Source organism: Micromesistius poutassou (genome assembly GCF_964030765.1).
Source record: "Micromesistius poutassou genome assembly, chromosome: 13".
NCBI lineage: Eukaryota > Metazoa > Chordata > Actinopteri > Gadiformes > Gadidae > Micromesistius > Micromesistius poutassou.
In genome coordinates this window covers 41,859-113,947 of record NC_140283.1, presented here as the reverse complement: position 1 = coordinate 113,947, position 72,089 = coordinate 41,859, and the positions used below count along the sequence as shown (strand labels likewise).

The window sequence follows — 72,089 nt, the reverse complement described above, 5'->3', positions numbered from 1 at the left end:
TGACACTGCACTGCCAGAAGACTGCATAAATCGAGTGGAAGCCACCCATTCGATGTTTTGGTGTAGATTTCATTTTGATCACGGATGACAGGTCGGATATGGTGCTGAACTTTGCAGGTGCGGGTCTCAAAAAATGGATATGATTCATAAATAAAACAAGTCAGACACCTTTAACAGAAAATCAATAGCCTCATTTGAACGGCTGCGACAAATATATTATATATTGATTATATCGATTATTTAGATATGATAGATGATATCTTAATATCAGATAGATAGATGATTATATGAAGGTGTTATACCAATGGGAGGCCACGTGACCTAGTTCGGGTGCCATCGTTCGTGTGTTTATCTGGTGTCAATTTCGGGACAGTGTGACATGGGCATCATCGAACACCAGCAGGTCTGGACGCCGAAATCCATCAGCCATGTCTTCCACTTTCGTGCTCACCGAAAGGTCTGAATCATCATCAAACATATATGGTCCAATTCAAGAAAACGTTCCACTAACCACGTGCAGTACCACGTAGACGTTTTACTTCTGACACCATGTTTAATTAGCTCAGATGGAGGCTTTCTTATGATATCTTATTAGAGTTTTATTTAACATTGCACAGCTAGTACATGTTATCAATGCAATGCAGATACAACATGACGATTACACGAGTGTAATCGTGAAAGTGCCTCTCCACGTCGGTGTCAAGTAATTCATCATCATTCAACATCTTTCAACGTTGCATGCTTACATGCATTCCATGCTTCCGAGCATGAACGTGAACATGCACATGTATTTTGAGTTCCGTTAAAGAGGGGTGGAGATGGGGTCCAGATTTTTTGACACATTTGAGCATTTAAAAATGTACTTGAAAGTATTGCAATAGTTACTTTCCACAGTAAAATATAATATATATAATAATAAGATCAGATCTGAGCATAACAATTAACAATGGCACTTTATATGATCTGCTCACTGCAAGTAAAATGTATTATTATTATTATTATTATTATTATTATTATTATTATTATTATTATTATCAATAAGTTCATTTGTTGTTGGTTACTATGAACAAAATAATTTCCTCATACAAATGGAAAATTACAGAGCCGCCAAAGTGACATGAAGGAAAAAAAAGACGAAGAAAAAACAACATGTACTGGGGACAAACACTGGCTATAGTTTTGCGAGATCTTGACTTTGATTTGCAAGATCTTGTGTTTGTTTCCTTCATGTCACTTCGGCGGCTCCGTAGAAAATAGCCCACATGCCTTTATTTTTTGTGTTGGAATGAAATTATATAATGAAACTTAGAATTTAATTGTTGAATTCAAGACAGCTAGGTTTGATATGTTTGTTACAGTGTTTTCTTGGTTGCATCTGAAAGTTGGACCAAAGCCAATGTAATTCAAATACAATTAGCCAAATAAAGGCCTCAAGTTGGAAGTAAAATCTGGGCTGTGTTTTTTCTCTCAATGCTTCAATAGGTCGATCTTGCCTTTCACCAAGGCTGTGGTCAGGGATCTTGGGCTTAAAAAGGATGATGACCACTGGTTTAAACCAATCATGTTGGGGTCTGGGGTCCGAGATCAGTAACGTATAGGGGTGCACAAACCAGCCCTCATTGGTCATCTGTAATAAAGAGCATGTAATGGTTCCAAACCAGCTCAGCGTACATTAAAAATTGCCTTCTGAAAGCTCCATCCACTGGCACCATTGAATTGAACTTTCAATAGAATATCTAGCTGATGAAAAGAAGTGTTTCTGTGTTTCTGGTGTCCTGGCCCAGGCTGAGCGCCGTCTCCTCTCCAGATTAGAGACCAGGGCACTGGGTGGCGCTTTGGGGGCCAGAGTTGGGTTGCACCTGTCAGCAGACGGCAGGTGCACTTGATACGCGTAAGCGGCGGTGAGCGATATGAGAACTGGCGTAGGGCATCGTAACCAGAGGTGGTGTTAATCATGCGGTGCGAGCTCCTTCACATCCTAACTCCATCTTCCCCTGGGAGTAGGGTGTAGTCGGAGCAGGGCTGCAACCCGTCCTTTGGTATTATCTGATAAATGGTTTGCATTTCCCTGGCCACAAAATGTCATTTTTTTTGGTTTTCTCTCAATAAATAGTGTTTGTGATAAATAAATACTGTTATTGCTGTTATAAAATAGAGCCAGAAGTGAGAATAAACATCTCACCTGTCGCCAGGCTCCTGGAGCTCAGCGGTTCAGGTTGAGCAGCTTAGCGCCTCCATCAGACACTGCAGTCTCTGATGGAGGCGTCGTGACGGTGTTGGCTTGCAGGTGCTGGTGGCGCCGGTGGTGGAGCGGGGCGCAGTGCAGAGGGACATCTACCTACCTGACGGGGGCTTCCAGTGGCAGGACAGCCGCAGCGCCGAGGTGTTTGACGGTGGGACGCTGCTACAGGACTACCCAGTGGCCCTGGACCAGGTGGCCATGTTCTCGCGGAGGAGCTGAGTCACCTGACCAGCCAAAGTCACATGACCCGCCCCATGCTGTTTGATCTTACTTTGTTCTTTGTTAAGCCGTGCTATTTTCAACTTGCACTTTTCCACACAAAAGAAAGACCATTGACCGTGTCTTAAGACTCGATCTTGAGATTGAAATATATATGTATTTATATATATATACCTGTATATATATTGTTTTTTATACTTGCACTTTACAGTACAAAACTATTTGTATTTTTCACTGTGAGGTTTTTTTCTTCCTTTTTCTAAATCAGTTGTACCTCTTTTTAATGTGTTTGTTTGCTTTTAGTTGTATGCAAGTGACAGAGAAAGGTCTCTGTGTTTACATCCATCAATCTCTACAGTCTTTAACCCTCTACAGGTGGAGCTGAGCTAGCTCCTCCTGGTCTACAATATCCTCTCACGACCAAATAAGTAAAACACAAAACAAGGACAGTTGGAGAGTTGGACGAGGGAGGACCCTTCTGGGCCCTCACAGGAACATGACCCTACCTTCTTACCACTTGTTGTGTGACCATTGGAAAGGATTTTACTGGAACTTTCTCGAGCCAAACGGCTGTTGTATCATAAATATACCTCAAGTTTGCCTTTCACCGCTTCCCTCCAGACAATCAGCACTTATTCTCTGCTTTACTACTCCAGAGAATGATTCAACATGCAACTCTATTTGCTGGATTCAACTTATTATGTAGCCTATAGTAGGCCTGTATGTAGGCACAAATGGTAATAGTTCTGCTAAATAATGTGAAACATGTGGATTTTTGACAGTAGTTGGAAATTCCAAGTTCAGAAAGTGAAAATCCTGCCCTGTTTTGGCCCCACCTCACACCTGATTTCACTTCTCATTGGCTGCTGCCTAATGAGCAAATGAAAAGGGTTGACTCCAAATACTGGAATGGATTTTTCCAAGCTTGGATTCTGGAATCTCTACCTCTGTTGTTTCTGTTGTATTTCTTAGGATCATCCAAGCATTGTTTTTGGGTGACTTTCTCGTTGACCAGCCTGCACTCCTGTTGTGATGCTGAAAACTTTGATGAGTGCCAAGCAGAGTGCTAAAGAAAGCCCTCGATGACACCTCAGATGCGGGAAAGAGATAGAAATAACATGGGGGGAATCTTAGCTCCACAACACAATCCTATCTCTCATAGCAGGCCTCTGCGTTAACATCGCTTACCACTCAGAATGTGTTCCTTGAAACGAGATGCATGATGTCGTGCTCTGTAAGCAGGCATCGTTGGACAGTGAAGGATAAAACCACTTCCACAATTTTCCAGACTAGAATGAAGAGTGCCTAGAGCTTGATGCTTATAAATGTACGGTTTTGCGCTGACGCTGTTCGATGTCATGTGGCCAGGACTCACTCAAGGGCCTTCAAGCCTTGGCTAAAGCAGTGAGATCATTTGTTTATGTCTATATTGTCATTCTGGGACCCCCTTCATCACACTACGAACAAACACAATTTAATTGATCGCTAATCGATTGTATAGCCTTGATCCTAACAAGTTTACTGTGTATCAATGTTCTACTGAAGCTTAACGAATCACCCCTAGTCTTAACGTTTTGCAGTGGGCTGCAAACACCCCGACGTCTTAATCTTTCCTAAAAGCAGAACAAACAATGAACGGAAGAACTGTGATTTCCTTCGGTGTGAAGAGCCTTTCTTGTCGCCGATGGCGTGTGCTTTCTATTGAACGCTGTGCAACTTGAACTGGCAGACAGAGCGTCATGGGCCTCCTCATGCCTCTGGATGAGGTGAGGGCCTCGTGAGCCTCTGTCTCTGTGCCACTCTTAAAATCGTTGAAGAATTGCAGTATCAGCAATGTACATATTACGATGACTGTGCCATTACAAGTGTCCTTCTCTTCTGTAAATCACAGAACCTCTAATTGACAATGTTGCAATAAAGTTTACATTTTCTTACCACAAACATTAGACTTTCTGGTATCATCGCTGTGTTTAATGACATTTAGGCAGATATACTGTTATTTATTTAAGGTCATTTATCTAGTTTTCATGAGTGGAGTAAAATATTTGTTAAATATTTGTCAACGTGTCTACATACGTGTCTGTGATTCCGATCCTAATTGCACCTCAACCCCTATGAAATCATTTTCCTAAATGGAGTTTAAAGGAGATTCTCAAAATAATTACCTCACAGAGCCCCCCCCCCCCCCGGCTGCTGTCCACTCTGGGGCTCTGGGTTCTTCGCTGCAACCCAATACGGTCGCTCAGCGCAAACCCCCTCCCCAGACACACACACACTGTTCACCTGACCTCACCCCCCCCCCCCCCCCCCCACCCCTCTCCAGAGCATCGGGACACTGGCCTGCAGGCGCTCGTGATTAAGACATGTTGATGAAACATCATAAAATGGGTTTCTGAAAGGGCCGACTGAAGAGGAACGACTGAGAGGTTGAAAGCATGTTTCATCCTTGCTTTATTATTATAATATGGAGAATGACTGATAGAGAGAACCACCAGTACCCATAACACCCCCCAGCAAACCCCAGGAGTCAGGAGGGAGTACCCCTCTCCTGGATGAATGAATATAAACCAGGACTAGCAACATGGCTGCCCTGCCGTCCCTCGCTGCTCAGTGGCTCAGAGTGAATCCAACTGGCTCAGAGCCGCCCCGGCCCACTAACTTATTTTAGAAAGTGCAAGTCAAGGTGTTAAGTTTCAGCGTCTGCTCTGATCAGTGAATGGGTTTCCCAGCTTGCATCTCACCAGAAGGACAACTCAGCTATGCTGCTGCCCGGCACGGCCTGCTGGTGGAAACCTGCACTCAGGAATGGTGTTTTTACCTTCACAGACTTAGGATTTGTGTTCTCATAAGGTTGTAACTTAGTTGTGAACTCAGATGGGAAATTTGGGATATGGAATATAGCCTACATCTTGTCATTGTAATAATGATAGACACTTATATCATAGCTGTTAGGTTGGTTGTCACACAGAGGGATGCGTGTGAAATCAATCCCTGTTGCCCTGCTGCCAAACGGCAGGTTCACATGTTGATAAACCGCGAGCAGGTCCAGGGAATGCAGGCCTTGAAACACAAGCCAGCCAATGAGAGCTTGGCCAGGGGTGACATGGGGGCTCGGAAACATTGTGGAGGAGTATGTTTGTGTGTGTTCGCGTGTGTGTGTGTGTGTGTGGGGGGGGGAGGCGGCAGCCAATATGGTGGAAAGCGTGAGATGGGAAAGGGTCGGGTGAACTGACTTCCTTCTTCTCCTCTCCTGGGAAACCTGGCCCCTAACCACACCTTTAAACCGCTAGGGTTTGATGTGAGGTCATGCTGGGTGTCCCTGGGCCAGAGAAAGCAGGTAAGCATCGGATCGGCCCCAGCTAGCGCAAGGCTAACACCTCACCACTAGGAGGAGACCAAAGCATTCACTTCAATTATCGCACCTCAAAATGGAAATCGTTAGGGAGAATAAGGTTAAACGTTAAACAAAGTTAGGAGTTGAGGGAGCGAATTGAGGTGGGGCAATGCGGGTGTTTGTGTCAAATGCTGACACCCGTCAGAAATGCGCACGCTGTATAGCGCATTTCTTACATGCTTTTCCTGCTATTTGATGATGGGAAAACCCATTAAACTATTAGCCTCGGAACCAGATGAATCCGCAATCTCATGTTTCAATTGCTCTGCAGATAGGGTCTGGCTCCCCTCCCATACAAAAATATCTTTGCTCGGTACGAGATAGACCAATCAATCACAGAAATTAATCTAATAGGAGGTGGGATAAATATGATGACGGCGAAGAGGAGCGCCGGAGAGGCATTTCAACAACAACAAAGATGGCTGCCACTGATGCAGAATGGTCGGTTGAAAGTAGAACAAATGACTGCACTTTTCTCTGCTGCAAACATGTCTGTTTAAAGAAAATTGATGCTCAGTGATGCGTCACCTGTTTCGTTGCTCTGATTGGTTGTAGGCCTATCCAATGGTGTCCAGAGGGATTGTGGTCTGTGACGCGCCTTGGTTACCCGCCTTGGAAATCGGAAATGAACAGAGAGGTTCCAGACAAATTGCAGTTTGCCGTTCATCTGGTGATGCCAGCCTATTTAACTAGGACTGTTTAATATCATAATAAAGACCACGCATCAGAACAAATAAATGCATTAGCTAAGCAATCGTGTACAGTTTTATTAAATGTCAATTTAGAATAAACTAGACCAGACGAGGGTGGGTGAGAGGTATGGTGTCACATTATGTCATGTTTACGGAGATGGTTAAGACATGTCATATGGCATAGTCCCAGGAAACAGTTTGATCAACCTGATCAAACTGTCACGTCTGTCACAATCTGTCCCTATCACGACAATTACCATTATCTAATAGTTTATTCTTACTTTTCACTGCTTATAAACATTTACATTTGTATTATACTGTGTTTTTAAACGATTATTTATATATATTTATTTAGAATTATTATTTGTTATGTTATGCTTTCTTTTATTTAAAATGTTGTGCTTGGCATTGTGAATCAACAGGTTTAAGTTAAGTTGAAGGTTAGTTTTCCACGCCAATAAAGCCCTTCAAATCTTTAGAGATCTTTAAATAGGGAATATATATGATATATTGTGGCTACATGTCATTACCCCTAATAAATGTATTCTCCTTTAAAAGGGCCATACCACAGCAGTAAAGGGGGTCCACATTTGACACTGCATGTATTCTTCGTGTCAGAAAATAACCCCCTGCTGACTCTGGGATTGTACATCTGTTTCATCCTCTTCCCAAATGAAGTGTTACAGCAGGCTTAGGTCATCTAGCATAACCAAACAATCTTGTATATAAACATGATGATTCTAGTTTAATTAATCCAACGTGTAAGGATGCCTTCAAATGTTTGGATTAGATGATAAACATCTAGCAGAAGATAAACAGGAAGAAAACAACCATACCAGTTATTTTTAAGCAGCGTGTTTGGGACCTGGCTTCTTAGCACTGCTACATTGGTTCCCAAGATTTAGTTTCCATTCAGGAAGTCACCGCACGAGACAGCCCACGTGACTAAACAGCCTTTAAACACCTTACAATAATGATGCTCACGTCTTGCAATGTCTGATCCTGAGATGGCCCACACCTCTCAGCGTTGATGCTCATATTACATCCCGCTGGGTCAGCAGGTCAAATAGGCAAATAGGGTTGGCAAATGTCAATGATTGACTGCCTTTAGCAAGCAGTCTCATCTCTGCCAGCCCAGGAGAGCCCACCATTCAAGTTTACAAGTTTCACCTCCAAATCAGTTTATTATTAAGTATTTGTATGAATACTGCAGCATGGAAAGGTTACTCCCACAGAACACTGGTAGACGAGTGGGCAAATCTTATTCAGACATTAAAGGACATCCTCATTAAAGAAGCCTATTCAGGGAGGTGCTGCTGCTGAGTGGGCCATTCATTCACACCAATGAGGAGCTATAGGACCTAGTAGCAGGCTCTCAACGACGTGGGATGCCATCCTGACCAACCTGTAGTACCGTAACTGAAGTCAATAGGGGTCAGGCAAGGGGTTTTCCAGAAGGGTACCTTTCCCAGGCTCAGGCATAACGGACATCAAACTGCTGCCCACTGCTGATCAGCACAAGCTCTGAGCAGTCGAGGAAGTTCATCGCCTGGTCACTAGTGACACAGTGGGGGGAAGCTGAGTCAATGCTTTCATGTTCATTATTTCAGGGAGGATGGTCCCCTGTATAGCATTTTAATTTAAGATCTTCAGTAATCCTTTGATCTTTTTGTTATATTTTTAGCTAAAGTCAAATGAAGGATGACTTAAACTGAAATTGACGGATTCCAATGACCCAATATTCCCTTACTTGTCAGCAGTACATCTGAGGCTACACACCATACTATTTATCAGTGTCATTAATTATAACATTATACATTACTCAGGTAAAATATGTTTAATATGACATCAGTGTAGATCATTTGGTTAAATGATTATGCAGTTTGTTCATTATGAGCCACCGGAGCCACCGTACTGTGTTGCCTCATCCAATCAGAATGCCCGGTGGCCTAGTTCACTTTTATCCATAGACATAATTAACAATTATTCGCCGAAGGCAAAGTGAATAGTGGGGAATAGCCTATTTGGGCTATTCAAGGGGGCTATAATTATATTAGTATATACTACACGTGAACGCTCGAAAAATAAACAACATAACACTTTTTTCCGGGATTTATTTGTTTTTATTAGTGGTTTATTTGTTTTTATTAGCGTGACGAGATGACCGAAAACAATATCCCGAGTTTGAGATCTCAATAATGGGATATTGCCAATATCCCGAGATAGCGAACCAATGAAATTGCGCCATCTTAGAAGGTTCACGTGTAGCATATACTAATAAAGAATAAACAGTAGAATATTCTGATATATGATATAAAGTGACCAGACGTCCGAGATCAAAACTGGGAACATAATTCCCGAAAAGGGGAATATGTAGGGGAAAGGGGAAAATGGAATCTGATTGAAAAACCTAATGTTGTGTCTTCAAAAACAAAACAGGGATAGGTAGTTTTTTCTGTATTTAGCCAGGGACAGGCAACCAAAAATGGGGACGTCTGGTCACCCTATGATATGTGATGTAGGCTGTGATAGGTATTTTGCAAATCACACACTTAACATATGATAGAGAAGCAGAAACAGATAGGGGCAGTAAAGTTAGCTATTTTAATAAGTTGAAGAAACAATATATGATTAGGCTATATAAAAATATATACATAGCCTACATAAACAATATATTAATACATTAGATATCTATATATAAACACATTCAAGTTTTTGTATGAGCTAAAACCCCTGAAAGAGGACTGTTTTGCAGAGCTTGTTTTTCCTGCTCCATTTCTGCAGTTCAAGAGAAGCAAATTTGGCAATGTTGTGCGTGTGTGTGTGCAGCCTTATCTTGTGAAACACAGACACAACCAATGACAACAAGTCAGAATGATTTGTTGTCGATGCCAAACTGTGTCTCCTCCTGAAAAGTAATCCCCCGCTTGAGCCCTGTTTGCGATGGTCTGCCGATTTGAGCAGGAATATACTGCACAGTGCACAAGAATATGACCGGTCCAAGATGGCGGCCGCATTTCTTGCGCCCAGCAGCCAATGCGGCGTCTACTCTTTATGTCTATGCTTTTACCTCTCGGGCCCTATCTTGCACCCAGCACAATTGACTTTCTACACCGACACATGTATCCTTGCTAGTTTGCATCCGGCGCAAAGCTGATTTTCCCCCGCAGCAAACTCACGCCACTACACTTGCGCCTGGAGAGGCGTGTCCTGGCGCAAATGATAGGCGCTATTTTAGTGATTTGAAAAGCAATTGCGCCACTGACTGGAAAATACCTGGTCTAAATGCCCTAGTACAGGGGTGGGGAACATTTTTGACATCAAGGGCCGTATCAAATTTTTGTAACTTGTTTCGGGGGCCGCACTTTTTTTTAGGCCTTTAAAAATAACTCACTCACCACATAACTTGCATGCACAACGTTTTCTCTCTCTAAATTTGGTCTGGTGAAAGCTGCTTGTTGGGCACCCAAACTTCGCTTAGGTGCGTTTATTTTGTCCTTGCGTAACTGCCCCTGCAATTCACTTAGCCTAGCATGTTTAGTACTGAAATGAGGTTCCAGGTTGGTCTTTTTCATTACAGCGAGCGATTCTTCACACACAAGGCAAACTGCCCTTTACTTCAACAAAGAAGTAATCATCAGTCTATTTTCCCTTGCAAACACAACATTCATTATCAACCTTTCGTTTCTTGGCAGATGTCATGCTAGCGGTCAATGGTTAGATGTAGAAATGACACTGTGACTTGTTTAGGCTATCCCAATGTGACCCTCAACGTTCCAAAGGAAAAAAAAAAGGAAAATAACCTTTTTCTCCTTAATTAATTTTGTTTAAAATGTGTCACTTATGCTTGTATAACTATATTGTAGGCTAGGCTATATGCTATGTTAACATTTTATTTAATAAAATAAATTAAATGGTTTTTTTTTGCCCTTGCCTCCACGGGCCGAATGAACGGCTTTGTCGGGCCGTATCCGGCCCACGGGCCGTACGTTCCCCACCGCTGCCCTAGCAGATAGCGCAGTTGGTGTTGATATTTTGTCGTGCCGCAGGTCGGAACTGCAACATAAGCTTACAATCACATTTATACACAGCACAAACGATTAGCCTAATTGAAATATTATGATGTCAAAGATTGTTCATATGTGTGAAACTACATAGAAACAGCATGTGGATTGTGGAAACATTTTTTTCCATAGGGGCTGCATGAATGAACATTGTAGTAGGCTATGCCATGCATTAAAATAATAATAATAGCAATAATAAACTCGAGCAAAGTATATCCCAGCTTTCCAAACCTAAATCATTTTAGTGTAAATTATAACGTTGGTTAAATTATTTGGGAAAGAACGGCTGATACAGTGGTAAGAAATTGTACTTTTTAAACAATGCATCTGCAAACACCGTACAGCAAACACATATTTTCTTGACACAGACATTGTGTACAAGCCCATAACTTTTAGGATTGATGAGTATTTGATCGTGAGAAAACATAGTTTTACTGCGAGTGAGTGTTTAAAAGAATGAATGAATGGGGTGATGCTTGGCGCGCGTGTGTGCACCCATCTGTTTAAACATACACAAACTAAACACGTTACGCATAATACAGTCCATGGCAATGTATAGTAACGGGCCAGGGGGATGCATATTATGAACACAAGTCAATAACGATAATGTATACAATACTGGTAACAAACGATGTTTGTTACTGTATTGCCCCATTTCATTAAATAGACCCACAGTTGCAGCCACAGGACCGCATATCATATATGTGTTAAGTTTTCTTTGCCGCAATTTACATGACGACTATTACACTATTCCATGTGTGAATTAGGCCTATTATGTGGCAATGAACTGAACCATTTGAAGTTTGAAATTCATGTGGTCATGCATTGGTCTCAAACTCTCAGTGGAGACTGCAAACGCGCTGTCAAAATATCAACTCGTCAACTTCAAATGCGCTCATGGTTATTAAAGGGGATGGGAGACGGCACTCTCATTGGTTTATTGCACGTTATGCCCAAAACACACCTGTGGGTTTCAGACCAACCCATTTTAGATTTGTGTCGGGCGCAAGAGTCATTTATCCACCGGTATAATAGCAACAGCCCCAGAGATCCGCCCACAAAGCTACTTGCGTTTGGCGTTAAAATAGGGCCCCTTGACTGTATCGGAGTTCAGTTATCGAATACTTGGATTAAATGCAGTCGTTTACACTCTGTGTGATCCTTGACTCATACAAACCCATACAAACACTCTACAATCAGTAAACTATTAACCACATGGTAAGATGTCAGGGTTATACGGAGCCCCCCAGGGGTCACATGGAATAAAAAATACCTTAATGTGTAAATCTGTACGCACGGTTTTGTAAACAGTTCCCTCGGATTCCTAAACAGTGCACACGGTTTTCCCAATCCATGTGCATGGATTTGGTTTGTTGTAAACAGCAGAGATTCCCCATGAGCGTTGTGACGGGCTAACACCTATCTGATTCAGACCGGCATCTATACAGTATGAATGACTGAATGTAGGGTTCATCATCTATACAGTATGAATGACTGAATGTAGGGTTCATCATCTATACAGTATGAATGACTGAATGTAGGGTTCATCATCTATACAGTATGAATGACTGAATGTAGGGTTCATCATCTATACAGTATGTACTGTATAGATGATGAACCCTACATTCAGTAGGTTCTTGAGGCATATTTGTTCATCATGAGGATAAAAACGTGTAAGACTTAAACGCTTATATCAACATCAAAATTGACTCCTATGATCTTGAGTCCAACACAAAAGTTGTTCAGAATCAAATTCTAAACAAGATAAAGTCAACATATTTTCAATTAGGGCGTGGCATTGAGATGGGCGTGGCCACTGACTAAAATGACCACAGTTCATAGACGGAATGTTTGATTTGAGTGGGACCAACTTAGTGGCTGTTGGGGACCAAAGTTCCAACTGCTCAAGTAAAATTAAGTTGATTGACAAAACAACATGGCTGCCAGAGGCTCAAAATCATCCAAAATTAACTTAATGCCAAAAAGCAAGGTTAACTTAAAGCAATCATCATCATCATGATTGTATCTATATCGGGCTATAGGGAGCGCTATAACAATTAACTGAAAATCCTACACTCAATGTTAGGTGACTAAAGGCGGGGTTAACTTGAGTCAATCATCACACAAACTTGGTGTACTTAAAGAAGCATAGGTCAAGGTCAACCTGGCTAAATCCATATGGTTCATCCATATAGGACCATAGGGGGTGCTACAGCAATTAATTGAAAACTTTAAAGACTCATAACTTCTCAGCCATTTGACTTACAGTCATGAAAGCCTATCACCAGATCTAAGCTGAGGCTATTCCAAAACTGTCAGTTATGTTATTTTTAAGGTGTGGCAAGGAAATGGTTCCAAGGGACGGTTGATGGTAGCTTCCAAAGAAGTACCTTTACATTCCACCTATGATTTAATTAGCCAAAGGTATTACTTCAGGATTCCTGATGGACAGGTTGGTTGCTCTTAGTAAGCAGAGAACCATTCTGCCCCAGCCGATTGCCAATTTAGCCCACAATGATATGTTGTCACTTGTTCTCTACCTGGTACATACAGTTTGGGCTGGTTTTGAAAAAAAGTGTTAGTGAGATTTGCATTTTTGTTAGTGAGATTTGCCAAATTTGCATTTTTGGACTGTTGCTATAGCAACAGTTGTAGTAAGTTTCAGCTGTAGTAAGTTTCATAAAAAGCGTCCAAGCGGTTTAGGCTAAGTCAAAAGTGGCGGAATAATAATTATAAAACTAACGATTACAATAGGTTGCAAAAGCGTAGCAAAAGCAATCATAGGTGGAATGTACAGGTACTTTCCTCGCCACACCTTACAAAGAACATAACTGACAGTCCGTCTATCTCTCACACACATGCACGCACACCTCACAAGGTCTGTGTAAAGATCACACTGACAGCACCAGAAAATGTGTCTTACACCAATAAGCGGACATTAATACATAGCACACAAAATAGGCATGTAAAAGGCCAATGATTAACGTAATAACTATTAAGTTAGGTGGTTGTACACAAGGCACTTCGCTATATCTCACTAACACCTTTTTTTCAGAACCAGCCCAAACTGTATGTACCCGCCCAATGCTAACTGTTCCAGCCTAAAGTGATGAAAAGTAGCCCAGTTGGGAGGGGAACAGCCCAATCTCGCAACACTGGTTAGTGTTTTTGGGGAAAACTGATCCAAAATTTGATCAGGATGATCAGCGTATTCTGGAGTTTCTAACCGTATAGATTTGCACAGCTGTTTCGCTTAGCGATAGTTGTAACACATTGGGAGAGAGAGTTCAAAGTTTAAAATATCCTACCAGGTAGAGAACAAGTGAAAACATCATTGTGGGCTAAATTGGCAATGGCTGGGGCAGAATGGTTCTCTGCTTACTTACCAACCTGTCCATCAGGAATCCTGAAGTAATACCTTTGGCTAATCATAGGTGGAATGTAAAGGTACTTCTTTGGAAGCTACCATCAACCGTCCCTTGGAACCATTTCCTTGCCACACCTTAAAAATAACATATCTGACAGTTATGGAATAGCCTCAGCTTAGATCTAGTGATAGGCTTTCATGACTGTAAGTCAAATGGCTGAGGAGTTATGAGTCTTTAAAATGTTCAATTAATTGCTGTAGCACCCCCTATGGTCCTATATGGATGAACCATATGGATTTAGCCAGGTTAACCTTGACCTATGCTTCTTTAAGTACACCAAGTTTGTGTGATGATTGACTCAAGTTAACCCCACCTTTAGTCACCTAAGATTGAGCGTAGGATTTTCAGTTAATTGTTATAGCACTCCCTATAGCCCGATATAGATACAATGATGATGATGATTGCTTTAAGTTATCCTTGCTTTTTGGCATTAAGTTAATTTTGGATGATGAATGTTAATATTAATGTTAATTTGAGCCTCTGGCGGCCATGTTGTTTTGTCAATCAACTTAATTTTACCCAACAGCCACTAAGTTGGTCCCACTCAAATCAAACATTCCGTCTATGAACTGTGGTCATTTTAGTCAGTGGCCACGCCCATCTCGATGCCACGCCCTAATTGAAAATATGTTGACTTTATCTTGTTTAGAATTTGATTCTGAACAACTTTTGTATTGGACTCATCATAGGAGTCCAATTTGATGTTGATATGAGCATTTAAGTCTTTTCACGGTTTAAACCACACCCCTTTTAGAAGTCAATGGCTCATGGGTGCTTTAAAATTTATTGTACAGACTAATCTTTAAGTCAGATTGAAGACATTGGTCCATAGATGATATGGGCTAAAGGATCTTTGTCAAAGTCAAAAAACCTGGGATCCTTAGGCAATTTAATGTTTGAGACATATTTGTTCACCATGAGGATATGCATGTGTGAACAAAGTTTCATGACTGTAAGACAAAGCAGTTACGAGATATGCTTGTTCTAAGTTTGCATTTTTGGACTGTTGCTATAGCGCCACCTTTGGGCCAATCAGTGTAATATTTGCTGTCTGTTTGAGTCAACCTCTACAGCTGTAGTAAATTTCATAAAAAGCGTGCGAGCGGTTTAGGCTGTGTAAGTCAAACGTGGCGGAATAATAATAATAAAACAAACGATTACAATAGGTTGCCTTCGCACTTTGTGCTTGGCACCCTAATTAAACTGATAAACTGTAAGGATAACTTTCATGTTGAACATTTCAGATTGCCTGCCCTGATTTCACCACGTGTGTAAAAACGTCTGCAATAGAAAGCAAGCATCTCTGTTCTGCCTGTGAATATTGGTTTAAAAAACTTGTAATAATAGCGTATTATTGTTTTTCTAAAAGGTTTGTTTTGGGTTACTGGGGGAATGCCTGCCATATCTTTCAAGATTCTCTCAAGATTCAAAGGGCTTCAATGGCATGGAAAAATGAAAATTCCCACTCACGCACACATGAATACAAAGATATTTACCAGGTGATAGTTGTTTACATTCGCTTTTATTGTGTTAAAACTTGTTTTGGTATATCCGCTGCTCGTATTTTTGACACAAAGTTTGACACCAACTTACAGCTCCCTCTGTGACACCATGCAGCAGGTTTTATAACCAGGTCTACAGAACGCAGGGTGTTAAGCTACACCACATCTTCTAGGTCTGCATCAACAAAACCTCTGCTCTGTTAAAAAGGAATCATAAAACATTTTGTTCATAGTCTTTTCAGCAAACAACAAATATTAACTTGGTGCTCATCCTTAGCTGGACAGTAAATAAATCTGGACTAAAAGACTTGCAGGGCTGGAGAATCAAAAGCTGAACATTGATAATAAATAAATAAACATGAACAGGAAATAGGTTTGCACTGCCACCCGTACCCAAAGTACATCTTGACTGTAGTTCCTCTGTATTTACATATTCACCGCAACACAACAACGATGCGAGACGGCAACATGGGAACCAAGGCAACTACTACAACACCACAACGCTGACCGAGAAGTGGGTCCAGACACCGCTGGTCCTGCTGCACGTCCAAAACGGGTCACGTACTGGGCTGAGACGGGTCGAAGAACGACACGAGTTGAACGCAGGACCTGGGGGAGGAGGGTAGGGGCAAGGTGTGCCAGTGCCTAACCCAGGGCCTCAGTGTGAGAACATACGAACACTCTGCTAAACTCACCACCCACCATGTGCAAGTGAGAACAAAAACCCACCAGCCCGTGTTTGACCCACCGTGGGGAAACAGCACTCTACCCGATAAATACCAGCGCCCCCCCGCCCGTCTGCCACAGGACAAAGCAGAGCAACGTGAGCCGGACCACTAGGGCTGCGTAATGTACATGCGAGAGGGTAATAGTCGTGCACTGCTACAACCAGCGCTCGGTGAGAATACTAGGCCAAGTGAATAAAAACCTGAGCATGAAAATGATGAATCAAAAACAGAACAGATGTGATCCGATGACGCCACACAATCCTTGCAGCTACCAAAGAAGAAACAAAAGTGTTACATACAATCGTCAGAAAGGCAATGGAGGAGATATTGTTCCTGAAATGAACTTGCTGTTGAGATTGAACTATGGAGGTCTGCCTTTTACCCCGATCCCTAAACAACAGGAGTGATCCTACGCCAGGAGAGGACAGCCAAAACGATGAGACAAAACCTTCAACACCAGCGCTGGACGGGAATCCAGCTACAGGGGGAACTATTGCACCAACTTCACCTCCCATAAATGTACGGACGAGCCCCCGGTGAGACTGGGTCTGTACGCTGCAGAACCCCTCTTCCTACTGATCGTGTTCTTGAGTGGCTCTCTAAGGCACCGTGCAAACAGGCCAGCAGGGAGACGACCGCTCCCTGCCCTAGCAGTCCACTGGAACCGTGGCGACGTTCACACACGCACAAAACCAATCACAAAATAATCAATCATCTAACAAAATAGAACCCAAAACATGTGAAAAAAATATTTTCCCAAGCTTCTTTCAACATCGATTACAAATAAATTTCTACTGCAATTTCTTATTTTTCCTCTCTCTGTACAAGCGTCATGAATAATCTGCATTTACAAAACTTTCTGAGGTGATTCACTTGGTGGTGAAATCACTTGACGGACTTCTTGTCCAGTTGGAAGAGAGCCAGAATGTCCAACATGGCCTGTCTGATGTTGCCTCCAAAACGATGGGAGTCCTAGACCAGAGCAAAGAGCAAAGAGAGAGACACACACACACACACACACACATTAGGGATTTTCCAGTACAATTAACACAACAAGTGGATAAAATAAATAAAATAATTTGCTGAATAAAGCAAAAAACAAGCATAATCAAAAGCAAAAGCAGGCCCACTTACAGTTTCTGGGCTGGAGTGCTTGCTGGAGATGTGGAAGTTGATGAGGTTCTCACCAACAATGATGTAAGACACACCATAGCCATCGTCAGCCACCTAACACGTGCAGACAGACAGGTGAGTCAGACAGACAGGCGACGGAGACTGGTGAGAAAGATGGGTCAGACAGTTTTGTCCACTTTAACATAATGGACTATGAGGTCAACTTACCTACTATAGGATTAAAGGGAAGCCAATCACTTTTAAAACAAGTAAAACGCATTCAGAAAGTAGATGGTATGAAATACACAAGATTACAATCTATTGAGTGGTATAACAGACATGCAACCATTGACACAGTATTGTCCTTTAGATCCTACGTCAACAACGCAGCCATATTGGAGAGGCAGAGACTGGCCTGTGAACATTTACATTTAGTAGTACTGTGTCTGAGTGTACAGAGGGGTACTCACTGGGCCGAATCCTCCCCCAGAAGACACGTACTCTGGGTGTCTGACGAGGTCGAACAGTTCCACCTGCTGCAGGGGGGTCTGACTGGTGGACAGCCTCCATGGCTCGGACAGCACCTGGAGGGGACACACACACACACACACACACACACACACACACACACACACACACACACACACACACACACACACACACACACACACACACACACACACACACACACACACACACACAAGGGGGTTGTACTGTAAATGGTAAATGGACTGCATTTATATAGCGCATTATTTTGGCCACCCAAAGCGCTTTACAATATTGCCTGACATTCACCCATTCATACACACACCGACGGCGGCATCAGCCATGCAAGGCGACAGCCAGCTCGTCGGGAGCAGTTAGGGTTAGGTGCCTTGCTCAGGGACACCTCGACACTCATCTAGGAGGAGCCGGGGATCGAACCAGCAACCTTGCGGTTACCAGCCAACCCGCTCTACCCCCTGAGCTAATGCCGCCCTACTGTAACCTGACGTCGCCAGACCATTTCGCTAATGCATATAGTCGCTCAGTTCTAGCCCTACTGTTGAGACAGAGAACCGAGCGAAAAGACTACAACCAAACGTAAACAGCCCCCTTTCCATTTCCGGTTCGGTCTCAATGGGATTTACAAAACTCATTTCACAATTAATGACTAAACAATGACAGAAGCACCATTGCTACCGACATAATAACACACATCCAACGCTCCCATGCTTTCAAAATGGAGGAGGTTATGGCGGTGTGACGTTGTGATCTACACGTCCTATTCAAAAAGGAGAGCCCCTCACCCCACCTCACAAAAATACATTCAGGGCTGTTAACTGTAAACCCCACTTCAATTCAGTTTCAAGTCGGTCTCCCCTTTAAATAAATCTGTACCCATCATGGATCTAAAGTATGACATCTGACAACCTGGGGGCGCCATTAATACTGGTCATGACGATGTAGCCCTGACAAATCACAGACTTCATACTGTGATAATACTATGATATAATAATAACTATAATTATCCTTTATACCCATAATTATTGCCCTGCTATATGTCAGGTTTGATCAATAGCCTTACATTAAAAAAAAAAAGAAATAAAATGTGCTACACATTGTGTGGTTATACGATGTGTTGGAAGGACCTCAACCCTCTCTCTGACATCATCAATCGCTGCCTAGACTGAGCTCCACACCGAACTGGCAATAACACTTGAAACGTCATATGGTTTTCCCAATGATTTTGGGTTCCCTGGCAGTTTTCAGCCCCCCTGCTCTTACCTCCTTCAGGAAGGCGGACTCCTCCCCGAGGTACTTAGACACCACGTAGAGGCAGAAGAGGTGGCGGTCGATGCCCATCCCGGTCATGGCCAGGCGGTACAAGCTCTGGTGCTTCTCTGCTGCCTCCTTCAGCAGCTTCAGACACTCCTCTCTCTGAAGAACATCAGGTTCACATGGAACACAGGTTACATAGAGCAGGGGTTTGACGGAGGAATCAGACACTCCTCTCTCTGAGATCATCAGATTCACATGGAACGCGTTAGATAGCGCAGGGGTTTAACAGGAAGTATTGTACTAGAGTATTTGATAGATTTTTTATTTGATAGAAGGACAAGGTAAATATTGTATATCCTTGAAGTATTTGTTGAAGAAAGGATTAGACAGCAGTTGTATTAAAAGCTATATGAGCTAGAATAGGCATTAGATAGAGGTACTATCAGCTGGATTATCTACATGTTGGGTAATGTACATTGGGTAACGTTTAGTGTTGTTTTAAAGACAGGTTTGTAGCTACCCAAAGCCAGCTATTCTGAAGCAGGCAGGGGCGATTCAAAATGAACCAAATACCCAAGACAGGACCAATAGTCAAAATGTCGGTGTCAACCAGTCTATTTCATCCTAGACAAACCAGAAAGGGGGCTCAATGTGCTAAATACCGGAATTGTCTTTTAATGTCTCACTCTGCCCAGATTATACAATGCTCCTTTCAAGCTTCTTTCAACATTCCTCAAACACAAAGGGGAATGAATACTGCGGCACATGGTTCTTTAAATCTATTCCACTGGAGGTTTGTTGAATGGTGAAATAACAGGCAGGAGGCCAAGTGCCTTACTATATAGTCATGTTAGGCTACACTGTTTAGCATCTGGCTAGCTGAGCTACACACGCACAGTATGCAGCAGGAAGTAGGAAAGGAGAAAAGTGTGAACGCCTTTTTTTTTTTTTAAATAACTGATTACTTCAATTTCAAAACGAACACGTAATGTTACTCATTACAACAAAACAGTAAACTATATACTCTTCATCCGTTTGTCAGATAACACACAAGAATACATGGATATGTAATCCACATATTTTTAGTAGTTTAATACATGTTAGATAGAATAAGTATTTGCTAGTATTAGCAAATAACTGGAATTTGCTAGTACTAGTGACAGGAGTGAGGCTGAAGCATAACCATAAAGACAATAAGCACCAGATGATTCATATCTTTTACTTCATGAAGGACAATATGATTAATCAAAATGGCCACCGTATGACGTAAGAACATTGTGCTGATCAACCAGTGGGCTTGGCCACTAGATGGCAACGTTCTGTAAGGTGAGATGTTCACCTCCTCTGGCCCTTAGACTATCCTGTCTGGCTGCTTCTCAATAGGAGAGACCTGATTCATACGAGGGATTGGACCAATCACGTGCTGCAACGTCAACTGTTTTACCAAAAATGTCAAACCTTTCTGGGATCTTTTGTGTGCAAAAGGTGACATACTACGGGGATCCCTTAAGGGACAAGGTAGCGGCCCTTCAGTTGGACCCTAGGGGCCCTTCCTCACCGTCTCATCGCGGAGCATGGCGCGGACGAAGGCGCACGTCTCGTTGGTGCAGGAGCGAACCGTCTCTGTGCGGCCCTCCCGGAACAGACGCGTCATGGACGCCTCGTAGGTCAGGCAGAACTTCCCTTTGTCCTGTGGGTTGAAACCCGGGCAGTTAGGCTGATTCCCATTACTGCCCTTAACCCAAAATCTCAACCCTACCCCTCGCTGTTGCGCGTTCACGTGCAGCGTAGGGTTGTCCCATTAGTCCTTATATTGAGGGCTAAGGGGTAGGGCTAACATCCCCTTAAAGTTGAGATTTTCGATGGGCACACCAGCAGACAGGGGTTATGGCTTGCTCCCACAATACCTTGTGAGAAAATGGAAAATCAAGAAAAATCCCAAGCAAGATGGCGGGCGAAAAGATGCGACAGGATCGAAAACAAATGTAAGTGTTTTCTATGTTAATAATCATTAAATAAATGATGATGACCACCGCATCATCATTATGCCGTTTCAATGTTGTATAGGCATTTTCTTAATAACAAGCACAACCACCAAACGCTGGCCGCGGGGCACCAGCCCCGGCCGGTCGCAGAGCGCCGCGGCCAGCGTTGGTTCATGACAGTACTGGACATATCTCCATGTCCCATTTCCCCCTTTGATGGCATTATCATTATTCTGTTTAATGTAGGCATTTTCGTTATAACATGGATAGCAAGCATAACAACAAAATCGCTAATAGGCGCTAATCGCTAGTTAGTGAACATGCTAACTAGCGATCTTTACAACATGGATGATGGTTCATGACAGTACTGGACATATTTCCATGTCCCAACAACATTGACATCCATATGTTCCATGTTCTAGGGACTCCAGGTTGAAGATACGCTTTAATCCACCTACCAAGTAATGCAATAGTTAGTTTTAAAAATGCTTATTAGCCTCAAGAATGGTGGATCAATGTGATGTTATTTTTTACAAACTAGTGTCTTATTTCATTTATTTTGGTAGAGATATCTATCATAACATGTGGAAGATATCTATCTATCTATCTATCATAACATGTGAAAGATATCTATCTATATATCCATCTATCATGACATGTGAAAGATATCTATCTATCTATCATAACATGTGAAAGATATCTACCTATCTTATCTATCTATCATAATATGTGGAAAGATATCTATCATAACATGTAGAAAGATATCTATTTATCAATCATAACATGTGAAAGATATCTATCTATCTATCATAACATGTGGATGATATCTATCTAGATGATATCTCTATCTAACTAGTTCAAAGTTCAGTTCATGCAAAAGAAAATTAATAAATTCACGTTCATAGTTCACCAATTCAGTTTTGAACTAGTTCATGTTCAGTTCATTAACAGTTTTTTTAGAAACTGAAGAAAAACTGTATTCTGTGCTTATCTTTTAAATTAATCCTCTCCATTACCTGCTGCCCATCACTACAATCTCAAATTGTTGTGGATATTATTTGTACACCTGTTTCATTCATCAAAACTAAGGCAGTAACTCAGTAAGGCAGTTAGTATTCAATAAACATGTCATCTGGACCTAAGCATCAATTCAGAATCTCACAAAATCTGAACTAGTTCAAGTTCAAGTTCTTTAGTTAAAAATATGTTCAGTTCAGTTCAAAGTTCATAGAAAAATAAACTTGTTCAATGAACTAGTTATTTTGAACTAGCCAGACATACCCTGAAGTGGGCCAGCTGCAGGGCGATCTGGATGAAGGCGTCGGGGCTGGTGCGGCACTTCTTGATCAGGCCCTTCCCAAAGTCACTGAATGGGATGATGTGAGAGTCCACGTCCTCAGCCAGCGCCTGGGCCACGGACAGAGAGCTCTGGATAACCTCCTGACACTGGGACACACATCACCACGCAGTGGTTAGACTCAAGTACACACACACACACACACACACACACACACACACACACACACACACACACACACACACACACACACACACACACACACACACACACACACACACACACACACACACACACACAATAAATGAAAAATATGCTCATTATTAAAACCCTCCAAAACCATTAGTGATGGCCGGGGGGTTAATGTCTTGCGTATCCTCTCACTGGACAGCAGCTTTCAAAGTGCTACCAGAATATTCCAATGTTTGAATATCCCAACTACAAAACTAACCCATGATTTGTCAGTCAGACGTCTAGCCCTTACATATAGAGATATAGAGAAAATGTAACCTAGCCTTCTACCTTCAGGTCCCGAATATCCATAGATATTAAAACAATAATATTAAATATACACAAGTTACAGTACAAATAAATAACAAAGCTTTCGAATATTAAATAGAGATTTGAATACCTACTAAACAAACTAATATCTGTATGTATGTCACCTTGACATTAGGGGCTGAACCACTCAAAAAGTAGGATCCCACAATCCCTCCTGATATTAATATAAAATATATCCCCAGCTGCCTCTCTGTGCAGTCACGCTGCCAGCAGGGGGCAGCTTAGGACAACTACTACAGCAGCTCAAAGTCACTAAGGTCATTCATTTGAATAATAAGTCATTGCAGTTATACATCACTTTAAGACAGTGAAGAACTTAAAGGGGTGATATCATGCTTTTTCGACTTTTCCCTTTGCTTCACACCAGGGGTCTCAAACTCGCGGCCTGCGGGCCAAATTAAAGAACAGGCTTGGCTGGACTATTGAAATAGAAAATGCTAAAAAGTTCTGCCACAGACCTCTGATGACCTATAATTGCATTCTCCACCAAGAAGCCCTGTGTAGAATGGTTCTGGAACTGGATGATATAATGACCAGGGGCGGGCCGTACTATTAGGCAAACCAGCCCCCCCCCCCCCCCGTCAACAATTCCACCCGCGGACCCTTGTTATAATGTAATATGCCTGGAGCCCGCAAAGGGATAAGTTCTCCACTGATAATGACCACGGTCATTAGGTCATTATGTGCCAGTGATTCAGGCTTGTGGATCACTGCCAGTTCCAGCAGTTTTTGAAGGAGATGGGCTTCTAGTATGGAGATGTGCTGTGACATACAGAATTAAGGTGGCTGGGTATGAGCGCGGTTTTTGAGCTTAGTAAAGTTGATGTAATAATTCACTTGAATGTCAAATGTTATTCACTTGAACAGTATGATCTTTGATTGATGGAGCAATGTGTGTTTATTAAAGGGATTTATGTTATTTTAACACAGAGCAATGTGCTTACATATATTAAAAAAATATGTAACTGTATGTACAAGTATGCAATGTATATTTGTACACTTCAATAAATAATCAAACGCAGAGACAGTTATTTAACAATATCTTAAGAAAGTTAAATTATAGTCTTACAGTTACAACATGCCCTTTGAGGGCAACCATAATGCTTATATGGCCTGGGGTGAAAATGAGTCTGAGAGCCCTGCTTTAGACTGTTATATGACGTATGTATACATGTTTTGCATTTGCTTAACTCGAAAAATCTAAGCCCAAGCCAGGGGGAGTATTTGCTCCCACCGAGAACGCCCCTCAATAAGTGTGTGAAACAGCTTGTTTTCACTCAAACTTTACTTCTGTAACGGTGTGACGTCAGGCCGTGCAGTGGGCGGGGCTGAAGTACAGAAGTTGTACCTCCCGGCTACCAGCAATGTTTACAACTTCTCCGGGGTGTGAATTAACCGAAACATGCGATCAATCGCATAAGAATGGGCGTGCTGACCAATCACGGCAGACTGGGCGACTCGGGAGGGGGGCCTTAAATACAGACCTACAAATCAGACCATTTTTGAAAGATGCTGAAATGAATGGCTTTGCAAAAATTAAAAGTGTGAGAATAATAAGGGGTATTTCTAACATACATGCATTGGTAGTACCCCCAAATGCAATTAGTAACCCTAAAAAAGCATAATATGGGATCTTTTATGTAGTGAGTGGGTATATTACAGCTCATCCCCTGTTGGGGTGTAGAACCCACTAAGGTGCCAGTTTGCACCTTACTTTACCGGGGAGGGCCTCCATTAGTGACCACCGGGAGCCAGGACACCGGGTTACCCTACTCTACCAGGGAGGGCCTTCATTAGTGACCACCAGGAGCCAGGACACCGGGTTACCCTACTCTACCAGGGAGGGCCTTCATTAGTGACCACCGGGAGCCAGGACACCGGGTTACCCTACTCTACCAGGGAGGGCCTTCATTAGTGACCACCGGGAGCCAGGACACCGGGTTACCCTACTCTACCAGGGAGGGCCTTCATTAGTGACCACCAGGAGCCAGGACACTGGGTTACCCTACTCTACCAGGGAGGGCCTCCATTAGTGACCACCGGGAGGCAGGACCTCGTTTTCTCTGGGAGAAGGTGCTCTTCCCCGGCTCCATGCTGGGGCATGGGGGAGATATGTTAGGAGGGACAGCTTCTACAGCCACCCAATTGTCTCCCATTCAAGGATCGACCAGGCTAGCTCCCACAGTGACCAGTGGTTCAAGGCCGTACTGCTTTGATGTCGGGATCAGGGGTCTTACCTCAGCAGGGATGTCCCACTGCATCCTCTGGGGCCCCGGCAAGTTAGGGTGGGGCTCCCCACAGCAGTGGCCCTCCTCTGTGTAGCTCATCTTGGGGTCACTGCAGAGAACATGCTGGAACAGAGACAGAGAAGGGGTTTGAACCATAACCAGAAGCAGGGGGACTCAAATCCACGTGGTTAGCAATGGCAAATTTGCAAATTCACAAATCCGAACATCTCAGGTCGTTTTCGGTTTTGGAGTTGTCAACGGGCGCAGACCAAAATTCATCCGGACACACTTGGATGGACAACAACCAATCAGAGCAACAAAACATGTGAGGCATCAGTGGCAATCATTTTGGTTGTTTATGATAATGCCTCAAGGGTGCTCCCATAGTGTGCGCCTCTGTTCAGTAATCCTATTAAACCCCCCCCCCCCCACCCCCCTATTATATAAACAGTTGTGATTGGCCCAACCTGGGCCAGGACTGCAGGGGGGTCAGATGCAAAGGTCAGAGCAGATTTGTCTAGTTCCCAGGCTAAGCTTGGATAGGAAAATCAGAGCAAAGGTTTCAATGACAATGTACAAGTAGGTCCTTGTCAAGCAGGGGCATAGCCAACATTTCAGAAGTGAGGGGAGTAAGGAGTAAGCCGACTTCTATTGAGTGATTTATCATCCTCGCATTCAATTGCGCCTCTCCTTAGTGGCTGAATAACCAAATAACCTCAAACAGCTACCGTACAGCACAGACTCAAGTGAAATTATCAAAATCAAAAGTTTGAGCTGCCAAACTCTGATTGAGTTGACACAGAATGACCCTCAGGCATCTGCAGGGTAAATAGACAGACAAGTGACAACACTGAACATAGAAAGTTCAGTTGTTCCTATAAGCAGTTATGTTAAGTCAATAGCACACAAAATGGCATGGAAGTGACAAGGTAACTGGGTAATAAGCCACATCATTTGTTGACAAACAAAAAGTGACATAACACTGTAAACAAGTATCATATTCTGCAGGCTCTCCTGATAGAACTATATTACATTACAAAATAATATTATGACGAAGGACGACCTCTGAGAACAGTGGCTGTCTCAGAAGGAGCCAATCAGTACCACACTAAGGAAGCCCCCCGGAGGCTACATATAACACAAGCATGTACACATCTAGCCTAAGTGAAGCACCCAAACGTGTTTCTGCGCCTCTCATTAGCCACAATGAATTGCTGAGCAATCTGTCTCCTATTTAGTTTGTCCAGTTTGTGTTTCGTCAATATGACACACAGCAAAGCTGCGCTGCGTGTCATATCCAAAACCGTGCACAGATGCGTGAGACTCGAGAGCCCTGGGTAACGACATGATAGAGCGATTGTAACAAATGATTGAGCGATTGTAAAAAGTGCAGGGGACAGAGGGCACAGATACGGAAAGTGCGGGGGACATGTCCCCCGCGTCCACTACGCGCCTGTTGTCAAGCATGGGGAGAAGGTGTAGTCGGGAGATGATGAGTGAACCGAATAAGGAGTTCATGTCCAGACCTCCCACAGATGGCCAATGATGGGAGCATCAGCCCATGAGTGCTCTGCGTTCAGACCCATGGTGCCGTTTTTGAAGACGATCAGGTTGAAGGACTTATCAAACCACCTGGAACACAAGAAGAAGACTTATCAAACGCCCTGGAAAACAAGAAGAAGACTTATCAAACGCCCTGGAAAACAAGAAGAAGTCTTATCAAACCCCTGGAACACAAGAAGAAGACTTATCAAACCCCTGGAACACAAGAGGAAGACTTATCAAACCCCTGGAACACAAGAGGAAGACTTATCAAACCCCTGGAACACAAGAGGAAGACTTATCAAACCCCTGGAACACAAGAGGAAGACTTATCAAACCCCTTAGAACACAAGAAGATTTATACACTCCTAAGGGAAAACCAAAGGACAGGGAGAAGCAGGACAGAAGGACAGAAGGATGAGGGCATACCGGTCGAAGCACTGGCCGTGTAGCAGGGACTTGGCGTAGCTGGTCAGGGAGGCCACGGGGCTGCTGGCGTCGTAGCGCTGCTGGGTGTCGTCTAGCGTCACGAAGAAGGCCGCCTTCTCGATGGCGTCCAGTGACTGCTTGTTCTTCCCCCGGCTGAAGTAGGTGTCGCGGGCATTGGCCCAGGGGGTTCTGGGGGGGGAGAGGATGGAGGGTTGGGACAACCGGGTGCATATTGCACATTATCGACTTAACGTAGAGATATTTGGATCTGCAGCTGGATGAGGGGGATGATGAAGGGGGAGGAGCTTGTTGGGGAGGTAGTTGACCAGGAGTCAACTACCTCTTTCCTGCAGTCAGTGCAGCCAGGAACGCCTCTCCTGGGGCAGGCTCTGATTGGTCGTTTAGGATCCTGTCCATCTGCTGCTCAATCTCCCGGGGCAACAGCAGGCGTCCGTCGTAGAAGACCCACACCTTGTAAAAGCGGCCGCGGTGGAACACGGCGATGTGTTTACTGTCGTTCACGTGCTGCAGGACGTCTGAAACGCAACCAACCCAGCAACCAATACAGGGAAGAGACAGGGATGTGGATTGAAGAGGTTAACATGGTTTATAGCAGTATCACACACACACACACACACACACACACACACACACACACACACACACACACACACACACACACACACACACACACACACACACACACACACACACACACACACACACACACACACACACACACACACACACGTGGATATGGGTGAGAATAGTTAAATAAGAGTAATGTACTGTGCTTACTGCCAAAATATGTTGTTTGGTAGCTTCTATTGAATTTAGTGTGGTCATTTTACCATTTCCACCTCTACACCCAAATATGATAGTATGTAATTGCGTAGCACTATACCAAGTGTATCCAACACATGATACACCATTACACGACTACACATCTATGACGTGCATCGTGAGGGGGGAGCTTGAGATGGAGGGAGGAGGAGGAGATGGGCGGTTGGTGACCGCGAGTCATGAGGCTGGCTGGTTGTTTGACAAGCATCACTCGGAGCAGCAGCAATCAAACTCAAACGCTCTTTTGAGCGTCATATCGTAGATAAGTGTTCTGCTTTGCGGTGATGCTCAGATTTCAAACAAGCAGAGGAGCCAGAAGGAGGAGTCTATGTTAGTCCCCTGCTTTCCCCGGAGCACAACATCCTTGCACCGTTACATCTCATGTCCAGGATGAGTGTGGGCGTCCGCCCCAGAGCAAGGCTGGGTGTGGAACCTGCCTCTCTAGGAACGAGGTGGCCTCAATCCGCATGTCGGCCATGATTGACAGGTGCAGTGCAACTGACACCATCTCCGGTTAATTAGTTAAATATATTTGAAACACAAACTAAACTAGACAGTTAAAACAGTTATTAATTCATTGTCATTTGACCTGACACAATATGTGATTGGTTGAATATATTTGTAAGCCTGTTTTCAATACTTGAAGAACAGGCTCCTCCGAGCTGGGTGTGGCTCTCGGGTGTGGGGTGCCTCCACGCGCAGCCCATAGGGTACGCACTGCAACACTGAAGCTAGGCTCTCCTGGAGCTGGTCGTGGAGAGGGGCGTCCTCAGTGTTGGAGCTATGGTGCAGTTCCTTACAGCCCAAACCTCCTTCTAGGTTGTGAAGAATTTGATGTAGATCAGAATTCATGACCTCTGGAGGAATAGCATTTACACAACAGGCCTGGCCTGGTGGTAAGAGCACTTTGTTCCAAGTCCAGTATTCAGTGCGTTCCGGAGGTTCCATTGGTGTCGCAATTTACTTTAAACATTGACTACATTGACGTAGTCAATGATGTAGCCAACAGAGGTGGATCTGTTCTCAATGGCTGTGTTAATTTGTAGATTTTGTTGACGGCCAATAAATTGAGATATTGATCAAGAGTTCAGGACTTTCCACATAAAGTATCTTCTTGTGGCTCAGCTCAGCGGTCCAGTTTGGTAAGTAGAAAGTGACCGGGATCTACATGCAATAAACTGATAACTACACTAATTATTAATTGTCCCGAGATACCAGCAAGGTCTCTATACTACCATGCCATATAATATAACACCATAAAACTATTATTAATTATTTCAAGTAGTATAACATCTGTTTGATTCCTGTTAAGCACTTTGTACCCTTTGCTAAATAACTAAAAGGTTATAATGTTTTATCTTTTTAGAATGTTTTTGTTTATATACCTCACAACAACGTAAAAGCGCAACTTGCAGGCTGGCGTCTCCGGTTAATGCAGGAGGGAAACATAAACATATAACATATAGCAAATCCATTCCTAAATTTATTTCCATTTCTTTCTATTTAGCCTAAGCGGGACTTTTAATGGAACGTGTGTGACCAGACCATCCATTGGCTACATAATGCATAGATATGAAATAAGCGGGGATTGAAACCTACAAGTTGCTCTTTCTTTTTAATTTTAGGGCTTGAGGCGGTTGAACCTCACATGCAAATCAGGACCGGCCACGCCCGTGGGCCAGGTCACATGCATTATCTCATACAGGGGATTGGTCTGGACGGGGGAGGGAGGCTGGGCATGCGGAGGCGGTGTGGGAGAGACGGTGCCACTAGGACTCTACCTGTGTCTACACCGGGAACACGACTGGTGTTGAACATACGCTCGTATTGGGATGAGCACATGGGGATAGTGTTTAGGAGCATGAGCTGAAAAGCAAATGGGAGAGTCAAACAGAGAGATGATAAAACAAAACAAAAGGTAAATGAAAAACCTGCAAGTAGCCCAGAACACACACATGGACAGACCCCTAGGTACAGACACTTATGGGGGTCAGACACCTAGGGGAGTGACACCTAGGGACAGACCCCTAGGGACAGACAGCTAGAGGTCAGACCCCTAGGGACAGACCCCTAGAGGTCAGACCCCTAGAGGTCAGACCCCTAGGGACAGACCCCTAGAGGTCAGACCCCTAGGGGAGTGACAGCTAGGGACAGACCCCTAGGGACAGACAGCTAGGGGGGATGGATGAGCAGGCCCAGAAGGATGGTTGGATTGAAAGCGGACCTCGTAGCGGGAGGGGGGCCGATTGGCCGTCCTTCCGGCGGAGGAGGAGGAGGAGGAGGAGGGGTGAGCGGGGGGGTGGGGGCAGAAACCCATGACCTACCGTCTCCATGACAACCAGTACCACAACCCTGGAACGTAGCCCATCAAAACAGAGCCGATTTGATGCTCGTGTAAAATGGAAAGTAGCTTGTGAGGGGTTTCTCTTAGGGGAAACTGAGGCAGGCCAATCAGAGAGAGCGGATCAGGGTGGTACCGGGTGACATAGGAGCACAGGACGGGGTCAAGGGTTTCACATGGGTTGCCCGTGGCGATGGCGCTACAGTCGGGGGCTTGGGTCAGGGTGCAGAGCGTCAGGTGTGCCCTCCCCTCTTACCTGTCTCGGCCCCAGGCACGCGGGTGGTGTTAAACATGCGCTCCCACTGAGCAGAACACAGGGGCACCTTGTTGGCCAGCAAGTAAATCTAACGCAGCGTCCGACACACGAGGCAGGGACAAAAACAGCAGAACAGAGACAATCTTTACTGGGCAGGTGGAGGCGCTGAGAGAGCAGGAGAGGCCCCCACTTTTGCCTGGGGTGGGTATGAGGAGTCCACTATGTGTATCATGGTAATAACCACTTCCTGTTGGATTACCAACCACAGCGACGAATGCTACTTTACAATGTACCAACGTTTTCAGCTGACCTCTGGGTTACAGAACCTTAACAGATGGGGAGAGGCCTATTTCAAGACACATGTACGGTGTGTTTAAGTGTGCAAGTTACGTAAGAAACCAAGCATTTGAGCGCCATGCATGTTTTTTTTTTTGGGGGGGGGGGGGGAACAATTGAGAGCGAAAACAATATAGAGAGAGAGAGAGAGAGAGAGAGAGAGAGAGAGAGAGAGAGAGAGAGAGAGAGAGAGAGAGAGAGAGAGAGAGAGAGAGAGAGAGAGTGTCACAGAGTGACACAGACACAGATACACAGAGACAGAAGACAGAGTGAGAAAGAGAAAGAGACAGAGTCAGAGAGACACACAGAGACAGAGTCAGAGACAGAGACAGAGACAGAGAGAGACACAGAGACAGAGAGACAGAGAAAGAGAGAGAGACAGAGACAGAGACAGAGAGCTAGGAGTACTCACTGGTTTAATCTGAGCCCGGTCCAGTTTCCTCCGGTACAGCATGATGGCGTGGATGGCGTTGCCGGCCCGGGCGGCTTGCACCGACGTGGGGAACACATACAGGAAGTCCTACAGAGAGAATGAAACTGTATTAATTCATGCAGTCAATCATGCAGATTAACCATGATGCATTTGCAAACATTTTACTCTTTGAACCGAAAAAGTCAATCTCTTCAGGAAAGAACATCCGTTCTCAATGTCCTGAACTCGTATCAAACAGTGCGTTTACATGACACTCGAAAGTCGAATTATTGGTTTAGTCCAACTATGGATTATTAAGATGCATGTATACACCTTAGTCGAGCTAAAATCGAATCAAATTGGGTTACTCATAGTCAAATTAAGACCCCTAGATAATGTGATTCATAGTCGAGTTAAGCGTGCATGTACGGAGTGGGATTGGATTATGCGTTGAATTGCGTTCTGCACATGCTTGAGATCTTTTCCGGGGGCCATGAGCCGGAAGTAGAAGGAGACGATAGTCATGTTGTTGTCGCCATCACCAAACGAGAAACGGCGATTTAATTAAAAAGGTGGTGCAGAAGATGGAGGAAGCCGGTGAATATAGTTACCCCTATAAGAATTGTATCCCCGGCCACAGGAGCGCGCATGGCATGCATTTATTAAAGGTGGAAGCACACAGACACTACGCTTCGATTTCACCCAAGGCTGAATTAAAAGTACATGTTTTTCCAAATGTGGGTCATTAACGAGGTTGTAAAGTAGTAACTTCGGGCACATCTGTCAAAATAAAAGTTTTTTTCTCCCGACGTGTTTATGATCTTTATTCATTCCTTGCGGGAATGCCGTATACGGACGGGCGGTGGAGGGGCTGCTCCGGCGGGAGAAAGAAGTTGACAGCAGACAGCTGTCAACTCACTTCAGGTCGGCGATTTATTTAAAAAGCTGGTGCAGAAGATGGAGGAAGCCGGTGTCGTGCCAATGTAGTTACCCCCTATAAGGAGTGTATCATCATCAACATTCAGTACACACTACGCTTCGATTTCACCTAAGGCTGAATTAAAAGTACATGTTTTTCTAAATGTTGCTCATCAACGAGGTTGTAAAGTAGTAACTACGATCTTTATTCATTAATTGCGCCGTGGCCGAACTGACGGGGATATTCTCTGATATTATGAATCTTACAGACTGCGTCAGGTTCTCCGACTCTCTGGTACTTCCACAACAAGTAAAGACCCGTACTGGGGGTTATCTCGCCATGGTGGAGAAGGAATAAGGGGAAAGGAACTTTGGCTTTGACTCTCTGAAGTCCAGATCAACCGCGACATGGAGGAGAAAGCGATGTTTTCAGTAGACAGCTGTCAATTCACTTCGGGTCCATATCATTTCTCCGACACTCCATTGTTCCGACCTCTCGGTCGTATGCGGACTCCTCCGGCTGCTCTGCCGGCGGCGGAGCGTCTGAGACATGATATTGACCCGAAGTGAACTAACAGCTGTCTACTGAACATCTTTCTCGAATGCCACCTGAGTTTGTTGTTGCTGGTGACGTAAAGAGGTCAGCCGGTGGCTCTATTAACACTAGTTGAAATGGGTACAGCGCCACCTATCGTACCGGGGTATGACACGCTTCGGCCAATGAATCGATTTACCGCCATGTATAACCGGACAACTGCAGTTGTCCAATTGCAGAGCATAGTCAAACTATGGCTTTAAATAAGATTAAGCTGTGCATGTAAATGTACTGAATGAGACGTGACTGATAAAAGGAGGTTATGAAGGTAGCGTAGGCTAGACTACAGCCGTTTCTCAATTCACGTTCTTGTCTGTACTTGTGTACTTGCTTTCTCGTGAAACGTCATCAGTCGTAGCCCAAGTACTGTTCCAATTCAAAGTACGCATCAAGTCAAGTACAGACGAAAAACCCGGAAGTGTTCTCGATGCGTTCTTAAACTGGCCGTTCAACCGAGGATGCATCGGAGGTGACTTGTGTGGACTTAAAATATTAATATGTAAGCTATAATAATAGGCTATATAGGAACATTTTAAAAATATAACAAAAATGTAGGCCTATTCATTAAAAATATGTACAACTATTTTAAAATGAAAGGCTTCTCTATATAATTTGTTTATATATATATATATATATATATATATATATATATATAAGTCAGATAGAGGAATATCAATTATATCAATATAATTGAATATAATTATATATAATTATATTCAATTATTAATAGAGGAATATAATTATAAGGAATATAATTGATAGAGGAAAACCATCGCAATGGCAACGGAAATCTTGGTCGGATCCATCTGATCGCGCGCGTGCGTGTGTGTGTGTGGCGAGAGTATGCGATTTCAAAGTAACAAACCAACTCAAAGCCGATGCATGCATCCAAAACTATTTGTTCAAAACCAAATAAACAAATCAAAAACAGCGTTGCTTAAAATACTTGCTTTTCTTTTCAAAACTTGGGAATTAATACGGCGCGTATTAATTAATTGTTTTCAACTGCCTTGCGCACCTGCGTTATATTACTTAATATTATGTTGGAAGTTATGTTTTAAACCCCGCCATGCACGCAAGTGTAAACGCGAGCAGCATAGCTGCGTGCCTGCCTGCTTTCAGTGCGTATTTGTTTTTATTTATTTTTTGATAATTTTTTTTTAAACTATTTATTTTTTATCAATCGTTTAGATTAGTCGACTAATCAAAATATTAGTCATTATAAAATGAGTCCTTATTGGCAGCACTAGTGAACACCTGAAAAAAATAGTCATATACCGTGAAACCAAATTTAGAAAAACACCATGATATCAATTTTTGGTCATACCGCCCAGCACTAGTTTCAGGCGTCAGCGCACACCTAGTTTTATTGCCGTCATCGAATGTTAATCATCTTTGTCTTTGGTTGTTAGCTCCATGGGTCACAAATATTTGGAAAAGAAGAGCAACATTTGAATAAGGCGATTAAATGTAAATGGTAAATGGACTGCATTTATATATAGCGCTTTTCTGTAACCAGAAGCCACCCAAAGCGCTTTACAATATTGCCTACCATTCACCCATTCATACACACATTCACACACCGACGGCAGTGTCAGCCATGCAAGGCGACAGCCAACTCGTCAGGAGCAGTTAGGGTTAGGTGCCTAGCTCAGGGACACCTCAACACCCTAGCTAGCTAGGAGGAGCCGGGTATCGAACCAGCAACCTTGCGGTTACCAGCCACCCCGCTCTACCGCCCCATGTATTATGTAAATGTATCATGGTTGCAGTGTTGAGTCTTACCATGGCGTAGTAGTTGCTGTTGACCATGATTGGCCCGCGCCCTCTCAGGTAGATGTACTCTTCCCACCAATCACTGACCTGGATCAGGGAGCACAGGAAGTTTCAGACACACAGCTGCCACAGCCCTTCCTCCTCCATGACTACGTTGACATTCCCACCTGGCCTCCTTTTAAAAAGTTAATATATATTTATATATTTATATTAGCGCAGGATTTTAAGTTTTTTAAAGTTAGTTTTATTTTTAGAGAACTGTTTGAGACTGTTACCCGACCAAGTCCCGCTGGCACTGGCCAACAAGCCTGTCAAGACTTGCGGAAAAATTTCCTGCATTGCTTTCTTGCGGATGTGGTGGTAAAGCGTTTCTTTGTCATCCCTTGTAAACTTGTAGAACTTCTCCCATACGCTTCGACCCGCTGGGATCTCCCATGGTGCTGCGTGGGAGACCTAGGGACAGGAGCCCAGGGACAGGAGCCCCTCCTTCAAGGCGGCGCTTTTACTGGCTTTGAACATCAGTAGTTCTTAGAGGATATTGTGCTATTCACACCCCACCTCATTCTAGTGAGGAGGCAGAGGAGCTGCGTCCTCTGTGCCGGTAGGGTGTCGGCGATCAGCAGTGATCAGTGATCAACAGCCATGTCTCTGGTACGCTCTTCGTCTTTGTTGAGCAGGTGTGACATCATGTGCTTGGGTGGTTACCGGACATGCCTATGAGGCCAAGCCTAGACGCCTACATTCATAGATCGTACAATAATGTTTTTTATATGATTTATAAAATATACTTGATATTATCTGACGATGGCGTGGCCTGACAAATCATCCAAAATCAAAGTCAACAACCCCCCCTAATTATGTCTATCAAACATTACTAGAAAATGCATTACCTGCAGAAATGCAGTAAATGCTTCAAATACACTTTAACTTTTGTTTAATAAAGCTTTGCAGTTTCAGATGAATATCAATGTTGAATCAGTGAACTGAAGAGATTTGAAGAGTTCAAAACGTTAAAGCTTGCATAGAGTAGCCGCAACATACAAACAATTTTAATTATTAGGGACCGAGCCAAACATGGCAAGGTCCCTATTGAAACCCTCGTGTTTCCAAACATGGCAAGGTCCCTATTGAAACCCTCGTGTTTATTCTTCTTCTTCTTATTATTTTACCTCATCTTCGACTGCATTTTTCCCCCCCTGCACATATTCGAAAACTCATTTTTATTTGGCACATTTTGTGGGACTGGTGAAAAATTTGATATTCTAGCCCTCAAATTCACATTCGCCCCTAGGTGGCGCTATACCAACTATGCAAAAATTTCAACGTTTGCACAAGCATAACTCGTCACCGGTTGGACCTAAACTCATGAAACTTTGCACACATATGCAAATCCTCATAATGAAGAAATTTGCAGATACTAACTTAGCACTTCCGGTAGCCAGATTTCCCGCCATTTTGAATTTAGTTAAAAACAGTAAATTCCCCAAGGATCACAGGTTTTTCGACTTTGACAAAATTCCTTTGGCACATATCATCTATGGCCCATTATCTTCAATCTGACATAAGGATTAGTCTGTAGGATAAATTTCAAAGTACCCATGAGCCATTGAGTTCAAAAAGGGGTGTGTTTTTCACCCCAAAAATAGTAAATTGCACATATCTACATTAATTGGACTCCTATGGTGTTGGACCTCTCTACTAAAGTTGTTCATAATCAAATTCTGAACAAGAATAAGTCAACAATTTTTCAAATGGGGCGTGGCATCGAAGTGGGCGTGGCCCGTTACTAAAATAGCCACAGTTCATAGACGCAATGTTTGATTTGAGCGGGACCAACTCAATGGCCGTTAGGTACCAAAGTTCTAACTGCTCACCAAAATTTAAGTCGATTTAAAAAACAACATGGCCGCCAGAGGAGGGTCGATCACTCTGCGGACACCGTAATAGTTATGAATATGAAATTCACAGGTCACGTGTAGACTGGTGCCGATAGCTCACATACCAAAATTCGTGTTTCACATGTGTAGCGCCCCCTACAGGAACTTTAAAAAGCAGCCCCTGTGCCACGTTTCACCAATATGTATGAAAATCGGTAGGCACGTATAAGGTCCCATGGCCTACAGAAAAGCCTCTTGGACCCATGCTCCAAACCCCACGCGAAGTCGGAAATTTTAATTTTTTCATTTTCACTCTCGGCGGCCATTTTGAAATTTTTTCACTTTTTTGCCTTGTATTTGAATGAACTCCTCCTAGGGAATTTATCGGATCTGCTTCAAAATTGGTCAGTACAGTCATGAAGTGGTGCTAAACCAAAATCGTGCTATTTGTGACTGTACGTTGAAGGGCGTGTCTGTGGCATGCCGTCAAAGTTGGCCATTTTTGAATTCCGTCGCCTTGTATTTGAACTAACTCCTCCTAGGGAATTTATCGGATCTGCTTCAAATTTGGTCAGTACAGTCATGAAGTGGTGCTGAATAAACGCCCTGCTATTTGGGACTGTACGTTGAAGGGCGTGTCCGTGGCGTGATGTCAAAGTTGGCCATTTTGAATGGAATTTCACTTTTTCGCATTGTATTTCAACGAACTCCTCCTAGGGAATTTATCGCATCTGCTTCCAAATTGGTCAGTACACTTGAATAATGTTGCTGGATGAACGCTGTGCTATTTGTGACTGTACGTTGAAGGGTGTGTCCGTGGCGTGCCGTCAAAGTTGGCCATTTTGAATAATTCCGTGGTCTTGTATTTGAACTAACTCCTCCTACGGAATTTATCGGATCTGCTTCAAAATTGGTCAGTACAGTCATGAAGTGGTGCTGAACCAAAATCGTGCTATTTGTGACTTTACGTTGAAGGGCGTGTCCGTGGCGTGCCGTCAAAGTTGGCCATTTTGAATGGAATTGATTCACTTTTTCGCCTTGTATTTCAACAAACTCCTCCTAGGGAATTTATCGGATCGTTGATATAGGGTTAATAATGTTAGTTAAAGTTGTTACAACATGTAATTCAGTTAAATGTGGTCTTACATGTTAATGTCAAAACAATCAGTAGGACACCACAGGGCACCTCTGCTTCTACAGATTACATAAATTCGCAACATTTTTTTAAAACTGCGCTTTTTTAAAACTGCGCGCAGTGATGAACGGGACCTCGTGCCGGCTTGCGGCTGCGTCACGTGCGGTCCTAACATGTGCACATCTTGCCAGCACACATGTTACGACGGCACGTGACGCGGCCGCAAGCCGGCGCGATTTTTTTTTAAAACTGCGCGCAGTGATGAACGGGACCTCATACCGGCTTGCGGCTGCGTCACGTGCGGTCCTAACATGTGCATATCTTGCCAGCACACATGTTAGGACGGCACGTGACGCGGCCGCAAGCCGGCGCGAGGTCCCGTTCATCACTGCGCGCAGTTTTAATTTGAAATTGTTTTCTAATTTTTTTTTACTAAAATGATACCGTTGTTTCTAATGCAACCCGTAAGTCGTGTTTTCACAACCTTCTACCCATGAAAGGGCCCTGGAGCGGCAGTCAAACCCGTGACTCACTACCCGTGAACTCGTACCAGATCGATGTACTCCCAGTTACAGCCTTTACGTCACACACATAAACATCATGTGTTGGCAGCCTCTGTTGGTACTATCTATAAAATCAGATCAATCAGTTGTTAGTTATGTTTTATGGTATGAACGTCCATATTAGTGTCATTTTGGCACGCGCAACAGTGTTAAATGCACCTGCACAATCTAAAATGTTTGGATAGGTGGAGCTCCCGCTGTATTATATAAGACAATCTTACACGTGAGATAACTTTGCTTTTCAAGATAATTGATTGGTCAGTAGGCGGTGCTGCTTTTACACAACTGCTCCGGACCAGGTTAGGTTGGCAGCATTAGACACCTTGGTGATACAGCGATGCTAAAACAGAGCCACTTTTGTGCCACAGCATACCCTGGCTTTGAGCTCAAGTTCATAGTAAGTTCAAGTTCATAGCCCACAGAGCCGCAGAAGGGTTTGTTGTCGTGACTTGCCTGGAACGCTACCAAGTCGTGAGTCGTGACTTTAAGTCGGAACTTACGGGCTGAAAAGTGTCCCTGGAACACAGCATAAGGCCTACTGGTATTATGAAGAATTCATATGAAAGTGATGTAGTATAGGCATAGGGTTAGCGAAAAATGGTTGATCACCCAATAATTGTGAGAAATTAGTCCTGAGGATTAGTCAAGTGCACTGTGAATCTGACACAAAAGGCAGAGTGGAGCAGAGCCCACGTGGGGCCCACGTGGAGCAGGTCTCCCCGACTCACATAGTTGGAGGCCCACCAGGACTTGAGCTTGAGGTACCACTGCAGCCTGGGACCCAGGTTCTTCTCGAAGTCCTTGGCCAGGCCCTCCATCCTGGCATACTGCTCGTCATCCATGAGGGGCCGGGCGGACTCCAGGTACTGCAGAAGACAGACGTCATGCAGTCAGCCCCTGGGACACTAGCCCCCCTCAACTGGATCCATGGACTCAACATTATCTATTGGCTAAGGCACCTAGTGCCCTCCTAACCATCCCTGGAAGGAGGGAAAGTTGACCTATTTTTAGTAGGCTTAGGGGGAGGGGTCATATACTAGGGGCCTGCAGAGCCTGTTGAGACTAGGAGGTTGTAAGGTCATGCTTACACCTACCCCACATGATGTTATTTAACAGGTACACTAAAATCAAGGGCAGGGGGACGTCTGATTGGCTGGCTTCCGCTTTGATTCAGGTGCAGTTCTACTACTGAAGCCCAGCAGGGGACTGTTCAGATGATTAAGAAGGGCAGATGATTAACCAAACTCTATGGAAGCCTTCGAGTTTAACCTATCTGTTTGGTCTCTGCAGCGTTCCGTCTGTTTAACACACACACACACACACACACACACACACACACACACACACACACACACACACACACACACACACACACACACACACACACACACACACACACACACACACACACACACCCTTGTGCAGGTGTCCTTCACAGGGGGCACAGGGAGGCGAGGGAGAGAGTTCTGGAAGCTGTACAGCATGGGCTTCCTCCCAGAGAACACCTTCACCAACACCTGAACGAGAACAGGAATCACAACACAAAGGGCGGGGCTTGATTTATGCTTAGCAAACATGCAATGTAAACATATGGACAATAGCCAGCAACACTTAATCATAACGTCTACCTTCTTAAGCTATTAAGTAATATTTAAAAGCCCTAACCCTGTTCTTGATACCTGGACAACATAAGACAGCTTTGAACCTAAATACACAGGACCTAAGGGTTCATGAGGGGGTGAACACTTGTTTAACACCGTCTGATTTAGTGTGACATAGTAAACCTCTTAAGACTTAACTAATCGCCTAAAGTGAAATCAGGCTGGGGAGGAGAAGTGTCCCTGAACATTGTCTGTCTGTCTCTGCGTGTGTGTGAGAGTGTGTGATTGAGTGAGTGAGTGAGTGAGTGAGAGAGTGTGAGTGATATTGAGTGACTGAGTGAGTGTGAGTGAGTGAGTTTGAGTGTGTGAGTCAATGTGTGAGTGAAAGTGTGTGAGTGTGTTTGTTCACCATCCAGAGTTTGGCGGACCAGGACACAGAACCGTGCTGGACGTACATCCAGCCATGCCACGACAGCAGGCACTTGAGGACGTTCCTCATGACGAAGATGATGCTGACCCACAGCCCTGTGCCCACCAGCACGCCACCCACCGCCTTCTGGCTGTCACAGGACAGGTACCGACTGGGGAGGGACAGGTGGAGGGAGGGACAGGGGGAGGGACAGGGAGAGGACAGGGGGAGGGACAGAAGGAGGGACAGGGGGAGGGACAGGGGGAGGGAGGGACAGAGGGAGGGAGGGAGGGACAGGGGGAGGAAGGGACAGAAGGAGGGATAGAGGGAGGGAGGGACAGAGGGAGGGATAGAGGGAGGGAGGGACAGAGGGAGGGATAGAGGGAGGGAGGGACAGAGGGAGGGACAGAGGGAGGGAGGGACAGAGGGAGGGAGGGACAGAGGGAGGGACAGGGGGAGGGAGGGACAGAGGGAGGGAGGGACAGAGGGAGGGAGGGACAGAGGGAGGGACAGAGGGAGGGAGGGACAGAGGGAGGGACAGAGGGAGGGAGGGACAGAAGGAGGGACAGGGGGAGGGACAGGGGGAGGGAGGGACAGAGGGAGGGAGGGAGGGACAGGGGGAGGAAGGGACAGAAGGAGGGATAGAGGGAGGGAGGGACAGAGGGAGGGATAGAGGGAGGGAGGGACAGAGGGAGGGATAGAGGGAGGGAGGGACAGAGGGAGGGACAGAGGGAGGGAGGGACAGAGGGAGGGACAAAGGGAGGGAGGGACAGGGGGAGGGAGGGACAGAGGGAGGGACAGAGGGAGGGAGGGACAGAGGGAGGGAGGGACAGAGGGAGGGACAGAGGGAGGGAGGGACAGAGGGAGGGAGGGACAAGGGGAGGGACAGAGGGAGGGACAGAGGGAGGGACAAAGGGAGGGACAGAGGGAAGGAGGGACAGGGGGAGGGACAGAGGGAGGGACAGAGGGAGGGGGGGACAGGGGGAGGGACAGAGGGAGGGAGGGACAGAGGGAGGGAGGGACAGGGGGAGGGACAGAGGGAGGGAGGGAGGGACAGAAGGAGGGACAGAGGGAGGGAGGGACAGAGGGAGGGACAGAGGGAGGGACAGAGGGAGGGACAGGGGGAGGGACAGAGGGAGGGACAGAGGGAGGGACAGGGGGAGGGACAGAGGGAGGGACAGAGGGAGGGACAGAGGGAGGGACAGAGGGAGGGACAGAGTCCCTCCGACAGAAGGAAATCAGTCAGTAAGTGAAGCCTCCACCAGTGTTGCCAGATTAGGCCAGATTTCCCGCCCATTCTGGCAACACTGGCGACCCCATAGCGGAAGGGGGCGGGTTATTGTCATTAAAAAAGATAAATTACTTCTGGCAAATTCTAATCTTATAGACAATAATACAGTTTTAACATTTAACAAAATTCAACTAATTCACTCAACTTTTTTTCCTTTTGAAAAAGTGGAGAATTATCGCAAAAGGGCTCTTCAAGATGCAGATAAAAACAAAACAATGAACAATTTCTATAGAAGTGTTACACTGTTTATTAAAAAGGAGTTAATGCTTTTAGAAGTGGATTTGTCTGTTTAAGTGAAATCAAAATCATGTTTTTTAACTCATGGCCTTGATGCCCTGGCATGTGGTCTTTGTGCCCACAACAAAATTGCCCTGCTGCAGGCCAAGTGGCCTTGCCCCTAAAATCACAAAATTCCAAGCCTCGCAACCAGTGAAATAAAAGTCTATTGACAGTCACTTTGGTCGCACGTCTGATTGAGTTAACAGCTTAAATCAGACACGTGGATACGTTCAAATGATGTTAACATAGTTAAGGGTTATCAGAAACACCTACAAAACAGAGTGATACACACATAGTGAAAAGTCCCAGTGCTCAGTCCTCAGTAGCACTCATGGAATGCCTCTTGTCCAATGAAATTACTTGGAATTAACTATTGTTTAAAACTTTGATATATTGGCCAGATTCTATTAAAGATTCTTATTAAATAGAGATTTAGCCCTGGAGTCATTTAAGGTAAGCATCGAGACATGTGAGCGCGTAGAGCTTGGTTCGACTGGAGCCCTAGCAAGTGAATGGGCTCACAGAACAGGAGAAAAGCATGGCGTTGCATTCTAAGCAGCTCTGCAGGTCTATTCACTTGGACTAGTGCTGTACAGCTGACATCATGAGTGAATGCTAATCAAACCCTTGACAGGAAAACCCAGGAGCAGGGATATACCTCACAACTAATTGATATTGTTTGTTAAATTTAATATAGTGAGAATCATTGATATTGTGTCGCTTGCTAGTAACAACCAATTATGGCAAGTAGGATTGCAAATAATTATTATTTGCATTGTCCGTTTTTGAGATAATATAAGTATTATGTTTAGCATTCATTGAAATGGAGTGTGCGTCCAACCAGTCATTGTTTACTTCAGGTCACAAAATACTCCATCACAAGTAACCAGACTTGCTTTGTCTGATGAGCAACCCAGAAAAACCAACCATTATGTTATCCTGGTTAAGGATTTTGGAAAAAATGACTTAAAGAATGTTGTCCTCATCGTGAGCATGGGTTGGCTGAACTGATGACATGCTTTGGCAGCACTTGAAGTATACCAGTACCATTGGTATCTGGGGGGTATATTTAGTCCTGAACACACACACCGATCTAGTACACTACGAAGTGAAACCATTGAGCCACAGAGCATCTATTTGTACTTCTTCTGTAAACAACTCATTAACCCAAACTTTAGTAATTATATCTGTAAACCACAAGATACCTCTATTACTTGGCTGGAACTTACAATCACTTCTCTGTAGCAGGTAATTAGGAAGCACCGATGAGTCATTACTATGGACTCTGGAACAGGGCTTATTTAGAAAATAAACAATATACTTTGGGTGTTATGATACTGCAACACACACAGTTCACCCACACACACACGGACGTGCATCCGTCTATTCTCCCGCTATTCTACCGACGGGCCGTATATGTAAATGACATATCCTGACGTTGGACCTCCTGAAAAAAAGACTACCCCTGAGGTAGTATTTTAGTATTTAATTACCTTATATGTGAATGAGCATTAGGATGTCGGCATTTCACACCAGTTGAGTGAGCGTGTTGATGACGCTTCTGTCTACGTTTGCATGTCATTGAGTAGCACCCGCACCCTTATCGATAATCAGCCTATTGCCTTTTGCTCGCTGAATGGTTTAAAACATATTTTAATGTGGCACTGCTTTTCAGAGTCATTCGTGGTGAACGCTAAATGATAGGTCTTATCGTAACCCTCAAGTACAACATAATACAATAAATGAGTTCACAGCTGCGCACACACATATGCTACTCTCGTAACAATTATTATTGACAACAGTTAGCTAAACATTATAGGGTCCCGTCCTTCCACTCCCTGTTTTCTCAGTTAAACACAGAAATCAACTACATTTGTCCCAATGTTTGTTAGATGTGAAATGAAGCCAAAAAAGGCGCTCTCTTCCTCCGGTAACGCAGTTATTCGCGACGCCTTTCTTGTTCGTCGTTTCTTCTATTTGTCTCTAACTCATGATCCAATCTTTCATCGATCGATGTGGATGTTGTGGATGCAACGGAATATATGCATCGCTGCAGCAACATTTAAGATGATCGCGATGAGTTCTGCCTCCGCGCTGCGGTTAAACCAACACAAACAGAGACCCTACGTCATATCCCGCCCCTTGCAAGCCCGCCCAGCTTAAGCAGCCGGGGATTCTACTGATGACTGAGTGACACCGATGTCCGCATATCGTGCATCAAGTGTGAATACGTGTGAATGACCCTCACGGTCGAACCTCCTGATCCACAAATGTGGAGAAAAGACGGAGGTCATATGTGAACGGCTTATGTAAAGCGTTTTAAGTGCTTTTAAAAGAGCTGTATAAGCGTAATGAGTTTTGACTATTATTTAGTGTTAGGATCTTATGTACGCCTTCTGCGTGTGAGGACACGGAAACCACACATATTACACAGGACCCTTCCCACCCACTCCATAATCAATACAGCTCCTTCCATCTGGTCATCTGTACAATATGGTCAACAGAACACCTGAACAATTCCCTTGTGTATTTGTATTGGTTCAATGCTTTCAAGAGTCAGACATTTGTGTCTGCAGATGATTTTCTCTCAACGTTAAGAACTGAATGTCAGCTGCCTTACCCAATGGGTATGTGCTGCCCCAGCTTGGCCACCAGGCCCTGGGAGGGGTCCAGCTGGTTGTACTTGTTGTAGGACAGGTAGGCTCCCACCACCACCATGAAGCCCCCAGGGCTGCCCGGGTACACGCCAGTCATCACCCCGTTCTGTTAACAGATGAGGGCATTAGTGTGATGATCGAAAGCAATCCAGAAATCAATTGTGGAGGGCCTGGTTCAACGCTTTCACCAAAGTAACAGAGCTCTAAATTAGTTTGTGATAAGTTGATTTAGTTTGAGTTCGCTGAAATAGTTTATTTCCCATCAAATGAATTAAAATAAATAATATCAGCTATATAATAATACAAATATCAAACAATAGAAATATAGCAATAAAAAGTTTTTTTTACACTGCCAAATATTTACATTTAAATTTAGGGCATTTAGCAGACGCTTTTATCCAAAGCGACTTACAATAAGTACATTTGTCATAAGAAGTGAAACAATATATCGCCGTCGGTACAGTAAAGATGTTCATAGAACCAAGTGCAAGTACTAACAATCGCCAGGCTAACCCCATTCCCCCTATACAGCAGTGATAGCTAGCTACTTCAGATGCTACACAACTAAGTACATGCTACACAACATGCATGCACAACACAATTAAGTACATGCTACCCAATTAAGTACAATGAATGAATACAACCTGCATTAAGTGCATTCATTAAGTGCCAGGACGTACAACAAACAATAGTGCAATGGACAAATAAGGGACTGAATGGCTATGTAGAGTCTCTTTTAACAGGTGGGTTTTGAATCGTTTGCGGGAGCTGGTGAGCAACTCTGCGGTCCTGACATCAGCAGGGAGCTCGTTCCACCACTGTGGTCCCAAGATAGAGAAGAGTTGTGATTTAGCTGATCGACCTTTGCTTGCTCTTAGTGATGGCGGTACCAGACGTCCAGCTGAGGTAGTTGAGCGGAGGGATTGAGCTGGGGTGTGTGGTTTGACCAAGGCTTGGAGGTAGGCAGGGGCAGTTTCATCGACTGCCGACTGTATGCCAGTACCATCATCTTCAATCTGATGCGGGCTACTACAGGGAGCCAGTGGAGGTGGCGGAAGGGGGGTTTAACATGGGAGAATTTAGGTAGGTTGAACACGAGGCACGCTGCCGCGTTCCGGATAAGCTGCAAAGGTTTAATAGCAGAGACCGGGAGTCCAGCTAGGAGCGAGTTGCAGTAGTCCATGCGGGAGATGATATACCAGTCTTATACTCGCCTCTTTCTTGGCATGGCCCGCGTGTTAACACTGCATTTTCATGTAAATGCGATTAGACGGCATAGTGGTACCAGGGCGGGACTTGGGTAGAGGTGTTGCTGCGTTGTCTCTACAACACAGACAACGCAGCGACATCTACATGAGTAGTTCTAACTGGAGAGACGGTGAAATCTTGTGATGCAGTTGCTTTTAAAGAAGACTGGGAGAGATGGTGGGTTCTATTTCATCCTTACTGACCGCCAGAGGCGGTGCTTAAAGCACTGGATATATCCACCTCGCGCATGCGCATTTCGAGTACCTAATACCAACATAGTCACCTGTGACCCCCACGTGACACCGGGAAGGCTATAACTTCCGGTGTCGTTAGAGGATCTGTTCCTTTTCATCTTCTCGCTAAGGAGCAAGTACCGTTTTTGGACTTTGAGAAAAAAGGATAATTTACATACTTACAGCAAGCTACGTGCAGCCTCGCGACAATCATCGGAGCCGCGGACAACCCGTCCTCCAGAGGCTGTGGCTAGCTGGTTACAAGTCTGAAGAGGGACACAGGTAGGTGGTCGGCGCTTGTTGGTGAAGGCAGTGCGTTCGCTCCCGCTCGCAGCACACGTTGGCCTCACTGCTCCCTTATTGTTTGGTGTGTTAGCCGTTAGCTTTGCTCTGTTCTAACCACCATCTACTTTTCAGAACTTACCGGTGAAGGCAGTGCTCTCGCCCCCGCTCCCAGTAACATCTTTTAATTTGTTTTTCTGTTTAGCAGCAGCGCTTACGCTCAAGCTAATTACTATTTGTTAGTTACAGGTGAAGGCAGTGCTCTCGCTCCCGCTCCCGGTAACGCTGCCTTTTTTTGGCTTTTCTATTTACTTTTAGCAGCAGCGCTCACGCTCAGGCTAATTGATTTTCCGTTTACTGAGAAGTGCTTCCGGTGACATGATTGTTGGGCTGCCGTAATGGCCCACCTATGTGTCGCCTGCACGGCTCCCCTGGAGCCCGAGGATGGTCATGACAGCTGCCCTCCTTGCCTCGGCCTCGAGTATTTGAGGGAGGGCCTCACTGTCAGTGCCTGCATGAATTGCAGCCTCCTGCCGTGGGCACTCAGACTGGCTAGGCTAGCAGGGATGGAGCAGCGGGCAATAGCTGTCGACCCCTCTGCCTTAACCGGTCTCCCCCAAAATCTGCGCTCTTGGCTCCGGCACGACGGAGCTGCGGCTAAGGGTGCCCCCCCCAAAAAGAAGGCGAGGGGCGGGCTGTCCTCCAAGGTGGACCAATTGGCGTCTGACATGGAGCAGATGAAGTCGCTCCTCCTGGCCCTTCAGCCTGGGACTGGTCGGGGGCTGGCTGGACTACAGCCTGACCCTCCCTTGGAGGATGTGCCTTCGTTGGACGATGCCGTCACTTGCGGCTTCGGCTAACTTCTTTAACGAAGTTAATACTGAAGACGACGCCTCTCACACATTGCAGACGGACCCGGGTCAGGCCAGCGCCTTCTTCAGGCGCAACCCTGCTCCATCAACATTCACCGTTCCCCCTTCAGAGGAATACGTGAAGGAGCTCCACGCGACCTTCTGTCTAAGGCCTATGATTTGGCAGCACGCATGGGTCGCATTGGCAACTCCCTCTCCCACCTACTGCTGGGCCTTTCAACCTCCCTGCAGCAGGCTCAGGTCGAGCCGTTACTGCAGAGTCTGAGCGATGCTTCACTGCAAGCGTTTGCCCTTATGTCAAGGGAGTTGGGGTGCACAATGTCCACCCTTGTTCAAACTCGCCGCCAAGTTTGGCTGGCTCAGTCACCCCTGACAGAGACATGCAGGAAGGTCCTCCGTGCGGTGCCAGTGGACCCAGGGGAGCTTTTTGGGGCAGCTGCCCTGGAGGCACTGGAGAGGGCTGCCCGAGCAAGGCAGACCAGACAGGAGCTATTGGGGCTCCACAGGAGCATGTCCGCTCCTAGCAGGCCTAGGGGCCCCTTGGCTGTCCACCAGCGCTCCCAACCGGATTACCCTGGTGGCCTACGGACGTCTGCTCAACAGCCCGAGGGGTTTCGGGCCCCCGAGCGCCCACCTCCCTGGCAGCCGCGTGCCTCACAGCCTAACCGACGCCCCCCCAGAGCCTCAGGAGGCCGAGGGGGCAGGCGCTAGGCCCATGGGGTCGGTCGTCGGCTGCTTTTCCAGCAACAGCTCAGTTACTGGGCTGCCTGTACTTCAGACCCTTGGGTAGTTTCCACCTTAACCCAAGAGTAATAATAATAATAATAATAATAATACATTTTATTTGTTGAGCACTTTACATTCGAAAATCTCAAAGTGCTACAGAGTTTAAGAGGGAAAAAAAGGGGTTGTTAAAACATAATACATATACAGTAAAAGAAAAATTAGCAAAAGGCTTTTTTAAAAAGGTAAGTCTTAAGGTTTCGTTTGAAAACTGCTGTAGTCTGTGGGGCCTTCAGGTGGTCAGGGAGGGCATTCCATAGTCTCGGGGAAGCAGCGGAGAAAGCCCGATCGCCCATGGTGCGGAGCTTGGTTTTAGGTGGTCTGAGGGTGTGTGTTGATGCAGAGCAAAGGGTGCGTGAGGTGGTCTGGGGGATGAGGAGCTCCTGGAGGTAGGGTGGGGCATGTCCGTGGATGCACTGGTGGGTGAGGAGGGAGACCTTGAATTCAATTCTGATTGTGACAGGGAGCCAATGAAGGGATTTGAGGATGGGGGTGATGTGTTCATATTTGCGCACCCTCATCAGGATCCTGGCAGCGCTGTTTTGTATGTATTGGAGCTTCTGGATGCTCCTGCCAGAGATCCCGATGAGTGCATTGCAGTAATCTAACCTGGAGGAGACAAAGGCATGGACTAGCTTCTCTGCATCTGCCAGGGTGAGTGTAGGCCGGAGTTTGGCAATGTTTTTGAGGTGGTAGAATGCGTTCTTGCGGAGGTGATTGATGTGGGTATCATAGTTCAGTTGCTGGTCCATTTTAACACCCAGGTTGGTGACAGATGTGGAAAGGGGGATGTTTTGGCCAGAGAAAGTGATATTGGTGATATGGGAGGAGCGGAGCTGATGTGGTGTGCCGATGAGTATGGCTTCTGTTTTAGAGCTGTTTAATTGAAGAAAGTTGAGCTTCATCCATGCCTCTATCTCCTCCAGGCAAGTGGCACCTCTTCCTGTGTGATGTTGGAGAAGGAGCTGAGCTGAGCTGACAGCTCTCGGGTACGAATTGCAGTTCCGACGCCGGCCCCTAGCCTTCAGCCGGGTCAAAATGACTATCGTCAGCGATCCGGCGAAGGCCTTAGCCCTGAGCCAGGAGTTGTCCGCCCTCCTGGCCAAGGGAGCTATCGAGCCAGTGGATCCTCTGCTGCACCCCAGAGGCTTCTACTCGAGATATTTTCTCATGGCAAAGAAAGATGGCGGATTCAGTCCCATTCTCGACCTTCTCGACTCAACAAGTTCCTGAAGATATTACCTTTTCACATGCTCACCGCATCAGACACACTGCGGGTGGTTACCAGGGGCGAGTGGTTCACCACCGTAGACTTGAAGGATGCATACTTCCACGTTCCGATTGAATAACACCATCAGCACCTCAGCTACTTCAGCACGCGGCCTGGCTGGGCCTGACGGTGAATCTCCTGAAAAGTCACCTGAACCCATCTCAGCAGGTCACATACCTGGGGATGGTCCTGGACTCAGACGCCATGAGGACGTATCTGTCACCACGGCTGGTCAACGACATCCTCCTCTGCCTCCCCCTCTTCCCCTCGAGTGTGGCAGGATGGTACCGTTCATCCAATTCCTCCAGCTCCTGAGCGAACTTACAGCTGCCTCAGCTGTGGTGCCTCTCGGCTTGCTGTCCCTGTGGCCACTGTAGATATGGCTAAACAGCCTCCACCTGGACCCCAAGTGGCACAGGCACCGGAAGGTCAGGGTGTTGCAGTGATGCCTCCTCTCTCTGTCCCCATGGAGAAAGAGGCCATATCTGTCGGCTGGTGTACCCATGGGCGCCATCCTGTCCCGTCGGGAGTTGGTCACAACAGACGCTTGCCTCTCGGAATGGGGAGCGGTGTGGCAGGGCAGGACTGCCCAGGGGCAGTGACCGGCCCAGAACAATGCGCATATCAACGTGCTAGAGCTCAGTGCAACTAGCACTCAACCACTTTCTGCCCCAACTGAAAGGCAAGCACGTGCTGGTTCGATCAGACAACAAGTCCACTGTTGCCCAAATAAACCACCAAGGGGGAACACGGTCTACAACGCTACTCCGGGTATCTCGGAGCCTGTTGACCTGGGCATATCCCCGCCTGGCCAGCGCGCGGGCAGTCTTCATCCCAGGGGAGCGGAATCAGGTCGCAGACTTCCTGTCGCGACAGAAGCCCCCACCGGGGGAATAGCGGCTTCACCCGGAGGTGGTGGAGGTGATATGGGGTCTCTTTGGCAGGGCGGAAGTGGACCTCTTCGCCTCAGAGGAATCTGCTCACTGCCCCCTCTGGTTCTCCTGGACGGAGGTGACCAGCCCCCTCGGACAGGACGCCTTGTCTCACGACTGGCCACAGAGTCTGTGGCCAGTCTGTGGAGTCTAAGCTGTTCTCTGACTGGTGTAAGGGGAAGGCAGTGGACCCAGCACGTTGCGCCGTGGCCACCGTTCTGGAGTTCCTGCTGTCCCTCCTCGATAGTGGTCGTGCTCATTCCACCCTGAGGGTCTATGTGGCTGCTATTTCTTCCCAGCATGAAAGGGTTGACGGAGCCACAGTGGGGTGCCACAGGTTGGTGTCCCTCTTTCTTAGAGAGGCTCTGTGGCTGCGTCCCCCTAGGACCCTGAGGGCCCCAGCATGGGATCTGCCCCTGGTGCTGGAGGCCATGTCATTACCTCCGTTTGAGCCCTTGACCCAGGTAGGGTTAAAGTGGCTGTCCATGAAGGTGGCTTTCCTGCTTGCCATTACCTCCGCGAAGCGGGTCGGGGAGTTGCAGGCCCTATCCGTGGCAGATACATGCCGGCGTTGGAACCCTGATGGCTCGGGTGTAGTCTTATGGCCGAATGTGGCATTCCTGCCCAAGGTGCTTTCACGCACCCATCTCAACCAGCCTATCCAGCTCGCTCGTTTTGACTCCCCATCTGAGGAGGGTAGATCTGAGCTGCTCTGCCCGGTACGGGCGCTTAAGGCCTACATTGCTGCTAATGCCAGTATACGACAGTCAGAGCAATTGTTTGTGTGTCACGATGGCCCTAACAGAGGTTGTGCTCTCTCCAAACAGCGACTGTCCCACTGGGTTGTCGACGCCATTACACATGCCTATGGGGCCAGTGGCCGCCCCCCGCCATCTGGGTTGAGGTGCCACTCCACCAGAAGCGTTGCAACTTCATGGGCTGCACTAAGAGGGGTGCCCCTGGAGGCTATCTGTGCTGCGGCATCGTGGACAACGCCTGGAACATTCACAAGGTTCTACCGGGTCAACGTCGCCGCCCCCTATCCAATGGGTGCGGCCCTACGTCCAAGCTCTGCTGCCTCCAATGAGTGAGGTGGGTGTTGGATTCTTCGTGACCTTGTTGGTATTGTCATCCAGTGCTTTAAGCACCGCCTCTGGCAGTCAGTAAGGATGAAATAGAATGAAAGTTACAGATGTAACTACGGTTCTATGAATCTTGGATGACTGCCAGAGCTTCTAGTCACTACAGAATCCTTGTGTTTTCGCGAGAAGATTCTAGGAACAGATCCTCTAACGACACCGGAAGTTATAGCCTTCCCGGTGTCACAGGTGACTACGTTGGTATTAGGTACTCGAAATGCGCATGCGCGAGGTGGATATATCCAGTGCTTTAAGCACCGCCTCTGGCGGTCATCCAGGATTCATAGAACCATTAGTTACATCTGTAACTTTCGATCTATGAGAAAGGAACTTTCTTTACAAGGCTTTCGTTCATTGGAGTTGGCAGGGGCCTACTCCGATGAACCAAGAAAGCCGGCTCCTTGACGAAGGCGGAATATACCCCCTCGGTTTTACACAAGCAAGACAGTGAAATTGCAGGGTGTGCCAATATTTACACTGCCAAGCTGGTAAATATGCCTAAAGTTACTGATCACAGTAACTGATGGGCTATAAAATAATAAAAATACCCTTTAAAACCAAAAGATGACAGGATTACCTCAGGATTGGTAAAATGAGGTTCTACGTTTCAAAATACCATTAATAAGCCGCTCCGTAGTATAAATGGCCTCTTATTACGCGTCTTTGCCCCGACCCAAATATTGACATGTATGCCCAATGCTGGCATGAAACGGTAACCAAATAGTTTAAATGGTACAATGTTCTTCGGGGGCCGCGACCACACTGTGCTGCCAGTCTACTGATGGTTGAGTGAGCGTCTGTGAGTACTAATACTGCAGATTCAAACTTTAGTAAAACCCTGAACTTGACAGATTTAGAAAACAAGGCCTCCATTATTTTGCAAGGAATTCATTGAGACACAGTGGCTTTGATTCTGGTTATTGGCCGAGAGCACATTGAGGAAAACGGTCTTCCTTGTCGTGAAGTGATGCAGATGATTATTTCTTTACAAGGTTATCTTTTACTCGCAAACCTCTAATGTAAATGAGCATATCTACTTTATATTGTCCCGGCATTAGGAACTTTTTAGGCCTTGATTATTTTCTTTGAAGTCTTTGTGTTTGCATAATCTACCAATAAGATGCTCCGGAAATTAGGCTGCAGGGAGAAATTTGGTTTGTGGAATAGATAGATAGATAGATAGATTTACTTTATTGATCCCAAGCTGGGAAATTGCAGTGTAGCAGCAGCATTACACACAGTAATAACACAAATAAAGAGAAACAACCTTGACATATATATGAAAAAGAAGCAATATAAAATGTAATATAAAAAATGTATAAATAAGCAGCATAATTGTAGTGCAAAGTAGAAAGTAGAAATATAAGGTGCAAGTGAACAGATAAAACATATAAGGTGCTTTGAGACTGTATTATTATTATTATTATTAGTTCAATCAGGATACAAGCAGAGGCTTTATTTTTTTTTTAAATACAGTAGTGAAGCAGAAAGTGAAAGCACTTGTGTTGAAGCACACCAATGTTGTATTCTAGTTGCCCCCTTGTGTCTGTAAAGTCTTAATCCAGGACAGTGCCATATATGGACATAGCAGACATGACATTATCTTTTTGTTATGCACGCTGGCTTTGAGGTGTAGATCTTGTTTATAGAGCGACACCGTTGTTGAGTTTTTTCTAACAGAAACACAGCACAGTGTACAACGTCAAAGAGACAGTCGGACACAGTCCCTTTGGGTTTGTGTATGACGGTGTGTGGGAGGTTGGAGTCCGGCTCACCTTGAAGCGGATGAACCGCTTCTTCCAGGAGTGGAGGCCAGAGAGGTAGATCTGTCGCAGGGCCTCATGGCACAGCTGGAGGTCGATCCCGTCCGGGGTGACCGTGAACTGGAAGGCCACAGCCTGGTGAGCTTCTGCCATGGTGGGCTACTGCTGCTGGGGGTCACTGTTGAGGAGACGACATACCCCTGATCATTACTGCCAAGAGATAGGCCATGTAACTACATAGCGTACCAAACCATGTCAATACCAACAAACACACCTATTATTCATGTAAACAACTACATTTAGGGATCATTTTTGCAGCACAAAGTCAAATTGTACACTTTTGAATTGAAAATAAAAGACGGGACGTTTTCTGGCAGTTGCAAATGTAAGGCAAGCTGTCCAGGCCTAAAAATAGAGACAGATCATCTGAAGCAGGCCAGGGTTTTCTCATTGCATGTTCCACCTGTTCTGCATGTACTGGTATCAGGCGCTATCGGAGTGTTACACAGTGTTACGCAGTACACACTCTTCAAGGTCTCTCTCAGGGAGTGCGGGTCCAACGTCCACACTCCCGTGTGACGTTGTTGCACCACTGAGAGTTTGGGATTATCGCACTACGGGTTGTGTTATGGTATGTTAACATAGACCACTGATTAGGGTGCAGAACTTCTGGGAGGCAAATATGGCGTCAAGCAACATTAACTTTGCTAAGAGATTTAATAAAAAGTAATTTGATGGAATCACATTTTGTGTGACATGCAACACATTTTTCTATGTCAACACACGCATTCAGGGGAGTAGATCACAGCTGCAGCCACAGAGGTTTCCGTGAGAAGATGCACTTCTAGATCAGACTGCATCGACTGGTTTGGTTACCATGACGCCACGGCATGTCATGATCTTGTCTATGCGGGAACTGCAATTGGTCAAATGTCGAGAGTATAAACTGGATAGTAGTGGTATAAATGTTATAAATGAATAAAACAAAATAAAAAACACAGACCAACAAATGTGGTCAGTTTTTAATTTTGTTTGTGTGTCTGTTTGTATGTGGTATTTACACACAAACGCTGTCAACACAACATATTAGAAACATATAAGGGGAGTTACTGGGTGGTTGATTTGGTTCGAGAAGCAAGGGAATTTAACCATCTTGACACACCAAACACAGGTTAAACTCGGGACGTATCTATTCCTTAGTAGAAGCAGGTCAGTTTACGCTCTGAATGATGTGAAAATATCATATATGTATATATGTCAATCTGATTATAAAAACAAAACATTCATTAACATACAAGGTAAAAATAACAGCGTAAGTTTAAAATAAATCCATCATTGCTGTCGCAAGCACCGCACCTGTTATAGAGAAATGTCAACCCAAACTAGATTTCAGCACTGCACATTCTGCACCATGCCAGTACAGAGCATCTCTCCAACCAAACAGCCTTCGGGAAAATACGGAAAATGTACGCCCGAAAAGCCTGTGGCAAATTCTGTATGCGTAGAAAATGAAAAGTGATCTAATAGTTCTCCATACACATCTGAGCAAAAAAGCTCCTCTCCCTCCCCGAGCGGGGCGTCTGTCGCGTCACGTGATCTGCATGCGCAGAATGGAACTAGGGGAAAGGTCGCGCACACACACACACACACACACACACACACACACACACACAGCCTTGAGAAAACCCGGCAAACTCTCATATCTTCCCTCTTCATGGAATATATACGTTAAGGGACCTGACCTAACCTACCTTAGCCCACCTTCAAACGTGTAATAACATCCAGCCCAGCACCTCACTGTGTTTTGTTGTATTTCAACACAATGTAGCTTTAATTAATACCATACAAACCACATCATCAAACGTAGCGCCGCGTATAGAAGGACATGGGACGCATATTGGGTTTGATATTGACAGTATTTTGGTCATTTACCACGTGGCCTGGGCAGAACTGGGTCAACAGGCACAACGAGATGTTCATTCGCCACAATATTAAGTATTTCACTTCATGTCGTAGAGCTGTTATTCCATTATGTTCCCGTTCAGGGACAGTAGACGTTGACCTTCACTGCGGTGCTGAAGGACCACCGGTGCAGTTGTAAAATAACCAGAATAATCCACTTAATACACATTGACCAGGACCTGTCATGCACAGTACAGGACCATCAGTCCGCTTTCTTTAGTGGATGACCTTTACTTAAACTTGAACCGGATAGGTATGGCTAATACAATACAACGCCAGACTGCAGACGATGCAGAGTTGTATTCTAAAACATTATGAATAGACAATAAATGATTCCTCGGGCCTTTTTAAGGTTAAATCTGGATGAGATACAGAGAGGACTGAGCACCGGGCTGGAGACCAGCGATGCCAGTACCTCTCCAGACACTGGTCCTAGACTCTCTAGGTCCTCACTACAGGTCCTACTGACGTCAGGTAATGTCACAATACAGGTGGAAGTGCGTCGGGTGAACTGTGAACCGCATGTCTGCCTTTACGGATGTTTAGTTAGCGGTGTGCTCCTACCAGGAACCTCCGGCCATGTTTACGCTCCGACCTCGGAGACCTGCGGTGACGCATCGCCTCCATGAAGGAGCGTCGGTTCAAACAGGGAACAGCATACTCACCGAGCCTTCACCGGAGCTGCAGAGACGGCCTGTTAACGCGGACCTTGTGTGGGTGAGGGTATGTGGATGAGGACGTCTGGCGGAGACTGCTGCTGTCAGCGGCGCATGAAGGGAAGCCGAGCGTTGTGCAGCACCGCCCCGTCTGAGACGTCACGTTCACCGGCCAGCCTCACCAGAGTATGTGAAGGACTTTCTAATATCCAATACACACCGAGAATGACTGAAAATGTATGAAAAAGATGAGCAATGAAATCAAGGGCATTCATTGACATTTTTATTTTCAGGCACATAAGACGCACCAAAGCACCAGAAAACACCCTGCCAACATTGGGGGAGATTTGGGGTGAGTTGAAGGTGGATCATGTACGTCCATACTTTTTCATGAACTTCGTCGAAACAGCGCCCCCTGTAGGATCTTTCTTCTTTTAGGGTTTTTATCCACTTCTTGGTGCAACACCGCCACCGTGGGAACCGGAGCATAAATCAGGCAACCGACTTCTCATAGAACCCAACAAATACAACTAACTAACTATAATTTCAATTTCCGAAAAACGAAATTTAAGCATTCATCCCCTGATAAAAATATATTTTAAACTCATGACCCCTTCACCTCTCAAATCTTCTTTTAATATTGATCTGATTTCTCTTCTTGAACATTCCAACAATATGTTCCAGTGTTGTTGGTATGTTCCACTCTGACAACGATCACAACCCGTTCAGATAAATAATGTACTATTTAATCAAGTATGCCATTCTGTTACTTGTGCTTCCTCATTCCTCCGTCATGCACCACCCACATTACTTGACCTTCTAACCTTCTTTGGGTGTTATACAAATATCCTCCCTTAGAGGATGGGCCTCTAAGGGAGGATGGTTCTTTGTTAATTGTTGTTCATTGTTAGGTGTGAGTGTGATTAGCCGTTACAAGCCGTTTTGAAAATCGGCCTCTTCTGACATCACAAGTGGGCGTGACCTAGATGTGTGCTGGATAGATGAGCAACGTTTGCTACAGTCGACTGGGTAGGCTGGTAGACTGATCTATCCAGCACACATCTAGGTGGACACGTCCACTTGTCATGGCTGACACCTGGTGGTATATGTCACCTTTAACCTTGTCTGTTGAGATGTAAATCAGACATCATTTTAGGGCTTTTTGCCATCAACTGACATTCATTATTTCCCAAACGTGTGTTCTGCTGTGTTCTGCTTTGTTTTCAGTCTTCCCTGCCACACGTAGCCTAGGTGGCTTTACTGGGCTCCCCGAATGACCAGGACACGGGTGATGATGTTTAAACCAGTTTATTGAAGAGTTTGGAAGTCAAACGATACAAAGAGCAGGTGTTGTTCTATTTTGTGTAGGGTACGCCGTGTGGGCTTTGCCTTATGGGCTTGTCCCGTGCGCATGCGCACTGAAAATTTAAACTATGCAACAATCAACGTGGGCACCGCGCACATTCACCACGGCACCATGTATATAACGTGGCGCACAGCAGCGTTCGTCCTCCCTTTCTTTCAGTAATTGCTGAACCAGTGAACAACTTCAACTATCTACGATGAAGAAACGCAGCAGCGGCGTGACGGAGCCCACAGAGGTAAGGCCTCTCTGCTCCTCCTGCCCGGGGTTGTGATGGAGCCCACAGAGGTAAGGCCTCTCTGCTCCTCCTGCCCGGCGGTGTGACAGAGCCCACAGAGGTAAGGCCTCTCTGCTCCTCCTGCCCAGCGGTGTGACAGAGCCCACAGAGGTAAGGCCTCTCTGCTCCTCCTGCCCGGGGTTGTGATGGAGCCCACAGAGGTAAGGCCTCTCTGCTCCTCCTGCCCGGTGGTGTGACGGAGCCCACAGAGGTAAGGCCTCTCTGCTCCTCCTGCCCGGCGGTGTGATGGAGCCCACAGAGGTAAGGCCTCTCTGCTCCTCCTGCCCGGGGTTGTGATGGAGCCCACAGAGGTAAGGCCTCTCTGCTCCTCCTGCCCGGCGGTGTGACAGAGCCCACAGAGGTAAGGCCTCTCTGCTCCTCCTGCCCAGCGGTGTGACAGAGCCCACAGAGGTAAGGCCTCTCTGCTCCTCCTGCCCGGGGTTGTGATGGAGCCCACAGAGGTAAGGCCTCTCTGCTCCTCCTGCCCGGCGGTGCGATGGAGCCCACAGAGGTAAGGCCTCTCTGCTCCTCCTGCCCGGTGGCTCTTCCAGCAGCACACCGGCGGAGTGACGCCGGTCGCTTTGACGGTGCCAGTGAAGTCGGCATCATAGAAGACTTAACAAGGTGGAGGGAAACCACTCAAGTGAGGGGGATACCTTGCTTGCAGTCAGCCCTAAAAGTGGTCTTCTGTCCAGACGCCGGATGGCGTCCGAACGTAGAGCCGCTGCCTCCCACCGACCCCAAACAGCTCGCCGGTCTCTGGGACAGACGTGTGTCTGTGCCTCACTGAATGCTGGAGCATAACCTGCTCTCCTTTGCCTTTCGGCCATGACAGTTTCCAGCCAGACGACGTGGAAAAGATTCTCCAAAGCCGCCATCATCGCTACCGAGGGGGACCAGACCGTGGAAGGACCGACCTGCTTTATCTTTCTTTCCACACATAATATGATATATATGTTATATATCTCAATTATGGAAAGCTATAAATTCACACTTCACATTCACACTACACAACCACGTGTAGAATTGTCAAGCTCCCTTGCCCTCCCTTCAGCCTAGTGGTTGAAGTGCGGTGTAGTATAGCCCGTGTTCGTCCGCCTCCATGCGGCAACCCCATGTGCTTCATGAGCGGGCTGGGGACTGGTCGCACATTACCGCATGTACGGCCTCGTGTACCAGTCCCCTAGACCCCGACATTTTCCCCTTTTTCTCTCTACAGTCGGTTTGCTGTAAGGTGGGGACCTCAGCGTGGTTTTCCCCAGAGCCATAGAGAGAGAAGAGTTGAGACACTCACGTCGTTCACATAAGCCTGCATAGTTCCAAAACACGCGACACTGTCCTGTTCTTCTATGGGACTGACATCAGCGATTGCGATATTGAATGGTAAATATAAATGAAAACACATACCCAAGTACTTGTTTGATTGTTATTGCATCATTGCATATTTGTAAACGTCAGTTTTACATTTAGAATGGTAGGGTGACAACTGAAAGCTATATATAAATATTACTTCGATTTTTACGTTTTTAAGTTTTGGAAAAGCTTCACGTTTGTGTTAGCATGGGTAGCACTAGGCTACTGGCTTTAGTGGCTTAACCTTAACTTTTACCTTACATCTACATCTGCTTTGAAATCAAAGACGATTCAAGATGTTCTTTTTTGCGCAACTGGACCATTGGATTTCCTTGATTTTACTAATTCCGATTCACTTACCCATGGTCAGAAAGCAGAGTAGCAACAGTTTAGCATTTAGTGTCCAGCCAGGTGGGGAAAGGAAACAATTTAAAAAGCAATACAATTTACCACTGGCACCACTGGTTATAAAACGAAAGTTACGTATGTAACTACGCTTCTATGAGTTCTGGATGACCGCCAGAGGCAGTGCTTAACATTGGATGTTATCCATCGCGTATGCGCAGGTCAAGTATTTAATATCAACAAAGTCACATGTGACCGGGGATGACGTCAGGCCGCCCGTCTATATAAGCCCACGTCACTCTCAAAGATGTCCCTTCAGAATCTTCTCGCAAGATTCTGAGTGACCGAGAACTCCAGCGGTCATCCAGAATTTATAGAACCGTAGTTACATACGTAACTTTCTTTCTATTTCATTCTTACTGACTGCCAGAGGCAGTGCTTAACACTGGATGACTATTAACAACGTAGTCATGAGGAATCCTGTACCCACCTATTAGGAAGGGCCTGAGGGTTCCTGAAGAACAGCGGGCTGGGGACCACTGCGTGGCCAGCAGCTATGTTGACCCAGTAAAATCGGGCAAAGGTGCACACTGAAACCCAGGAGGCCGCTGCTCCAATCTCACTTAGAGGCACTCCTCGTAGTGCTGCCCAGGAAGTGGAGACACTCCTGGTGGAATGGCCTCTGATGTTTAGAGGCAAAGGCAGTCCTCTTGACTTTTATGCCTCCTCATTAACCTCCACCACCCACTTGGAAAGCCTCTGTCTGGACAGTGCTTGCCCCTTCCTCGGGCCCCCGTAGCATAAAAACAGGTCATCAGACTAAAAGTTTCCTGTATGTAACATCTCGAGGCTCTCACCGGGCAGAGTAGTTCTGCTGAACTAGCTTCCTCATCCGGTGGGTGTGAGGGGCCATAAGCTGCTAACTCTATGACCTGATACAATGGGCCGAAGGCAGACTCTTTAGAAATGATGAAATGATGGGTTCTGCCACAGTAAGAAAAGTGTTGAAGTGTTAAAATAATAAGACTGTTTTAATGATGATAGGTGATAACTTTCGGCCTACAAAGGCCTTCATCAGATCACATACATTCCGACAACAAATTCTCAGTCATATAGTGTTGGAGCCATTTTGGATATTTATGTTTGCAAATTAATTTGAGTGATTAAGATTGATAACACTATTGAAATAATTATAAATATTTAAGTTTATGAAATATGGTTTAATAGTACGGTGAATTATGGTTTACGATTACTTAATTCTATGTTTGAAAACTGATTGACTGCCGTGTTCTGTCTGGCCAATTGACCGAGACGTCTGACGTTATGACTGGCAGATGTCTAATATATGGATGGGTTACCTATGACCAGGGGGGGCGGAAGTGGCAAACAATTTTTCAACCGCGTGAATGCGATAGGGACATCCTTTTGTTTGTATTTATCAAGAAGGGAACAAATAAATCGATCTATAATTAAGACGCGCGTTGTCCGGATTTATTCGTCTCCCAGAAGCGGCCGCTGAAAAGCTGCCACTATATTAAGTTGAAAAATTGCCCTCCGAAACGTCGGACAAAGAAAACTTGTGGATTACATTTTCGATCAATGCTTGGAAATACATTGGACTGCGTTCAGCATTTACTTGCTTTCTTTATGAGTAACCTGGCGATTTATATTGTCTTCAACCAAGGTACGATCAGACATTAGAAAAGACTTTGAAATGTTTGAATGGACAATAGAAATTGCGTGATCGCAGGAAAAATCATACCGAAGCGGATCATTGAGATCCCGACGTGTTCATTCAACGTGGACACTCTTAAGAATATTGCATATGACAAACTAAAGACTTCAGTAACCAAGCATAACCTGCAATAAATCTACAAAATAATGACGATCCTCCAAATGAATAAATTATGTGCGCAACACTGAACAGACAGCAAGAATGAAACGAAGTGATTAAATGAAGACGCTGTTTATTTGTATGTTGATGCGACATATGTATAGGAACGAATAAACAGACGGCAAGAATGAAACGAATTAAAGAAATTAAGACGCTGTTTATTTGTATGTTGATGCGACATAGGAAGGAATAATTATTTATAAGACGAAACAAATAACCGAGATGATGTCTGGGGAAGAGGAGGTCATAGGCCCAGACACGGATGAGCAACATCAAAGTAAACTTGGGATTAAAGAGCTCAGGGCCCCGTTTCCCGATAACGATGGATCCACGCTCGTACGATCCATCGTACGATGGATCTCACGCAGCATCGTTAATTAGGGTCCGGGCAGCTAAGCTGCCGGGAACCTATTGTATTCCTAGGAATTCTTTCTTCTTCTTCTTCTTCTTCTTCTTCCAAGGAAGTCATACTTCCCATGGGTGAAAACTCACCAAACTTTGCACAAAGGTCCAGTCCCATGCCAGATTCACTCAACTCCAAGGACATGTGCCCCCCCCCTCCTAGGGGGGGCACAATAAGCGTTTAAATTTAAAAACTTAAAAAATTCCTACCAAACCAACGGTAGATGCTACAGTGTTGAAACTTCACCACAATGTAGCCTCAATACTGCTGAAACTTTTGTCCACTTAAACTCATTACAAATTATGAAGTCCATCACTCTGTTTTTTTCAATAACTGTAAAACTTTTAAAATGTATCTCCTCCCACAATTTTTGCTCAATTGTCACCAAACTTGGTACAGAGCATCTCCAGACCGTCCTCAACAAAACTTGTTTCTCGGATTTTTGATTAAGCAAAAATTGATCCTACAGTGCATGAAAACGTATGACTGTAAACAGTACTGTAAACATATACCATCAAATTCTTGATAAATACATTTTCAATCTTCCTGAAAAAAATTGAGAATATTCTGGAGTCATGGTTGATGAAGTTTGGCAAATATCAGAATTTTATCTCAAAAACTGAATTTTTGAGAACATTTTGAATTCTGCTCTCATGGGAACAACTGCAGCCAATGTGAGAGTGGAATTTTTAAACATCATATTTTCTCTTATGAAGCAAAACACTTATCATTAAAAACAAATCACCAACATTTCCATGCTGTCAAGATGCAATTTATGTATTATCAGATTTTTGTTTAGATGACTGAATTTCTGAAATTTTGACCATTTTTTAAATTTGCCTTTACAACAGCTGTCACTCAATTTGTGAAGCCACTGTTGAAATGCCACTTGCCAATTAGCTCAGTGCGATAGACAATGGTCTTTGGTTCCAGAGGTTGTGGGTTCAATCCTCAACTGGTGCAAATTGAACATTAGAAGGTCAACTGTCCTGTCTTCCTATTCTCCTGTTTGTTGCTCAAAATTAGCCCGGACCCGACCCATTGCTGCGCAGCAGCTATAATTTTAGGGGAGCGTTTCCCGAAACTCATCTTAACATGAACGCGCGTGCTCTGCTCTTACGACGTCGTAGGATTGTAGCTGTCTACTCACACGGTGCTGAAATGGGCTCCGTAGGAGGGGGACACGCAGGAATGTTGTTGGATTAAACTATATTTTGTGGCAGCAAAAAAATATCTCCCCATCAAGGCCAACAGCAGAGTAGCCTACGAAAAGAATAGACTAATATGAATACTACAAATATTAAAACACAATTGATTTGGTCTAGGCCGACATATGCTATATCAGTCCTAATCCCGAACGCACCGTGCGTACATTGTTTCACGGCATTTTCTCCCCTGAAATAATTCCATATTAAAAAAATAAAAAATATCATGTGTCTGTGTGACAACTAGGCCTATAGCATTTATTTAAATGTGCTGATTTCTGAAACATGCTTTGCGCCGCAAAGAGGGCAGACTTTCTCTGATTCCTGCATTCCGTTTCATTCAGTCATTCATTCAGTGATTGACGCGCCGCGCACTCTCCAGAAACTTTGGAGTCAACATTAAAAATGCAACGTTCCATTCATTCATTATCATTCAAACGCAGAGGCATTGACATGGCTATTGCTGTTGCTGGTCTAGATCGAGTCCTGCCCATATTGTTGGGCAGGGGGTATGATGGTGCGGGCAATGTAAGCGGGAATGGCACGCATCGCAGCACAGTTTCCCGCAGCAGTCTACGTACAGAAAACCACGCTCTCAACTTGGCGATTGTGCACTCCACTAAGGTCAGGGAGTTCGTAACTGTCTAGACACGGTCCAATAAATAGTGAACTTCATCACAGCCTCACCGACGCGCCTACAGTGCTTTATGTCAAACAATCGCAACAAAAAACGCCTGCAGAAATTATCCGACACCCGCTGGTTTCAGCATGATTCATATACAGTATGTCTTCTGTCATTGATCAATATGAGGACATTTTAACCACGATGGTTGAATTAAAATCAGAGGGAGACAGCAAGTGCCGCTCGCAAGCGACCTCCCACACAAGCAACGGAATCATTTGATTTTATTATATGCCTTGTGATAGGGTGCCTTGTGACGTGGCGTTTCATCGGTTTATTTATCCACATTTATTTTTGGAATTTTAAATTGCTGCAATAAATTATATTTGTGTTGACTTCTAACATGTCTCTGTCTTTGCTGTTTAAATCTAACAGTAGTCTACGAGTAGGCTAATATATATGCGGGAACCACTGTTTTTGGGCTATTGCGAAATAGCGCCAGCTGGATAATCAGTGGTATTGGATGACGTGTTTTAATAAAACACATCCAATACACGGAATGTCCAGCTGGTGACTCCACTGAGGCTATAGTAACGATGCATCCTAGTGCTTAACGAGTACCCCTGTAGGCGTCGTTAGCTACGAGGGTTTTAACGACGTCGTTACGTAACGATGCTTTCGGGAAACGGTCCGAAAATTCTGCGATGATCGTACGACGGTGTTAACGACGTCGTTAGGCTAACGATGCTTTCGGGAAACGGGGCCCAGCTCAACTCGTCGCGGCAAACTTGGGCATTGCACTCGAAAAATGAATGAAATTAACAATGACATGATACGATCTGGTAGAGGAGATGCTGTTGCCGTGAAAGCACAATTGGAAGAGTTTCACAAAATATTGAAGACATTTAAAACATCTCATGAATCAGTTCAAATGCTTTTATCTGATGACGTGAAAGAAAATGAAAATGTTGACTGGTATGAACCGAAGATAGCGAAGTTTAATGACTTTATTTGTCAAACTGAGATATGGTTAAGACGTCAGCAAGACCCACAATCACTTGTTGATGTACATGATAGTGTGTCAATTGTTTCTAAGAGTAGTTCAAAAGCATCATCAGCCCATTCAGCGCGAATTAAAATTGCTGTGGATAAAGCTGGTTTACTGGCCAGAGCTAAATCCTTGAGAGAGAAACACGAAATGGAAATGGAAAAGGTTAAATTACGAGCTAAAATGGAAGCATTTCAACTAAGAGAGGATCTTGCTGTTACAAATGCCAAACTACAGGCCCTAGAAGAAATTGATCCAACTGAATCAACAGCAAGAACGGCTTTCAGACCTGAAGATGGTATGAACGCTTACCTGGAGAGATATATGGAGAAATCACACAGAACGGAGGAACCAATATCTGAATCAGTGGAAAGCAGCAGAGTTACTGTGATATCTCAGCTGGATTTTGTGGATCTGGGAGCAGTACCTAAAACACCACTACAGAAGGCTATGCGTGAAGGCCCACATCAGAAATCAATGACAGCACCGCAAACAACCACTGATGCAACAACTAGGCCCAACTTATCGACTAGAACTACTTTGACTCAACCAAGAAGAGCACAATCTACTCCAGGAAGAGAACCAGTAGAACCCCTAGATAACTCAGACTTGACAAATCTTCTCGTATCTGTTGTAGCTCAAACTGCACTTCCAAAGAAGGAGGTTTCCGTGTTCAATGGTGACCCCCTGGACTTTCAGTTGTTCATGCAAGCAATCAAACACAACATAGAGGATAAGACTGACAGTAATGAAGACCGACTATACTTTCTGGAACAATATACAGTCGGACAGCCAAAAGAACTTGTCAGAAGCTGTTTTCACATGGATGCTGCGACTGGGTATGCTGAAGCAAAGCACCTGCTCAAGCAACACTTTGGCAATGACTTTAAAATCACAAATGCCTATATGGAGAAGGCCTTAAACTGGAATGTAATCAGACCAGATGACGGAAAGGCACTTCACAGTTATGCGTTATATTTAAGAAGTTGCTGTAATGCTGCCCGAAACTTTCAATACATGTCGGAACTCGACTTGCCATCCAATATGAGACAAATAGTCTCCAAACTCCCATATAAACTCAGAGAGAGATGGAGAACGGTGGCATGTGACATTATGGAACAGACACAACAGAGGCCTAAATTCAATGATCTCGTCAGATTCATCGAGAAACAGTCCAAAATAATGCAAGATCCGGTCTTTGGCAACATTCAAGACGTTCGTAGAGAAGCAAAGGTGAGAGCACCTACTGTGAACCCGTCCTATGGGAGATCTTCCAGCAAGCAGAGCTTCGTCACTGCAGTTTCTCCAGTCACCACTAATGCTGTTGCTAAAACCAATGTCAAAGAAAATAGAAATCAATATAGAAATGTCACTCCTTCCAATGAAAATTATGCTTTTTCCAAACCCTGTTTACTGTAAAAGAGAGCATGCAATGGAAAGATGTGAAGCAATGTCAAAACTCCCACACAAAGAGAAAGTTGAATTTCTAAAGAAACATGGATTTTGTTTTGCCTGTTTGACAAAAGGACATCTAAGCAAAACATGTAAGAAACGCCTGACATGCCACTCATGTGATAAGAAACACCCAACGCTCTTACATATTGTTACGCCCCCTGGTGGCTCGGAGTAGGACGCAACATAAGGGCAACAGGTTTGGGCAAGTGAGGCTGCAGTCACACAAAATCCAAGACAAAAGGTGAATTCAATATAAAGTATTTATTTACAAAAAAAAAAGCAACACAGGGATCAACAAGGACTGTCAGTGGCACCAAAGAAAAGAACACAACAAAACCCACACCCCCATTGACAGGTGCTTTGCACCCAAAAAGTACAGTGGGTGGTGCTCACTCTAACCTAGGGTATTAACAACAGGTAAACCTACGTGTATGCAATATGTAAACCCCAGGGTATCTTACCTGTCCTTATTGACCCTGTGCGCACAACAAAAGAATTAACAAAGGCAAAGACAAAACTAAAGTAGGCTGCTAACAACTAAAGTACTGAGGTTTAAACAAGTGTGTAATAACTAAAGACAATACAATAAACCAACAAAGAAACCAAGCACTCGCAACCACTAGTAAACACTAGCCAATACGCTCCAAAAAAACAAGCCAACAGAGCTCAACCAAAGCTCTGCCACAGCTCAAACCAAAGCACCCCCCCCCCCCATTGACAAACAAACACAGGACTATTTAAAGGGGAATGGTTGATGGGAGATCTGGAACAGGTGTGGTGATTTGGTGAATGGGACCAGGTGTGCACATCTGTGAGTTTGGAGAATGAAAACAGGAGGAGGAGACAGAACAACAACACAAACATACTACACAAAACAGAACACAATACATGTAGGCCTATACCATGTATAACAGATAAGACATACAGAACACTGTACGTAACACTCCCCCCCCATAAAGAGTCAGCCCATGGCTGACGATACCTCAACCCATCCCGTAAACCCAACTTTAATAGTATAAAAAACACAATCAATCAAAACTGCCCCCAGTAACTACTGACCCACAATAGTTACACACGAGACAGAGCATCTGCAAATACATTCTCGGTGCCCTTTTTGTGGTGGATCACCAGGTGGTAATTCGTGATAACCAAAGACCAACGCATAAGTCGCTGGTTTTGGTTGTGCATGCGATGCAGAAACACCAGTGGATTGTGGTCTGTGTAAATCACCACAGGCTCCGCACTGGACCCAACATAAACCTCGAAAAATTGGAGCGCTAGCAGCAAAGCCAACGTCTCCTGCTCTATTGTAGAGTAGCGCATTTGGCTACTATTCAATTTCTTTGAAAAGAAACCTACAGGGTGGACCAAACCCTCAGAATCCATCTGAGTTAAAACTGCACCAGCACCAATACAGCTCGCATCTACTTCAATGGCGAACGGTTTATTAAAATCAGGAGCACTCAGTACTGGGGCATTACACAATAACGCTTTGCAGCATTCAAAGGCGAATTGACACCGATCTGACCATACAAACTTAACCAATGGACTGATCAAGTCAGTCATTGGGGCTGCAACAGAAGAGAAGTTCCTACAGAACCCTCTGTAGTAACCTGTCATTCCTAAGAATCGGCGTAACTCCCGCCGAGTGGTGGGTACTGGGAAAGACGTAATAGCTGCGATCTTTGCCTCCAAGGGACGCACTTGGCCTCCGCCCACCTGTTTACCCAAGTAGGTCACCGTCGCCTTCCCAAACTCACATTTCGCGAGGTTCAGTGTCAGAGACGCATCAGCCAGTCGTTGAAACACGGTTCTGAGCGAATCCACATGAGCAGGCCACTCTGACGAGTGTATTACCACATCATCCAAATATGCAGTACAGTTAGGCACACCACTAAACACAATATTCACCAACCTCTGGAAAGTGGCCGGTGCGTTTCGCATCCCGAAAGCCATCACGGAATACTGTAGAAAATTATCTGGAGTCACAAAAGCACTGATGGCAGAAGCCCGCGGTGAAAGGGGAACTTGCCAATAACCTTTCAATAGGTCTAACTTTGTTACAAAGCGAGCTGATCCTATGGTATCCACGCAATCATCTACGCGGGGCATAGGAAAAGAGTCCGGCACAGTGACATTGTTTACCTTCCGATAATCTGTACAGAATCGGACAGTCGAGTCAGGCTTTGGAACTAATAAGCACGGAGAACTCCATGGGCTAGAGCTGGGCTGTGCTAAATTATGTTCCAATAAATAATCAACCTCTTTCTTCATCAGAGATCTCTTGTAGGCATTTACTCTGTATGGGTGCTGTTTAATCGGTCTGGACTCACCCACATCTATGTCGTGCTCTAACACCGTAGTGCGGGTAGGCACATCTCCAAACAGACAGGGGAACTCAGAGATAAGGCAGAGTAGGTCAGCTTCCTGTTCCCTGCTTAAATGATGCATTAAAGACGGTAGTTTTAACAACATTTCTGAGTTTTCCAACCGAGGAGTCTGTTGCTGGGCATTGCGCAAACTCAGGCCATCCTCATCGCTCACTGCCATAGGGCTCACAGCTACCGACACCGCAGCCGCAACAGTGGCTACAAGAGGCGCACGGCGTGTCTCAAGCTGAGCGTCGCCTCTAGTGTAGTACTTCTTCAACATGTTAATGTGACACACTCTGGTTTTCCGCCTTCTATCAGGGGTTCTGACTACATAATCAGTCTCACTCAAACTCCTGTCAATAGTGTACGGTCCTGAAAATCGTGCACTCATTGAACTACCTGAAATGGGCAGCAACACTAAAACCAAGTCACCTGCTTGAAAAGACCGCGGAAGTGCTTTCTTATCGAAATGCCGCTTCATACCCTGTTGTGCAACAGAGAGACTTTCCCTAGCGATACTGCAAGCCTCGTGCAGTCGTTCTCTGAAGCGACTCACGTAGGTCAGAACGTTTCGCTGGGTGGGCGAACCCTCGCCAGTTAGCTGGTCTCTCAACATTCTTAAAGGGCCTCTCACTGTGTGACCAAATACCAGCTCTGCTGGACTAAACCCTAGTGACTCTTGCACTATTTCCCTAACTGCAAATAAAGCCAAAGGGACTCCTTCATCCCATTCCCTACCACTCTCCATGGTATATTTCCGCAACACTGACTTAAACGTCTGATGCCATCTTTCGAGCGCGCCCTGTGACTCCGGGTGATAAGCACTCGAGATTCTGTGTGATATAGACAGTGATGTTAAAACCTGTTCAAAAATACCCGAAAGGAAGTTGGTACCTTGATCGGTTTGCACGATCTTAGGGAGCCCGAAAGTAGAAAAGAACTTGATCAGGGCCTTTACTACTGACTGAGCTGTTATGCTCCTAAGAGGGATCGCCTCAGGGTACCGGGTAGCTACACACATTATGGTCAACAGGAACTGGTTACCGGATTTCGTTTTTGGCAGAGGGCCAACACAATCCACAAGTACATGCTCAAACGGTTCCCCTATAGCTGGGACCGGGTGAAGAGGCGCAGGCTTTATAACCTGATTAGGCTTCCCCGTGACCTGACATACATGGCATGTACGGCAAAACAACGACACATCTCGCTTCAAACCTGGCCAGAAGAACTGTCGCAACACTCGGTCATAGGTTTTTGTAATACCTAGATGACCAGACCAGAGATGCTCATGAGCCAGAGATAGAACGGACTGTCGGTACGGTGTAGGCACCACAATTTGAAAGACATTAGTCCAGTCATTATCAACCCCAGCGCGAGATTTCCATCTCCGCATCAAGAGATCATTTTCAAAAAAATAATCACTTTCTTTATTTTTAGCGCTCTCTGGAGCAAGAGCCGCATCAAAACACTTCACCAAAGTCACGTCCTCTTTCTGAGCAGCAATCAGATTACTTCTAATCATAGGCAACCTAGTTGTCTCTTTGGTGGAAGTATCACATTGAACCTTAGGCTGGACACTCGGCTCAGCAGTAGACCGAGGAAACACAGGTGGAGAAACAGTCTGGCCGGTCAACTCAGTCGCGAACAGAGTATCCGACAAAACAACTGCTTCACCCAAACTACGTGCTTGAGCACGAGTGACCACACACACAGGGAACACTTCAGGGAAGTCCTGCGCCAACACATCAGGCTGCAAAATCTCAGGTCGTTCTAGAACTTCTAAAACTGGCATCACTTTGCCACCAGCGATGTCATTCCCTAGTAGAAATGTGACGCCTCTAACAGGCAAAGACGGGCGCACACCCACTTTAAACACTCCATTTGCTAAGTCAAAGGATAAATGTATCTCATGGAGAGGCACAGACACAAACCCCATTTCAATGCCTTGCACAAGCACACTAGAGCCACTTAAAGAGTCATTACTAAAAGGTAACACACCCGATAAGATAAAAGACTGTGCTGCGCCAGTATCTCTAAGGATACGCACTGGACACTGGTTCAACGCATTTGCGCTGAGAGAAACCAACCCGTCCAACATGAACGGTTTATAACAGGGTTCCAGATTGTCACCCTCCATCTCCGGGGCTAGGGACACTGGACCCACCAACGTTCGCACTAACAAAACCTCTTTTGGTCGTTTGTTTGGCTGTAACAACTTGCATTTCAACATAACACAGTCGTTCTTTACGTGACTTGTTTGGTGACAATAGAAACACTCTCGTTCCTCAGTGGAGCGGAGTGGCAATGGACGTGGAGGACTAGACGGCATTCTAGCCGAGGCAGAAGGAGTAAAAGACCTACTCTCATATCGGGGACTCACAAAAGTTTGTTTGTGCGATAAAACAAACTCATCGGCAAGCACAGCAGCCTCCGCTAAGGTCCCTACCTTTTGCTCATTGAGATACGTCACAATACGATCAGGCAGACTATTCTTAAACTCTTCAATGAGAACCAATTGTGACAGAGTGTTAAAATTTATCGCGTTGCTTGCCTTGCACCACCGATTAAACAAAGTCTCCTTCTCACGGGCGAACTCAACAAAGGTTTTATTAGACATTTTTTTAAAAGTTCTAAATTTCTGTCTATAGGCCTCAGGCACTAGTTCGTAGGCACGAAGCACAGCTGTCTTAATACTTTCATAACATAAACTCTCTTCTAGAGAAAGTGCAGCTAAAATTTCCTGGGCCTTACCTGTCAGTTTACACTGAAGCAGTATCGACCAGACCTCTTTTGGCCATTTCAGTGAGGTGGCAACTCGCTCGAACGCAGTAAAATAGGCATCTACTTCCGCCTCACGAAATTGAGGTACCAAAACAACATTTCTGCTCACCTCAAAACCTCTCATAGGCGCGGAGGGATCAGAATGTATGGAGCTATGACCAGGTGATTGAGCTGAAATCAGAGAAGCAGCTTCCAGTTCTAGGCGCTTAAGCTTCACCTCTTTTTCTGCAGCTATCTCTAATTCAATTTTGCGGTTGGCGGTGTCCGCCTCCATCTCTAGCTCCACCTTCCGAATAGCCAACTTGTGACTGTATTCGGCGTCTCTATCTTTCTCCTGAGCCTCCAGTTGCAAACGCGCTATGCGTAGCCTATGGCGGGCATCATCACTTACCCTAGGTAAAGAAAACGGAGAGAATCGGGGCACAGTATGAGGAGGCTTAAACTCCACATTAGCGTCTGTATCTACAGGAACTGGCTCACTCTCAACCAGCCCTCTCCCAACTACTTCTTCCTCCCTGCTCTCCTTCTCTGAGCTGGAAGACAAGGATGGGAAAATAGTAGGCTCACTAGCAGTCGCACCGCTGCCAGTACCAAACACTTTTTCGTTTACTAACATCTGTACAACAGCTTCTTTCAATTCTGCTTTAAGCAGACCTGCTGATGCTTCAAATGAAAAGTGTGCCGCAATGGCATACAAATCTTTTTTTCTGCAGCGATCAATCTCATCCACAGAAGGATCACTAAGAAAACGCTCAAGGTTAAACACACTCATTTTTTCTCAAATAGCCTTAAGCCAAAACTTTACCAACCTAACCAACCCTACCAGCCTACTGGACGTGTGCACTGCACACCAACACTCATCAAACCCGTTGCTTAAAAGGATCAAGGATCCCAGACGAGCCCCCAACTTATGTTACGCCCCCTGGTGGCTCGGAGTAGGACGCAACATAAGGGCAACAGGTTTGGGCAAGTGAGGCTGCAGTCACACAAAATCCAAGACAAAAGGTGAATTCAATATAAAGTATTTATTTACAAAAAAAAAAAGCAACACAGGGATCAACAAGGACTGTCAGTGGCACCAAAGAAAAGAACACAACAAAACCCACACCCCCATTGACAGGTGCTTTGCACCCAAAAAGTACAGTGGGTGGTGCTCACTCTAACCTAGGGTATTAACAACAGGTAAACCTACGTGTATGCAATATGTAAACCCCAGGGTATCTTACCTGTCCTTATTGACCCTGTGCGCACAACAAAAGAATTAACAAAGGCAAAGACAAAACTAAAGTAGGCTGCTAACAACTAAAGTACTGAGGTTTAAACAAGTGTGTAATAACTAAAGACAATACAATAAACC

The 72,089-nt window shown here is 45.2% G+C and overlaps 2 protein-coding genes and 1 long non-coding RNA gene across 8 annotated transcripts in view; 2 read left to right on the top strand and 1 right to left on the bottom strand.

The window, feature by feature from the left end:
- Positions 1-4,347, top strand: part of LOC311357721 (SITS-binding protein) — a 33,050-nt gene extending 28,703 nt beyond the window's left edge. For both annotated transcript variants that reach the window (XM_084477757.1, XM_084477758.1), the window contains one exon: positions 2,288-4,347. In XM_084477757.1, coding sequence (XP_084333883.1) covers positions 2,288-2,461 — 174 coding nt within the window. In that variant the 3' untranslated portion in view covers positions 2,462-4,347. The remainder of the gene's footprint in view (positions 1-2,287) is intronic.
- An 11,195-nt stretch (positions 4,348-15,542) lies between these two features.
- Positions 15,543-55,770, bottom strand: cpt1ab (carnitine palmitoyltransferase 1Ab (liver)). Of its 4 annotated transcripts, none has more exons than XM_084477668.1 (19): positions 55,624-55,770; positions 53,009-53,174; positions 44,438-44,580; positions 40,248-40,419; positions 39,653-39,754; positions 38,966-39,103; positions 34,672-34,749; positions 31,374-31,481; positions 30,626-30,713; positions 27,526-27,721; positions 27,186-27,374; positions 26,741-26,846; positions 25,224-25,337; positions 22,410-22,574; positions 20,702-20,833; positions 19,150-19,302; positions 17,853-17,966; positions 17,404-17,496; positions 15,543-17,241 (listed from the first exon to the last, which is right to left on the bottom strand). In XM_084477668.1, the coding sequence occupies exons 2-19, from the start codon at positions 53,147-53,149 to the stop codon at positions 17,155-17,157; spliced, it is 2,319 nt and encodes a 772-aa protein (XP_084333794.1). In that variant the 5' UTR covers positions 53,150-53,174; positions 55,624-55,770; the 3' UTR covers positions 15,543-17,154. The 4 variants fall into 4 exon arrangements, with proteins under 4 accessions (XP_084333794.1, XP_084333791.1, XP_084333792.1 ...); XM_084477665.1 differs by lacking the exon at positions 30,626-30,713 and adding an exon at positions 29,810-29,894 and having other exon boundaries at positions 55,624-55,769; XM_084477666.1 differs by lacking the exons at positions 30,626-30,713; positions 55,624-55,770 and adding exons at positions 29,810-29,894; positions 54,353-54,502.
- Positions 55,662-60,303, top strand: LOC311357654. Of its 2 annotated transcripts, XR_014637882.1 has the most exons (4): positions 55,662-55,800; positions 55,908-55,966; positions 56,842-56,961; positions 57,140-60,303. It is a non-coding gene; the product is annotated as an uncharacterized lncRNA (long non-coding RNA). The 2 variants fall into 2 exon arrangements; XR_014637883.1 differs by having other exon boundaries at positions 56,842-60,303.
- Positions 60,304-72,089: the final 11,786 nt, after the last annotated feature.

Excerpts from the sequence above, each read along its gene's own strand:
- cpt1ab (XM_084477668.1), bottom strand. The coding sequence starts at position 53,149 with ATGGCAGAAGCTCACCAGGCTGTGGCCTTCCAGTTCACGGTCACCCCG. Across the intron at positions 44,581-53,008 it reads AGCGGTTCATCCGCTTCAAG|AACGGGGTGATGACTGGCGT; the intron begins GTGAGCCGGACT and ends ATCTGTTAACAG. Across the intron at positions 17,497-17,852 it reads CTGGGGGAGGATTCGGCCCA|GTGGCTGACGATGGCTATGG; the intron begins GTGAGTACCCCT and ends TGCACGTGTTAG.